This window comes from Antennarius striatus, chromosome 13 (assembly GCF_040054535.1).
Source record: "Antennarius striatus isolate MH-2024 chromosome 13, ASM4005453v1, whole genome shotgun sequence".
NCBI lineage: Eukaryota > Metazoa > Chordata > Actinopteri > Lophiiformes > Antennariidae > Antennarius > Antennarius striatus.
The window spans coordinates 6803775-6875863 of record NC_090788.1 but is presented as its reverse complement, the minus strand read 5'-3'; the positions used below and the strand labels follow the sequence as shown (position 1 = coordinate 6875863).

The following is a 72089-nucleotide window of genomic DNA, read 5'->3' as shown; positions in this document are numbered from 1 at the left end:
CTTATGCAGCTATATCATGCATTGAGTGGCTGATGGATTTGGAAATATTACAGCATTATATATGTCATGTCTTTGTTTCACAGCTGCAGCAATCCTCGTTCTTTGCGCTGACCTGGCTGTCACTTGCTTGCTAAGACTGTCTGATGTATTGTCATGAATCTCTTAAACTTCTAGTGGAAAGTCAAACAATTTAGAGACAAAATATTTAGTCTCATATGTTTTGTGTCTTTCATTTCCTACTTGAACCTAGGAGTGAAAAGAAAGAGCAATTGGATTAATTCTGTTATATTTTCACCTACTGCTTTGCTTCAGATGGTCAAATGAATGTGTCATAAAAAATGAAAATTAATGTGAAAAATGTGCATAAATTTTAGAATTCATGAAGTGCCCGCAAAACAAGTGTTGAATGATTAAAAAAGCCAGAAAGAGGATTGTGATCATCAAACCTTTAACTTTATTTGCACCAGTTTTGGTAGGTCAAACTGTAAACTGTGAGATACAGACAGTGACGACAGAGTAATATTTGTAAAGCTTAATGAACAGTTGGGAGTTGCTGGGCATCCTCATGAGATTCCAGTCAGATAATGTTTCATTTACTTCTGCAGGGAAACATCATTGTATGTCAGGGCTGTTATGTTATGTTAGGACAGCTCCATCAGCATAAGTCAATATTTGGCACAGCCTACTACATCCAATCCAGGTCTATGATGTCACACTGACGTACAAGTACAGATAATACAAGGTGACACTTGCAGATGGTGTTCTGTGAGTCAGAGTATATCTGAAAGCATTGCCATATAGAATTTTCACCAGAATAAAGCAGTTCAAGCACTAAAATATTAATCACCATTTTTTTCCACTACGGCTATTTTCTGCATCGTGCGTCAGTGTGAAATCACAGCCTCCAGTCTGTGATGTCATGTTTTGGAGAAGATTTGTACAATCTCACAAACAACTTTAATTCAAAGCCATAAAAATAAATTCTTAAACTGAGTGGTGTTTTACTGCTACAATTGTTTTTTTCTTTACTGCAATGGTGTGGGTTTTGTCACAGGGCTGCAGCACTTATCATGCAAGTTGCCTAGGGTTACTCTAATTACAGATTACAAGGCGCCAATTACTGTACTACCTGTCCAAAAATTGGCTTCCATAAACTGTCAATGACTACATGAATCGTCTTTCCGACCATGAAAGCACACAAACAAACCCAAACTGACACTGAAATGCAACCACAAATGTTCGACCACAAAACTTGTGTTGTCACGTGTCCAAGTTTAATGTCAGCAAGTACAGCATTGGTAAAAAGACACCGGAATAAATGTCCAAGTTAAATTTTATTGTCTTTTTAATCTAATATTTTCTGCAATTGTTTGTGTTAATGTATATAACAGAAAAAAATTACCCTTAAAAAAAGCATTGGTTTTACTTCTTGTATTTTGTATTATATTGTACGAATTCTTTACACTGACAAATGGAGCAAATTTCACCCGACAAATCAAACTAAAAACAGTCTCCATGTCCCCTCCTGCTCCATTCACATTTTAAGTGAGACTGAGAGACTGTACGTGCGCTATACAACCAGTGGATGTCGCTGTTTCCCGTCCACGTGTCTGGTAAACGTCCTTCTCGGTGTGACCAAAGAAGAAGAAAGGAGGCAGCATCTCGCGTGTTCTGTGGTGGCTAACACATTAGTAGGAGTTCGTCACTCTACCACCTCACTGAAGCAACAAGTCGGTCTGCTGCTTAATTTACAAGATGAACGGTTTAGACGAGGAACAAACGTCACCACAGACATTTCTTTACGGTGAGATATTTCTGCCTGTCATTTCATTATGTTTAGTTTTGTTTTTTTAATGACTTCATGTTGGACTGCTTATATCAGGATCATACACTGATTAAATTAAACTGTTTAGCCACACATTTCACTCAGCCACGGAGGGCCAAGTCAATTTTTTCCATACTTTTTAAAAAAAGTTTAATTATGAAATGACCTATTCGTGTGCGTGGCTACAGACCACCCTGAATCAGTCATACACGTGTCTGTCGATCAACATGGCGGCGCCCATGTTCTCTAGCGTGCCTGTATCTTTTAGGCGTACTTTTTTTTATAATAAACAGTTGACATTTTGTGTATTGTAGTTAAATTACTCTTTGATTGACGGCAAAATTAAATTTAGACGTGACATTTATTTTTAAAGTCATCCGGAAAGACGTTCAGCACGTGTTCTAGCGCCTGCGGAACTCCTGGCGTGTCTGCCGTAGGACAGACAGGAGGGTTTGAACCTTACCGTGCGCTCCTCCAGATTTTCATTATAAGCTATCATTATTTATTTGCCCCTGAATAGGTTATGACGTCACTGTAGCCATTTCTTTTTATTGCATTTTTGTAAGTTACTTCGTTCACCTTTTCTCATTTAGAGAAGTAAAAACGTTACGTTTAGACATGATTTAGTTTGTGTTGCGTTCAGTGACCACAGAAAATACAATAATGTATTCTAAAACAAGTCAGAAGTCATGAGTTCAGACAGAAATGAGAATATCCTCCACACTGCAATTTGAAATACTACATAAACCAAAAAGAGCACTCTAAAATTCTATGTGCCGTTGTTAGAAAGGTTACAAAACACAGAATCTGCACCACATAAGTTGTTATTATCTCTTTTAACTCAATGGATTTCAGTCCATGTGGAAATTTTCAGATCTGTATGGCTCCCTCTTCTGTGAATTTGAACTAGAGCACGTTGCGCCATCGTTGATGTCCTGAAACATTAATAGGCGGATGTATGTTTGACTCTTCCGATCTGAGTATTTTCCATAATGGGTTTTAATATATGTATATTTCATAAGGGTGCGTACTGGAAGCTGGAAAGGATGTCGTGTTCAATCCTGAGGATGATAACTTTGAGCATCAGCTAGATCTAAGGATGGTAAGTACCCTATGATCCCAGGTCACATATAGACAAATTTACAATCACAGAACCCTGTGGTTGATCTACTCAAAAACAAAACAAACACAAAAATGTACTACAATCTATTGGAAGTACTTTTTTAAAGCCACATCACAATCAACTTATTGTACTGCTATTTTCAGGTCTGTGTCGACCCCAGCACCAAGGATGAACTTCACACGGTGGAGGTAGAAGGACAAGATGCAGAGGGTCAGAAAGTCAAGGCAGTGCTGGCTTCACTGAAGCCCTCTACTCTGCCAAGTGTAAGTAAATTACTTCTCATATACCTCTCGTTGTCAGGTTTATTGCCCCTTCACCCACCCATCAAGCTCTAAGGCTGTACTGCTTTGTTAATGTTGTCCACTTTTTTGTCCCTGTGGGGAAATGAACTAATAATAAATTGGTTTGACTTCTATGTGTAAACTGATTTTCATAGTTGATAAGCTCCATATTCAAAGTGCATCCAGTTGCTCATGAGTTCAGCTTACATTATGGAAACAAATGATTTTTGCAGGTGTGTCTTGGTGGTTTCTGGCTCGCACCCCCAACAGTTCTGCGTCTGAAAGCCGGCCCGGGTCCGGTCCACATCTGTGGACAACACCTTGTCAGTGAGTATTAAAGAGGACACAAACAATAAAACTGGCCAGGAAAAAAGCCTGTAATTTAATTCATGGATTACTCACGCTCATCTGTCAGCAGTTCTCAATTAGTGTCGTGAATCTTGTTGGTTTTATTAACCATTTTACTCTTCCTAAATTGTTAGTGATGGATGATGATCAGTCTTTTGAGGAGGAGGAGGAGGAGGAGGAAGAGGAAGAAGAAGAGGAGGAAGAAGATGTGCCGATGTCAAAGAAAAGACCTGCTCAGTCTCCTGCTGCCAAATCTCAGGTTAGTGTTACATCATGATTACATTTTCAGTTTCAATTTCAGATCAAATTCAAATGGACATGACACACTTCTGTCTCTGGCAGAAAAAAATGAAAATGGATGTAGAAGGTGGTGATGATGATGAAGAGGATGATGATGAGGAGGAAGATGAGGAGGATGAGGAAGAGTATGTATTGAGTTGCAAATACAGATTTTAGCGTGTAAATAACATCAAAGTGTGACTGATGTGACTGATGACTGTTGAAAGCATTTTGTTTGGACTTAGACGGATGCTATTTTTAATCCACTATTTCTTTTTCAGAGATGATGAAGAGGAGACGGAGGAGGACCAGTCACCTGTCAAGGCAAGCACTCGTTCAAATATTTGCGGACTCAGCGCTCAGAATGTGTTGCTAGTAACCACCGGATATGTATTTGTTACAGGCCAAGCAAAAACCATCCAAACCACAAGCTGCTGCTCAGAATGGGAAGAGCACAAAACCCAGCACCCCAGCACCAAAGCAGGTTAGCTTTTATAAACTGTCCTTTTTGACCACAATATCTCTGAGTAATCAGTAGTTGATGTCATTCATAAGTTAGTATTTTAAAGATTATAAATGCATTTTTATAGGAAAAGACCCCGAAAGGTAAAGGTGGTAAAGTTAAATCTCCACCAACTCCAAAAGGGAATGCATCAGTTCCTGAAGTTAAAACCAAGCTGATAGAGGCAGTGAAGAAGGTTGGTGTCTTTTTTGCTCTATTTCTTTTTTTGATGTCATCCATGATGTGACTAAAATTGGCCTGCCCACATATACAATTGCTCATTCATTATTATTTTCCAATTTTACAGGGAATATCATTACCTAAGGTCCAGCCTAAGTTTGAGAACTTGTTGAAGCAAAGCTATAAAGTCACAGAGGCAAAGGTAAAGTAAAAGTTTGTAGCAATTCAACACTGTTAAATTGAACACATGTACATTGTCCTGAATTAGCTTTTGTTTTAATTGTCAATGTTATTTAAGTGTTAATTTAGGACACTTCTTTCTCTTTAGTTTGACATTTTCAGAACACACCCACGAAATGAAAAAAAAGTCAATTTTGGCATTTCCAGACGTCCGTCGTAAACTTCTATCGAACTTCAATTTCAGATTGTAAAATTTTTATATGTAGACTTACTCTTTTATATATACCACTGGAGGATTCCAAAATTACAATATCATACACAGGAGAAATAATTTAAAGTACAGAGAGAGTAAATGTGTACAGGAAAAAGCTCAAATGTTTAAGTTCTCACTTGATAAAGAAGTTCTTATTTTGCAGCTGCAGCATTTCAACAGTTCTTTTTTTTTGTTTTGTTTTTTAGGATATCGCAGAGCTGTGGAAGTGGCGACAGAGCATGAAGGAATCCAAGCAGTCTCCATAGTTTTATCTCATTTTATGACTCGTTTGTTCCCACAGCACCTCTCAAATTTTCTGAAACTAAACTCTGTGCCTCACATTTTTGATTCACACATCATTACAGTAATTGTCTTAATGTGTTGTCCCACCCTACCTGCCCTCCTGTATGAAGAGACTGCTGGTTGTAGGGTTGCATCTCATTGTCTGTCCTCCATTAATAAGGCAGGGACATCTGTGGTTTAATAAAACTTAAGAAACATTACCTTTAAAAATCATTTTTCTAAAAATTGTATAGAAATATTCACTAGGTTGTTGCAGCAGGGTATGTCGGATATCTGTGTTTAATTCCAATATAAATAAAGACTGCTTGTCCTAATTCAGTAAAGCAGAAAAGAATGCATCAAATTGTTCCACGTATGTACGAGCACACACAGCCACAGCAATCAAGCAGCTGAAGAAACTTAGCAGCCAGTAAAACACCAGCTGATGTGATCATGGATATTTCTTGCCCACAAAGCAGGCTGCAGCTGTGGTGGTTGCAATGTTGATAGCAGTTGAATGATATTGTATTGGATAGTCTGGTCACAAACTGCACTGCACTTTTGGAAAGGTTTTGAATGTTTATGCTTTTGTAGAAAATAAAAATCCATTGCAGTGCTGTCCACTTGTTTCAATGTAAAGCATTGTCAGAATTATTCTTTAAAATTTTACATTTTGGAAAGATTGTCGTTGGTCATCACAAATGACTATATTCAGTAAGTTGATCTGTTTCACACTGTTGCTTCAACTAATGGCAAATTAACAAGATTGTTAACATCTGCACAAGATTGTGCAGATGTTTAGCACTAAAATTCCTTTCCACTGGAAATGAAATTGAGACACTTATCTTGGCATCGTTCATTCCATTTTTTGGAGAATCAAGTTTGACTGAACAGGCAAGCCTAATGTTAAAGTGGACTCTGCAAATGTCTGTCTGTTCAGTGCATATTAGCTGCAGACATGTTTTCCTAATTTTATATGTCCACCTTCATTAAAAGTTCAAACAATGAAAGCTGTCTGTGTGTGTCCTCTTTAGACGGTTGATTGGGTGTGTTTTGGTAACCAGGGTAAGTCCAAACATTTTGAATGGACTTAATTGTAAATTATTGGAAATGGACCCATGTAGAAGAATTGACCGAAGCAGAGAATGGTGGACCAGAACAGAATTCATTCAATCACAAAGTTTGGTATTTGCTGTGAACATGATCAATTGGATCCAGATATAATCCAAGAAATTAAAAGGATTTGTTCAACTAATATGATCTCTAAATCACGAAGTAGCAGGCATTCAAGTGGATTAAATTTTGTTCATCAAACCAGATGTTTGGGAATTTTTTTCAAAAAATATTTTAAGTCTCCGTGACCCGAGCTATTTTCTTGTCTTGTGCCGTTTTGGCCTCTAGAGGGAGTGCTGATGTCGTGAATTAACAAGGTTTCTACTGCAATTCGACCAAGTTGTGGAAAAGACCTTATGTTTTTAACCCTTGTGTTAATAAAGCATTTTGTATACTCTAAGCATCTGCTAATCATCTAAAATAGTAATTTAATAATTATAAAGGCCAACTTTGTTGACCGAACAACCTGAAGATTGATCACTTTTGCAAAAACTTAATCAGGGGACATTGCTTTTTTGTATTTTGATGCATGTCATATTTTAGCTAATTATTTCCTACTAGTACCATTATTAACAGTGTTCCAGGTATTACATTGATGCAAACCTTTGTTTTAAACAAGCGTTACCACACATTTCCTAACAAAGTACCAGAAATGTGCTAAACAACTACATTTTCTATAGTGCATTTTAATAATCTGCCTTTAATGGAACTACTGTCCCAAAAGTGTACAAACATTAGTTAAAACTAACATAAGAAAATTTAAATTTTAAAATTTTTTGTAAATTACACTTCATTGAAAACACTGCTGATGACTTAAACAAGAAAACACACAATGTTCTCTGTCCTCTTAGGTTAAAGCTGCAGTGACTTTACTCTTATCTCAAATCCTTAGTGTTTTAGTGTTGGTGGAGAACAGTCTCTAATATGCATCATTTCGGTTAATAAGCACGGAACATGTAGTTTTTAATTTAACAATAAAATATTTTCAATGCAGATGTTACAAAATAAATATTTTGCACAGGACACAGGTGTGGGAATGTACTTTCATTGACAGCGAATGTAGTTGTGAATTGAAGGACAGAGTAATAATGCTGCTTCGAGAGCACCCCTTCTGTATGTTTTTTACCTTTATTGGTCAATAAATGACCACACATAAGTGTACCGTTTAATATCTGGGGATAACAAATAGTGATGGACAGTGAAATGGCAGAACTGTGTGATGTTATGGCCTGGATTTAATGTTCAAACCTTGACTAGAGACATAAATGGCTGCATATAAGGGAAAGGATGAATGGGAAGTCTCGTGTGAACTTATAGCAGCAGACTGGTCAGATAGCTTAGCCTGAAAGAAATGTCATTATTATTCTTTGGCCCAAACCTGAAGGATAAAATGATTTGAGAACGAAAAACAGAAAACTGGCACTAGATACCACTGACAAATCAGAGCCTGAAGACAACACTTTAAAAATATAGAATAAAATTGCGGTGGTGTTATGAAAATAAATTTCCCAGACCAGCATTCATTATACTTTTACTATCTAAAAATAATGCACTTGTTATAAACTAATTAAAAGCAAATACTGATGCACACCACAGGGTGGCAATCAAACCAAAGCAACTTTCATTTTGTTCGCCATTATGCCACAGTCCATCTCTATCTGTACTAATAAAGATTGCTTCCATACCATAAAAAGTTAGGCCCTGATATATCTGTGCTTCAGTAAGAGAATCAACTGCAAGTCGTCTGGTCAAGCTTGGTCAAAAATATTTACTGTCCTTACGCTGGTTAATGGAAGAAATTGTGTTTAGGCATGACAAGCCAGAAAAAGTAAAAAAAAAAAATTATTTTATTAAGACAAAAACATTGCAAAATCACAATTTGAAAAAAAACAGATTGGATGAGGGCAGCGACAGCTACTGAGTTTAAAAAACAAAAACAGGAGTAATAAGACTTTTTATACAAGTTATAGTTACACAAGACGTCAAGCTCAAAACATGTTGCTGTGACTGTGAAAAGAATATTGGCAATCTGAATTTAGACATACATTTTACTCCAGAAGTTGATTAAAACATAGAACACAGTCGAACCAGATTATTTGTCACATATAAATAGGCACAAATACATGGAAATAAATGAAGCAAATTAATTCTCAGGTGCCAGATGTTTATCATATATGGATTCAGCCTGCACAGTAACAAGAGGTGTAATGGTTGTCCATTGCCACATCCAATTTCTACAGTCCAATCAAAAACACTATACAAATAATGTACCAAGCAGAATGTGACAAATCTTCTACACACAAAAGCTGTATAATATCTTTGATGTTCCACCTTAATTTTAAACTAGTGCTTTGCAGGTATAAAATAAGTGGCCACATACCACACAGTATACAAATCAGTAGGCACCAACAGGAGTTCCACACAGGGCCAAGCCAATCATCTCTAACAAGTAAACAGATGTTATTTAAAACCTTAATGATGTTTTTGTAAATATATTACAGTAACATCACAGGGTAACCCTGAACAAAATAACACAAAATAAAAACAGGTTCTGATCACCTGTTGGGACGCATCTTTTTCAACATTTCGATCTCTGGGTTGGACTAATAAGAATGTTCCAGTGTTTCTTACATGTTTAACACTCTAGTGCTTTCCTGCTCAAACATAGTCCTTGTTGCTGGATGCTTTGGACATGGGATACCTTGGTGCAGCCTTCTCTCTTGGGCAGGATGCTGCCAACATGCCACCTCCAACTACCGCCAGGAACGCTCCAGCCCAAGCAATGAAGATGGCAGAGCCAAACTCGTACCTGTCATGACAAGTTATAGTAAGTCAGCGGGGTTAAGGAAGGACACAGGAAGGGGAGGAGCATGAGTAAACACACCAGCCGATCAGAAGGGCTACATTGTAATTGACTGGCATCTCTTCTTAAAAAAAAACAGACCATGTGGACAAGAAAGATTCATAAATGTTGGATATCCAATACACTTACTTGGTATTCACTGGTGTGAAAGGGTTGTAAAAGGCTTGGATGATGTCATGAGCGTACCAAGAGCAGGCAACAATTGCACACAAAGCTGTTGGAGGAGAGAAAAAAAAAAGAAACCCATCACTTCCAACTGTTCACTGAGAAGACCAAAAAACAAAACTACAGAACTGACAGTTCCTTACATCCAATCAAGATGATAATGCCACCAGTCATGGCAATGCGGGACTTGCGAGTTTTGTCATCTCCTCCACAGTTGGTGCACTTCATTCCCATGCAGGCTACGCCCAGGCCAGCCAAGGTTACAATAATGCTGACAATCATGAGAGCGCGAGTTGCCTGGAGGGCACCTGGAACAATGCAGGACAGGGTTATGCCATCAGTTATTGAATTTTCATTTACTTATTAACAAACTGTACAAAAGGCCATGGGTGTGGCATGACTTCACTGGACTCCAAAAAAAAAAAAGAAGCAAAAAAAGTATTTCCATTTTAAATGCTTTATAAATGATTTCCATGTTAACACCACAATTCAAAGCCTGTTTTTTCACTGAGAAACCACCACGTGGGAAAAGTCCTGTTCAACAGAGTGGCTTCTGTCTCTTGTGTCCCTATTACCACTCCCTTTACCAACGCACAACAGAAACCGGCTCTAACCGGAAGAGGGCATACTGACGTGGGGGTGGGGGAAATGTGTGGAAGGTTACAAGTCAGAAACAGGTCTGACCAGGTTTCACGTTTCATTATTAGAAAAAGAAGACACTCCCAATTTCAGGTGCTCACAGGCTGCTTTTCAGCAGGTGGACACTGCATAACTTCAGACCACCATCTTACCAGGCGAGACCTTTACAGAATGTGAGGAATGCGGTTGGAATCCCATTTTCAACACCAAATATTCCTCAAACTCAGTGTATTTTAGTGGATTTTGGGCAGGTATTTCTGAATAGTTGCCCAGCATTTGTGCCCTCACTCCATATCTAACCACAGTTTTAATCACACAATATATATCAGAGCTGGTTTGTGCCTATGTTTGAAGAGGCGATAAGGTGCATTGTGCTGCAGATATTATATCAAATGTTTTGATAAAGAAAAAATTAAACATATTGGAAAAAAAATGTCCAGTTTGTGAACTTTTAACCTGAAAATCAACAAGTACCTAGAATTATGTTGGCAAAAAATGAGGAAAAAAAACAAGAAACAGCCTTATCGAGGAACCTCATTTGAAAAAAAAAAAAAAAAACCCGCCTCTCTTGACTTTGTCAGTTTATGCCTGCGGGTTGATCTATCAATCAGTCTCTCCTGAAGCATTTACAATGAAGAACCCAGCAGCCATGTTACCATAGACAGGCTCAGCCTCCGCTTTATGATTAAAAAAAAAGGTGATAATAATGGATTTTAGTATTGTGACTGCTGTATTTTTCACACAACACATGTTTAAGAGTAATTGTTTTGGGGGTTCAAATAATGCTTCTACCATTTGCTGTCTTTTATACCTGTCTGAGAAGCTGGTGCCTGTTGACTAAACAGTGGCCATACGGGTGTTTAACGCACAGCCGCCATTGCGGTATAATCCAAGTCCCCACACTGGAAATGTTTAAAATTTATGCGTTCAAGGCAGACGAGGACTGAGACTGTGGTTTAACTTCTGAGAGAATAAAAGGCTCAGTTAATAAGTGACAAAACCGGTTAACCCAAGCCTCAAGAATCTGAGAAGCGCTTAATGGTGACGAGAGACAACTGAGGAAATAAATTTTTTAAAAAAAGTATTCCAACAGGTGTTCTTCACAATAAGGTCCCGCTGCACGCCACAGGATTTAATAGCTCAAATAACATTAAAAACATTTATTTTTCTTTTAGACAGGTGCGATATAATTAAATTACGCACAGGCCTCAGAGTTCCGACCTTCAAGGGGAACAGATCTGCCTCCCTCCTATTAGAAAACACAGTTTCTGACTCTTGGCGCGCCAAGTAACGACATGACTTACTGTTGAGCTGCAGGATTGAGTCGTAGACTTTGCACTGGATTTGACCGGTGCTCTGAAACGCGCAGGACATCCAGAGTCCTTCATACATGGCGATGGCTGTGATGATGTTATCTCCAACATAAGCAGACATCTTCCACTGAGGCAGAATTGTGCCAATAATCAATCCAATGAGACCCAAAAGGGCTAGGACGAAACCCAAAATCTGCAAACCTTTGTTGGCCATTTCAACAAAAAAAGAAAGAAAAAAAAAAAAGACGACGTCCGCCCGCTGAGGGAAGGTACAAATTCCTCTTTTCTCAACACCTGACAGGTGTAAATTTCTTTGGAGATAATAAGGTTGGCTCCTTTGTTGATATTTACTTGCGTAGGTCTTGTCTTCTGGATTTTTTTTTTTTTTTTAATCAATAGTTATGCTAAAACTACTAAACTCTGCCAGCTCGGGGACTCTTCGCGCACCTGTTCGTCAGCCGCACCTTGAATTGGGAGGGATGAGCGGGAGCGAGCTTTTTAGGCGGTTTCTGTAACAGGTGGGCGGGGGCGCGCACGTAGTTTCGACTCATCACACGCAACGGAGAACACCTGAAGTTTCATGACGTCACGATATAGACGGCCGACTCAAGGGTCCGGTCATCTCTGACCATCACATTATGACTCCTTCAGCACCCACGCCAATCCTAGAAATTGGAATCGCATTGGCATCATCGGTATTTTGATAGTTGATCAGAATAAACATTTATTTACCATTGTTCTGAATAATTGAAGATACGTCAAATTTAACACCATAGTTTACAATTTTTACATTTTACATTTTTCTCTTGCTTGTGTTATATTATTATTTCTTATCTCACACTAGTAAAGTTTCCATGAGACCCCTAAATGTGAACATTTTTGATCTAGGTACTATAAGCTTTATTGTTACATCTCGAAGTCTGATCATGTACTGTAAAATGAAGAAGTGGAAGTGCAGAAGAGGAAGTTCCACAAAATTGAAGTATTATTGAATAACATGTCAGATGACACTGTGGAACTCAATCATAATCCATTTTACCCTTAATTTTTTGGCCTATAAAGTAGTGGTAGCTGATAACTGAGATATCCATCAGCAGCAAAGGATCTGGCTGTTTAGACTTTAATCAACCAGAGCAGAAATTTATTTTCCACAGCACAATACCTGTGTGATCACAGATCAACAGCCTACAATGAGAGCAAACCAGCATTACAGTTTGAATGCAACCCAATTGTTCTGATAGCATATTATGTGTGTAAGTTACGAAGCATGTTTTGATGCAGCAGGATCAGACGGGAAGTGAAGTAGATTTCTAAGTGAATCATATTTGTTGAGTTCTTTCTTCCATGTCATTAATGTGCTGAGCACACCTCAGGCTGTTACCGAATTAAAGCCATTTTTATTATAAATCTTTTTTGCCAGACACATGATTTCTTGTACTAAAAGAGTTCATTGTCATCCGTCAAAGATAAAGTTGAATTTGAATCTCATACATTCTTTGCATATGAATCAGTGTTTGCATGTGCTAATGTTTATTAGCCCTTGTAGTTAATTGTAAAATCACAAATGTATATACAGTATAAAGATCATATTCTTCCACACATACAAACTTCTGTATTTTTTTTATTTATTCAATGTGTATGGTAGGTCAAATAAATTCCAATTAATTAAATAAACATGCCATGTCTTCTTCTGCCGAAGGAAACCAGATAAAACTGAAATGCTACCTTCTGAAACCAGGAAAAGTAACAAACCATGGCAGAGTGGGCCCGGGAGATAACAGGTTAAATGTGAAACCAGATACATGGGTAAAAAAAAAAACAGTTGAAGGTATTGTGTATTGTTCCAGAGAAATCATCCATTTAATGGCATCTACACCAGATGTTGTGCAGACTTCAGCCAAAACCATCACCAGTAAAGGGTTAGAAAGAGTTAGACAAAAAACAAACAAATATTAATCGTTGTGTGTCTCACTTGCTATCAATACCTATATTCCTAACCCGCCCTTTGGACACTTAATTAAGTTTGTCAACCCTTAAAAAAACCTTTCTTTCCATATTCCAATGCCTTTATTCACGATTATTTAAGTAATCCTTAAAATGACAACAAAGCATTTTCATTAAATACTTAAGTGAAGGAAACACCTTTGTCTGGATGCTCGGCAATCCAAGATGTAATCCAGTAAACTGGGTTTTAATTTAGGAGCATTGCGCCCTGAGGGAAAGCAGATTTCAGATGACAGTTATCATGGCTCACAATGAAAAGATGACAGGAAATCCCAAGATTTCATGTCACCCTGCAGGGAGATAAACAATGCAGTGCAGGATTTTTGACTTGAGCTTTTGTGGTTTTCAGAGTCAATCTATACCATATAGCATCCACCATGCGTCATGGTCAAATGTAAAAGTATGAATGAATGAATGAATGAATGAAGAATACTTTAATAGTCCCAATGGGGAAGTATTAACTTCTGCTAAGTACATACAGAGTCAACTACATGCTAATATGACAAATTCTTTGTGTAAGAAGTCGATTTGACTTGATTTTGTTATATTTTGTTGTGAAAGGCTGGAAGCAACAGCTTTGTGGCTTTTTTATTGAACAGCAGCGAAACTTAACACCATAACAAGTAAACAACAGCAAAACTATTTCCCCGCCCAAAATCAGTACCAAATACAGATGTGTGTTCCAGAGATGGTACAACAGTGTCTAAATATACAACGTGACTGTCTGGTTTCAGGTTTACTATGAATTACGCAACAGGGTGCGTTTTCAAACAAAAGCCAATTTACTCTGAGTCATCATGTGCTGAAGGAGAGACGTGGTGTGGATGAGACGATTTTTTTTTTCTTCTACTAGTTACAAGTTTCTTTCTCTTAGAACTCAGTGACTCACCTGGAGAGAAACGGAACGGATGACAGTGAACGATGCGATCGAAGCAGATTTATTGTGTTTCATAGGGCGCGTCCAATGTTTCGTCAACTGCCTGAACTGTTTAAGTCAAAGCCATGGCAGAAATAAGTTCGGTTTGGTGTTATATTCGAACTATTTTGACCCCAGAGGAAAATGAGGGGATATATAGAGCCTTTTCTTCTGCCAAAGTGACTTGCGCGTCCTTGTGCACATGTGCGCATTTTTTAATTTCATACGACTGTATTAGGAGCGCACCGAAACTTGTGAGCTGAAGGTTAATCTGCTTGAACAAGTAAGTAATCACATGGAAGAAAAATCCTGTTGATTATTTGTGTCGTCATTTTACCTCTTTTACCTTTGATCAGATGTTTTCCAGTTATGACCTGTCGTCTGACACTTAAGAGCTTATATTACCGGAAGGATTTACTGAAATCCTTTAACCCTGATTGTAAAGTTCTGCTTTCATTTTATGGATAAGTCTTGAGTAAAGCTGCATGAGGCTGGATGATGAAGTGTAACTTCTGGACTCTGCTGCCACCTGGTTGTTGCTGTGATACAGGATCAAATATACTAAATGCAGACATACTAAATGCAGCTCTTGCTCAGTAGAGTACTGTATATGCTGTTTATTCATTATGTACAAGAACACCAGAGGACCATACCTGAAAGCTGAAATAATGTACACATTTGTAAAGTTATTAATAAAGACTCATGTTTATTTATAACAAATGTGTTGGCTGATAGCTGAGGTGCACTTATTATTCCATTAAAATTGCTTTACTTTCCATTATGAACCAATATAGCGTGATAACAGTGAATGCTCTTATAAATAAAAAGTGCAAATAAAGAATGTTATCTAGTAAACTCTAATGTGATGCAGCTATGTCAATCACATCATAATGACTTTATTAGATTCCACCATCTATAATAGCTTGACTTCAGATGTGACACGTTTGAAATTATCCTTTACATAAAGTAATGGTCCTTAATTACGGCTAATAACATGTTAAGCGTTTGTTATTTTCAACTCTGTCTACTGTATAAAATGAATTTGAAGCTTAGAACTACACCACAGCTGGCTTTAACTCTTAGTTTTCCTCCAGTTTTTCTATCAGTCAAATAATATCTTTCTTTTTTCAAAAAAATAAGACTCTTCCACTGTCAAAGCCTCACCATTCTGTATCACATTGGTATGATAACCACCTAAATCTCATAGATTGCACCCTGGGTCATATCTATAGGTCTATCTCTTCAAACAATTTCATAGAAACATATCAAATAATCCTGCTAACAGCTACAAACAAACAAACACCAGCAAAAACATGACCCCCATGATGGCGGTAAACATAGTTAAAAGACCACCTTGATTGTATGTAACTGTAGGGGTTCAGAAAAACATAATTAAATGCAACACTTCCACATAAGAATCTTCTAGGTTGTGATTTTCCCACGTTTGTTCAAATTTACCATGTAGACGCCTGCAATGGAAACATGCACATATGGGGTGTGGGAGGCGTAATTGACTCCTCCAGCTATCCTGAGAACTGTATTTGGTTTAATGCCTTAATCCTTATTTGCTACATTAGGAAACATAAAGCTCCATTCAAGCCTGAGCATCGACTGCTCCTCTCTGCGTTGGTTTCTTGAGAATAATCTTAAATGAATGCATAAATCATGCTTCTTTGCGAATGGAAATGTCCTTATAAAGCACGAGGCGGGTCAGAAAAGGATAATAGACAGTCTGACGCTGACTCAGGCCACATCTCAGAGGGGAACTTGCTGCAAAATTCAACGACAGCCCAGAGCACAGAATAATCAGCTCAAATCAGATGCCGCTCGACTTCGGTTTGTTCTGGCGCATGACTTGTAGCTTAATTATCCCAGTCTGTGGGACACAAACCACCATCCATTTACCACGGCTATCACTGAGGGATTGTAATATTTAATTGACTTGTGGGTTATGACTAGTAGTATTTGCAGCTATTCATCTATCAAATACATTTTGGTGAAATAATCCTATGTTCTTTGAAAAGGCAGACAACTCTGCAGCAAATCAGATTCACGTTTGTTTGCTCATCTCAAATCAGACAAACTGTGAGAAGACTGTTTTCAGGTCTGTGGATTAACCTCAGCTTTTCACACCACTTTTAATTTTTCTTATATAATGTGTGTAGTTGTTACAATGTAAACTTGAACTGTCAGTCTTATGCTCTCATGTTTGAGATGGATATTACTGACAAATGTCCATATTTATACGTTCAAATTTTTAAATTTATCTATAAATGAATGTATATAACCGAACCTTATTTTTAAATTTATTTATTTAAATTTATGAATTTTTTTTTTTTTTTAAATCTTCCTGGTTGAGATGCAAAGAGGAGCGACAGACAGTATGGAGTTTGAGAACCAGACTGATTCCACTTCATTCATTTAAAAAAAAAAAAGTGATTAAAATAAATATATATGCCTGTGAAGTTACAAAAACTGTAGTAAATAAAGTATTGTAGAAGTCACTGTGGCTGTAGGCTTTTTCTGGACTACATATTCTCAATTAGAAATTTATTTTTGCTGGTTACAACATCTCTAATATTTGGATGTTTTTTGTTTGTTTTTTTTACTTAGTAAGGTATTTTTTGAAGAGTCTTGTACGATCAGTAAACACTGTAAGGGTATTTCTCTAGTCTTCAGTATCAATCAGTGATCAAACTCAGTTCACTGTAAAGTTATAATAATATAGTTGTAATCCAACTTTCAAAATCATTTGAATAAAGTTTCATGGGTACCCTCCACACCACTTTCTGCTGGTCGCTGAATCCCAGTTCAAAAACCACTGGTCTCAACTCGTCATTTTTTAATGACAAAAATGGACAAATATGCTGATAATATATGGTACTTAAGAGAAAATCAGATATAAAAGGAAAAATACCAAAGGCGACAGCTTACAATCATACAAATATATGTTATTTATTGAATAATATTCCAGAATAAGTCATCTCCTTTAAATTCATGTAGGAGTTATTGTAGAAATGTACACAGATCTGATGGCAAACATGAACAGAGGGTGGATGTGTGTGAGACAGAGTCATCCCTAATGAGCCGAAGAACAGTGACATTTGCATGCTTTGCAAAATAAATCCCAAGTCAAGCTGGACAATCAGCAGTTGCTATTGAAGAGCTGGTTGTCTTGGTGGCTGCAGCTCATTTTGTTATCTTCTTGCATGCTAGTTATTGTCATTGCATATTGCTGGCCTTTATTCCTTTTTGTTGCTTCTCAAAGTGATCAAAAAAAGCATGTCCGTTCCTGATACTTGTTGCGGCTCTCAGTGAGTCCATTATGTGTCTCCCAGTGATGAGGATTCAGGCCTTTTCTCTGCAACAAATAAAAGGCCCATTTTTATTTATGGCTTTCTTTTATTTTCTTTTATATTTGTATTCTTTTTTCAGTCATTCGGAAGACATGAAGATTACAGTTAAACCAGGAGTCTGTGATCGTAGGAGAGAGGAAACTTTCTGGAAGACTTTCTTGTCCGTAGTTGTGAGTTGATTGCTGAGTACACAGGACACGTGTTAGCTTTAGCTGTTGTCGCCTTCCTGTTTTCCTTGGATACATGGCATCTTTTCCAAATGCACAACCCCAGCTCCCAGTTGGATTCAGTTTGGGTCAGGTTCACATCAAGAAACACATCAGTGTGGAAATCAAGACGGAAACTTCAATAAGGAAGGAACAATTTCAGAGATCAAAAACTTTTTCCTTTTGAGGAGTTTGTTTAAAAAAAAAGACCAACAGAGTAGAACTTAAAGACAATGCAATACACCTATTATGTAAGTACATATAGAAAAAAAGGCCCAACAAAGAACATTCAGCCATTGACAATTTGTATTTCCTGACATAACATAAATGTTATCTGGCAGTACGCTGAGACCGTCCAGACGTGATGTTGTCTGGAACCACACGACTATGTTGAAAAGAAATCAAGGGGAGCATTCACTTCCTTCACATGTTCAAATAAGCCATTAAAACGATTAAAGATCAACTATTTTAATGATGAATTTATCAGTTTAATATCATGAAACACTTACTGGTTCCATGGTCTTAAATTTTAGGATTTTTTTTTGTCAGTTATGGAAGTAAATGAAGAGTCTTTGGCTTTTGGAAAATAGACAAAAAGAGCAACTTAAAGACATCCCATAAGGTATGTAAATTTGATGAGCATATATAACTTTTAAAAAAATGTTTTACAGACTAAACTATAAATCTCCCAACCACAGAAGTATCGAGAGTAATCACAAGTTACAATCTTAACATAAAAGTATAAATATGCAAAAGCAAAAAGCTCTTCATTAAAAAATAAATGGATTGTAGATGCTTCTTTATGAAGACTTATTTAAACTATTCAAATAGTATTGCAGTCAAGGCTCAACCTTTTTGAAGCACATCGTTTTTAAATAAATTAAAACAAATTTGCAAGTTGATGGATGAACAATTATGTTTTTGTACTGTAATTTAAAGACTAATGCGGATTTTAATTTTCATTTCACTTGTGTTTTGTGAGAAAAAAAAAGAAATATATTTCATGATTTGAATGCATCATGTTGTCTGTTAAGCACATCATCCTGTAATTCCCAGCTAAATCTTTTGTTGTATGTATATATTAAAAAAAAATTTGACAGGGCAGCGCAAGTTGAGCTTAAAACAGGACAAAGCATCAAAACCACATCTGGAAGCCATTATTGTTATCATCACATTTACATGGCATGATGTGAAGAAACCTCACCATAAACTGCAAAACACTGTCATAAGTATGAACACAATAACTGAACACAGTATAGGAGCTTTGACTGTGACTGAATTGATGTTTGGAGATTCTGCCAACTGTTTCTTTGTGCCATAATCCATGTTGCTTCTTAAAAACAAAGTGTTTCCATTAGAGGGAGCCAGTTCTACATATTTCCTCTATAGAAAACCTGCAAGGTACACAATTCAGTATGCATATTGTTCAGAACAGATATGCACAGCAGTATTTGGGACAATGCACTGACTCCGACTACAAATGAGTGCAGCGTGTGAGGATGAAAGACTGGAATGATCTGGGCATGTGTTCCACAGATTCACGATAGAACCAGTGTATCAATTGAAATTTGTAAATTTTGAAACAGATGGAGTAAAAAAAACCAACAACCTGACAACATCCAGAACACAGACTTTTACAAAAAGAGCTTTTAACATAACAATGCATAGCTCAGAATAGCCTGAGCTATGTCGGTATGGGGAGGGTTCATAAACGTTTAAATTACCATAAATAATAAGATAAACAGTTTGTCGCTATATCGCGGAATTCGTTATACGCTTGTGGATCCTGGAACACATTAACCACGAGTAATGAGGGCGCACTGTATTATATTTAAAATTCCCTGTTGGTACTTTCAAGTCACGAGGCATCAAAAAGTTTCCCTGGATGTTGGTAGTTGAACAGTTTAACAGCATAAAATTCATTAACGACATTAAGTACAGTAGCTGCAGCTTAATATCATCATTATTGCCTGTAGTTCCCAGTAACACCAATCAGGTAAAGGAATTCCTGTTAAAACCTTCTAAAAATATACAAACTTTTAAATGTCTCAAGCAATGGCCACATCTTGTAAGGTGCAGTGTGCTTCTGAGTGGCTTTTTAGCAGGCCTAGCTTAGGGGCGTGGCTGACAAACCACCTTATCAGGTATGTGTCAGCAAGATAACAACCAAAAAAAGCTCTGTCTTTATTCACCTGGGTTCTCTGTTGAGTTTAGAGCCGACAAGACAACACTGAGTTATAATGAAGAAATGAAATGTTCTGTGTCTGGGTTGTACTGAGCCTATTGATCACTGTTTCAATTTCATGCCCTCTCTTTTTCTCCATGCCCCCCCCCCCCCCCCCCCACACACACACACTGTAAGTATGCCAACATATACAGCATAGAGTTGAAAGGAAAGTTAATGGCCTGTAGCTGCTTGTAGGTTGTGGATAGGGAGATGCGAGTAGGGAAGGGATTACCACTTTAAATCTCTCATGCGTGGGCACTTAAACTATATCTGTGTTTTTATTTTCCATGTCAGCACCTTGCTATTAGCTATGCGTCAAAAATTTATTGTCAAAAGGATAACAGAACACACTGCCCTCACACTAGCCTAAGATAGCGGTAATCCTGTGAGCACCTCCTCTTTTTAGGGATCTTTCTCCATCTTTCTTTTACATGCCAACAACAAAACTAATTTCACTTAGGTTTACTTTCTGTTGCATACATTGCACTTACATTTCTCTGGATATCTCAGCAACCCTTCGGAAAAACACGTTCACATTTTACTACCACAACTTACTTTGGACCTAACTTCACATTCGACATCACACGGCTTAACCTCCTATGCTCTTTTCTGTCTACTTGCAGTGTCTACTTCGAACAACTTACTGTGGCCTTCTCCACCATTCTGATCAGGACTGAGTGTTTTATGGAAGTTTTGGGTCTCTCTGATGCTTAACATAAAAATGACACAAAGTGACAAAGTGACAATAACAATTCTGTTATGTCTCCATTTGTGTTGACATCCTATAGGTAGGTCTGTAATGAAACAAATCCATTATTTTGTTAGTGATGATGGAATGTGATAGCTTAGCACTTTTTTTTATGTCAATTAAATTGTGTTTAGACTGTCAACCAGTCATTTGAGGATGGCTGTCTGTGCTGCACAACCCAACATTAAATTACAAATTGATTAATTAATTTCTAATCATGAAGACAATTAATAACTACGGGGAACTTAAAAAAAGTTATGAGATCTCCATCTCTAATGATGATTTTTTTAAAGTAATCCTGGGAAGAACTGATATTGTTGTTACTCTTGGATGCAGATTTGATTCAGAATAAAAATTTGATTGAATGACTGTCAAAAGGGCCGCAGTTTCATTCTCTTGACACAAAGAAAACTAAAATAATGCTGAGCTTTTAGGAAGGAAAGGCCTATGGGTTTCCAATACACTGACAGAAGTCCTTATGATTTGCATCTCTACAGATTTAGAGAACAATTTATGGCAAAAAAAAAGTGCCATTATCTCTTTTGGCATGCAGGGCTTCCTTGCTGCTTTACAACACCAAGTGCTTTCTTTACTTGTGATCAACTCTGAATAGTGAACAAGCTCCCAGAGGCAATAAACAAGCTGAATACTGAATGAATTCTGGCAGCTAAAATTAGATTACAGCATTGTGTGCTTCCTGCTGTGCACATACAGTAAATGGTAAAGCTCACAGTTAGAAACCACACCAGGCTGTAACAAAAACTCGTCATGAATAGTGAACACTGGTTTATACTGTAAAGTCAAAAATAAATAAAGAAGCTGGTATGTAAAATATCCTCAAGGACAAAATATCCAAAATTGAACTGAGTAATACTCTCCCTGGAAAAGCCCTAGAAATAAAAAAAATGCAAATCCTTTAAGTAATTTCCTCCATAGACCTCTGTCATAAATAACACAGTGTGAATCACATTCCTCTTTGTCTTATAATAATTCTCATATCCGCATGCCGCATGAAAGCCTGCCGAGAATTTTGCTTACTTTACTGCAGAAATTCCTTATCAATATTCCCCAAGAATACACCTACTAATCCTTCACACTTTTCAAATAATACGCTGACCTCTTTACAATTCATCACCCTATTTCACACCCCGCCCCCCCCCTCCTTCAATGCAAGACAAGACATTCACACAGCGTTCTTCACAAGCCTTCATGTTACATTACCGTTAAAATCAGACGTCATCCCAGTGAGCTTCCTGATGGAGATTATCTCTGTTTCGTAGCCATCATTTCAGTAATTCTGATACAGTTTGTCTTGCTTCTCTCTGAGTGATGCTCTGTCTGACACGGCAAAGCCCTCGCCACAGTTGTTGCTGGCATCCCTGCATATTCACATTGACGAAACATTGTGGTGACATTTTTCGCCCCCGGTGTGATGTGAGAGCAGACAGCACTGACATGACAACCAGTCAGACCTCGACTTCTTATGAGTTCATTCAACAGTTTGTCTACAGTTAAATTCTGATTGAAAAATAAAATATTAAATCTATCAATGGGATTTTTTTTGAAGGTTGTCTCCAAGTATTGCCTATTCAGAGAAGCAGGTGTATGAAAGATATGATGTCTGCTGCACACGATACCCACAGCATCTCTTGTCCATCCATCCATCCATCCATCCATCCATCCATCCATCCATCCATCCATCCATCCATCCACAGACTACTTAAAGTGCATCCAAACTGCAGCACACATCGGCATACAGGCTTTAAAGCGCAGCCACATGGAGACATTCACCCAGATGACTACATTTCTGAGGGCGAGTCTTCCAAGGTGATTTGATAAAGCTAGCAAGTGGATAAGCTGTTCAACATCCTCAGAATAACAAGTGCTGCAGCTCAGTGGCTCCTCTGGCTTTGATGTTTGCCTTCAAACCTGGTTTTATGCTGACAGCGGATGCTGAGTGAACTACGCACTGAGGCTCCGCTTTCAGGCGACTGAGCAGAGAACCACGATGGATTTCAAACACGAGGCAGCCGTTCATTTTGTAATCAAGCGAACACGATAGAATAAGTGGTCACCTGGTAGAGAAAGGGGGGGAAGGGAAGGGGGTGGTGATGTGAGTGGGGCACTCTGCTTCACTCATTCACACACTTTACTTTCTTCACTGAGAATTACCTTCTTGATTGTTGCTACAGATAAAGGTCAAATGTTTAAACTTTGTGTATGGCTCATGGCTCCTAGGAAGAATTATTTTTAATTCTTATTTAACTTTTTTATGTTATTTTGATTCTATTTGATTTGATTTGATTTCATATGCAAGAACCACCTCTCTCATGGCTTTCAAAATCGTTTTTATGCTTCTTCTATAATCTTGCTCATCAAAAGCATTAGGATCTCCTCTTTTTTTTTAATATCATCACTTTCTTGCTACTGTTTACATCCCACGAAGCGGTGATGTATTGTAATTGTCAGTGTTTGTGTGTCCGTCCGTCCGTCCGTCTGTCCATACGTACGTCTGTTCTTCCACCAAATGTCTTCACAACCGTTGCAGATAGAAAGATGAAAGAAAGAGCACATTACTCGGGCGGTAAAGGGGAATGAACTGAGATGATGACATTGACCTTAAGGAAACTAGGTCAAGGTCAAATTTAAACTTTTTTGCTCATCGCCGATTTTGGGAAAGCAGTCACGTGATACCATACACGCATTCTATTGCTGACGGCATCCAGAAGTGCGCTGCGTTCTGTGAGTCTCGGACTTCCATGAGACACAGAAGTGCTTTGGACAGTCTATCAGAGTGTGGGAAAGGGTAATACAGATAGAAGGTGGATTAATATCAATATGGGGAGGGTTCATAAATGTTTAAAATTACTGTAAATAATAAGATAAATTGTTCGTCGCTCTATCGCGGAATTCGTGAATCGCGTGTGGTTCCTGGAACACATTAATCGCGAGGAACAGCGGCGCATTGTATACCTTTTTAGGTACACATCTCTGAAACCTGATGACATATAATCACAAAACAAAGAGCAACAGTTTCAGGAAGCCAGAGGCACAAAAATGTGTAGGTCAGGGTAAAATGTTGAATTCAGGGGTGTCGCGGGATGTTGTAGTCACTGATTGCCTCGTTTGATTTTAAGTTATTTTACATAAAATCAAACAGCTCCAGTTTCTGCATCTGTAGAGTAATGAATTCCAATTTGCGCCACAGAATCGGATGAAATATTAACCAAAAAAAAAAAAAAGCAAACCTGCCCCACAAAAAACCCCAAAAAGAAGATGAACAAAAGTTTTAATTTTGTAAACTTCCCTTCATCTGCATTAGCTGTGATATCCACACACCTTCTGAAAAGTCCATCTCCCTGACCTGACCCTGGATTCCTGCTGATATCGTTCCTCTCTGGGCCATTTCATCTCACTTTGAGCTTTAGTTGACCTTGGTGATTAGCTTAGCTGGTCGGCAGATGGTAGGTGGAAAGCTGGCTGAGCCGTGCTGTCACCAACTTCAGGGCTCAAAAAGGGGCCCGTGGGTGAGGATTATGATGCAGTCAGCAGTGGAAATGCGTGAGTGGTGAACATACAATACAAAAGAGTGGTTGACGGGGAGGTATGCAAGAAAAGATGAATTTGTCAGTTGGACAAAGAAGTATGAGGATGACTGAAGAATGAAGGAGCAAGAGGGAGTAAATAGGGAGACGAACAGTGGGAGGGAGAGGTGGTGGGCTTTCTCTCTGGGGTAACAGATGAGGGGGGACTCCTCTCTTAGGCTTTCTTGGCTTCTGATGGACTTCCAACTCTTTTTATCCCTCAGCGTTTTGCAGCGCACTCCGGGAATGTGGTGACCGGCGAGGGCCGTTCCCCCAACCACCCTCAATGCATAACGGGTGTTTATGTTCCCATGTGTCTCTGCTGCCCTTTGTCCCACCCTCAGTCTCCAGTGCTAGGAGGCATCAGCCTTGGGAGCGTCTTTCCTTCCATTCTTCATGGACGGTGAATCTGATGTCTTCACCGTCTTCCGAGGAGGACTCACTGGTTCGCTGGTGAGCTCATGTAATGATGGCTCCTTATACATGGCAACTGTGTGACAAAGATACAAGACGTCGTTTGACTGGAAAGCATTTGAGATACTGACTCATCATATATAATTTACTAATAATTTATTAATGGATACAAACCCTCTATGACTTTAGGCAGGAAGTGTGCCGCTCCTTTGGTCTTCTTCACCCTGTTGCCCTTCATGATCTGCCCATCGCGGTTGATACCAATGTACCAGCAGCGGCCAGACTGGGTCTGACGATAGAGCATGGAGGAATATGTGACGTAGTAGTTCTCAAACACACTCTCCTTGAACTTACACTCCGGAGTGAAGTGTTCCTGAAAAAGAAGGGGGAAAAGGGGGAGGTGTGTTTCATATCTGCAAAAAAAATTACATGCAAAACCGTGATATTTGCACGCCTTTGAACATGACTGCATACATGTACACACATGAATTAAAATACATCAAAACAAGCAATGAATACATTAATTAGGTGAGTGCTCCCTGAGGGAGAGGATGGCTCAAATTATATTTGGACTTTGTTTTTTTGAAAGTGTGATCATCCTGCTCCTCTGGGACCAGCAAGACAAGAATGGATGCCATATGTGGAAAAGTGACACACTTGTGACAAATATACTGTCTAACCATACATCATGTTGTACATGTAAATGACTCTGACATTTAACCGCTGCGACATTTCAGAGACGTCCTAAGTTCAGTAAAACAAATGAACGAGCATGACATTTATAAGTTGGAATATTTCTGCAATATGCATGATCATAATTATTTGCTGCATGTAATGATAAGGGTGCACATGCTGAATCACTGTTATAAACATTACATGATAGCTGTATTTTGTCACCATCTTTGTCGATTACACCTAAAGTACTTGACAGATTGCTGAGAAATTAGATGGTGGCGTCACCACTGCTCCAAAAAGGAAGTGTACAAATGTGTTAAAGATTCCTCACAGGTGCTCTTCAGTTGGGTTATATTTTAAATCTACATTTATAAGAAGACCAAAGGTTCAAATAATATTTTTTTCATTTACTGTTAAAAATAATACTGGATTTATTGATCAATAAAATTTAATTTACCATTTAATTATTCAAAGTAATTGCTCTAGCTCGAAAGTTAGCTCAGTCCATAGGGACTTGGCTTGGGGAGGTCACTAGCTTTAGTGGTTGAGCATCATCAGATATTTACCCTCTGCATGTTTGTCAGATTCTGGGTTTTTATCCCTGTGGAGAACAATCCCTTTAATTTATGCTCCTCTCGTGTTCTGACATTTCAATATCAAATGATCAAATCTAACAGTATATCCACTCACTCATTGTAAAAGATAATGTTGCAGCATCACTGACCCTCCTTCTCTGTCCCCTGCATGAGGACCACTGGACCCTCAACAATGATAACTTGTGAAATTAACCAGAAGTGACAGATATACATTTCTGGCTGTCTCCATCGGGTATCTTCCCCCATCAGACAGCGAAGTGAATCTATCTGAGGACTCCTGCTCTAACATTGTTTATGTCATGATAACTTCTGTCACCCAACCATATAAAAAACACATCTCAACCCTAAACTTAACAAACTCTCCTACAATCCTCACCACCACGTTGCAGAGTTATTTTAAGATCCTCTGACAGGTTTGATATCTTCTGCTGTGCTAACACAAAGAGGATTGAATCGATAGATGATCTGCTTCATTCATTATTAATCAGGCCAGAGAGTAACAGGGGCGGGAAGTGAGGGAGACACAAGGGGAAAGGTATGTGAGACAGGAGAAGATGACTTGGAGAGGACAGAGGGGCTGCTGGGTAATAAAGGAGATTAGGAGCAGTGATAAAGAACCTTCTTCGGTGTGTCTCCCTCTGGACTGAAGCGAGAACAAGGATTTGAGTCACCAGCAACCCCCAAAATCTAAAACTCATGTCCTCCTGGGGGAAAAAAGCCATCAGTCCAGCAAAATACCCTTCAGCTGTGGAATGTCACCAGTGACAACCCATCAAAAACGCTCACTGGGAAATTATAATACTATACGTATTTAATTAATGATTGAAACCAACATCTTTAGTATTTCATTCCAGACAGTCTAGGGGGGGAGGGCAGGTGGGGGCATTTGGGAGCACACAGATAAATCAATTCTGACAATTTAAAAAAAAAAAAAAGCCTTCCTGGTTATCATTCATGGCAACTTACCGTAATGGCTGATATGTCAATCACTAAATGATACAATATGTTGATGTAATTACTCCCTTCTCTGAATATAACCTTGAGGTAACCTCCGCCTCAGCAGAGCCGTAGAAACCGCCCAGGGTGGACTGACTGAAGATATCGCTCAAGCTGCCAGATTTACCTGTGCAGATGAGTAATAGTTGAGGACGTGTTGATGGTTGCACATTTTTATGAGTGATGGGGGAATATTTCCAACTAAATGGTGGGTGCCTGGACTGCAAATTACAAATAAATCTCTCTCTTCAATCGGGACTTGCTGAACGACTTCTTCATGTCCCTGCTATGTGTTTAAAGCCAAAAATAAATTTAAATAAAAGCAGACAAGAAAGTAAGTTAAAATGTAGAGTCCGTGCTGAGAATCCCTAAAATGGGAAGAACCTTTTTGTGATGCAGAGCAGCATGCCTCTCATCCACACTGCCTTCCTCATTGATGATCACATTGATTCTTCATGCTAAAGGACTACAAGAAGCTTAACTCCACACACAGGACAATGGAGTACTAATAATAAGACACAAGTTCTGTAAATCAGTCAGGATACAAGAAATTCCATTTAGAATTTTATATTTCCTGTACTAACATTTAAATTCAACACATTTTAGCATAACTGACATGCATTCCCCTATTTAGACAGCAGGGGTCACAGCACGATACAGGCTTTCCACACCTATTGACCATCCCATCATGCTCCCAGTGTAATCTATAACAAACTGGGAAATCTGCCCAGCTGCTGTAATCCCACCATCACAGTCCTGCATCACAGCAGCAGGAAACCCACTCAAATGACAGCATGTAATGGGAAGCTCATTCACAACAATCCTCTGACACATGCAGACACATCATATTGTGTGTGTGTCTGTGTGTGTGTGCGTGCGTGCGTGTGTGTGTGTGTATATTGTGGGGGGACAATGGCGATGTTGTCAAGGCCAGATGTAGACGCACTATGACATGCCATGTTACATAAGTCAATAGGCCATAGACGCGCTTATTAAGAAGGGCTTTAGAGAGGATGAGACTGGCAGTTAATACTGTCTAGCACAACACATGTATGGTCTGTCTCTAATGCTTTATGAGGACGCAGAGGGGCCTGATGCTCGCATGAGAGGAGCAGAGTGGATGGAAATGTGAGGGAGGGACGCTGGAGCGCTGACTGACAGCTGGAAGGCCCCCATCAATATAATGAAGCTGAGAGGGGAGTGGAAGCTGACATCACGCCTTTGACACTCAATGAGATGCGTCTGAGATCTGAAATCACTCTGCTTTTCATCATTGTGTATCATCATCACCTTAAAGCTACATTTTAATGTATCCTCACGGCCGTATTGGATAGAGAGCTACAAAGACGAGTTAATCAGAGTAAAACATTTTGCTTTCCTGAAGTGCCTTAATCGGCCACCTGGCAGAGTGTCACTTTGACTCTTATTTCCCTCTGCTGCCTTTTTCTAACGTCCACGTTTGAACTTTTCCTGTGATAAAAGCGATGCTATCTCACCGCCAGTGTTGTCCTGAATCTTAATGCAATTCTCTAATGAGCAGAGAACAGAGAGGACATCGCTTTCCAGCATTAGGTTTTTCTTTGTCCCTCTTATGTTTTTGTGTATCACACATAATCAGCCCAACAACAATAATGTCATTTTGTTGTCCTCAAATCATTTCAACACAATTTTTTTACAATAATGACATTTGATTGTATAAAAAAAAGCACTGAAACGATAAGAGAAGTCTCAGACTCTGATTGTCAATCTGAGGATGGACTATTAAAATTGTAAACGTAGCAGAGAGGTCACGTCTTCACCAGAGTTTGTCTGAAATAGACAACTGTTACTAAATGGATATCTGTAAAAACTTACTGGTGGGGCTGGAGGTACAAAAGAAATAACTCATTATGTTTAGGGTCACCTATACTCTTTTGTTTTTTTTGCTTGTGATATCATTATTGGTTATAGATGCTGGTTCCGCGAACATATTAAAATGAAAGCTGTCAAATGTCACGTCAGTCTGTTTCATCATGAACCACCTATGTCTTATACCATGTACGAGGAATTTTCCAGAATGATTACACCTTGGGGAACAACATCAGGATCACCTGCTCCCTGTTGTTTGCCTCGAGTAAATGGAACTGAGATTTACTGCCAGTCAAAGCAGCAGTAAACTTCCTCTGTTTGTTCTCCAGCCCAGCCACACAACCTGACTGCTACAAGACGAGAGACGATTCTTTCTCAGGAGAAAAGCAACACAATTACCCCCAGTGAGCGCAAGCAGTACCTCCAAGAAGATGAGGAAGTTGCTGGAAGGAAGCCATCATCGCTCTGTGAGTCACGACCTTAAGTGATTACCTTGTTTATCGTAAACAAAATCATCCTTTGTCGTTGCTGCACTCTCTCTTGGCACACTTTTATGTGAAGGCAAACATGAACACAAACACTATGTATAAAGAGCTGTATGATGCCACCTGCACTCTCCTCCTATACAAGCAAATTACTACATCAGATGCAGTAAGATGGAGGTTGTAAAATCTAACATACGTGATATTTCAAAGGACGACAGCTGCTCGATTGCACGGCGCCTATATCAACACATTCTCGTTAGTGTGTGTGTGTATGTGTGTGTGTGTGTGTGTGTGTGCGAGTGTGTGAGGAAATTCTCTGAAAGAGGTCAGTGTGAGGTGCAGTACAGCTATTGACTGGTGCAGAGGAAATCCCTTCTCCTCTCTGTTCACAGGAGCAAGTCATCCGAGTCTACCGCATGCTAATCAGGAGTCGAGAAGATAACAGGCGATGGCGTATTTGTAGTAATTCAAGATTTAACTTTTGCTTCTTAGTAAGATGAAGCTCTCATCTTTACAGCACGGGTACATGAATGCCTTTGAATACCATTTTTCATATGTTCTTTTGAAACCAGTGCACAAAATTAGAGAAATATCCGCAGGGTTCTAAAATCAATGACTATTTTTTAACATTTACAAGATTTTTCACACACATGCTCTGGATTGGTTTGATTCCATTACCACAGGGCTACCTGCTTGAAGGTGTGTCTTTATGGGCTCTGTGGAAATGCTTCAGGCTGATCCAGGCTGTGACTAAGAGAGTCTGTAACATGGTGGATAAACACATTTTTGTTCCCCCATACTTTCTGCTGAGCATTTTCCCCACAGCACAGCAGGTGAGAGAACTTGTTTACCTGTTGGAGGTGAGTTATTGGTGCTAGTGCAGTAAATGAGCTGCAGCTCCTTATCCATCCGCCTGTTTGTACCTTTCCTCCCTGCCTGCAGGGAAAGAATAGCAGCAAAGCTCTGCTAATTCGGTGGATTCTCTAGTAATCCACTATTTCGCAATAAACTCCCATTATTTTGTCATTTAAAGGCTTAATATGAAGCACAAATATGAGGTTTTGGTGAAAATTGAGCTGGGATTTATATTCCTGTGCACTTTTCAGTTATTCTCCTGCCCTCCTGTCGTTCACACATCAGGGCTCTTCCTGCTGTCATTGTCTGAGGCTGTCAACTGAGACTCTAACAGCTCATCTGCTGGTCTATCCAGCAGCACAGTGACACATTATTGTTAGCCAATCAGTGCATTGCTGTCATTTAATTAAAATGGAAAACAATCATTTGTAGTCTGTGACGACCTCTGTCCAGGATCCTGAACAAACCACTCCTCCTGATAAATATGCTAACTGCTAAGATTACAAACAAAATGACAGCTTTTCATTTTAAGAAGTTTCTAGCTCTCTCCAAAGTGAAAATCAGTTATATGAAATAAAATGCAAAACCCTCAGTAACATTTAGAATATGTATAAACGTGAGTCAGGACACAAAAGAAGACAAAATTTAAAATTCAAAGCAAAAGCTGCAAAGCAGTGCATACTTCGTGGTCCTGCATGTCATGGAGCAAAAATCTATGACAAATTACCGTTGTTTCACCAAACACATAACAAGACAGTTTTACGCACTCTTATTTCTAAAAGTAACTGCAGATCAAATCACTGTTTTCAAACTGTCTTTTACTACCCATCTCTCACTGTGTTTCCTTTCTGTCTCATGCATTCACACAACTAGGAAACACAACTCCTTTTCTCACCAGTCCTTGCAAATCCCAAAATTCTGCTTCTGCATAAAGCAACCAGTTTATCGTATCTTTCAGTCTCATCGGCATGATGAGAGATTTAAATGATGGCCAATGTTAGCTGTTGGGACATGTGCATAAATGTGAATGCATCTGATTTAAATTATTTGCCCTATTTCACCCCACCTGCAACCTAGCCACCATTGTCTCTTCGTGTCTCTCTGGTGGAGCTGCTGTCCTCAAGAGTTTTTGACACTAAAGTCATTGCATTGTCATCAGAATATTTCATTCTATAATTAGTTTGAGAATTACTTTCATCTGTGCACATGTGGCTGAAGTCTAGAATATACTCACCGAGGTATAAAGATAGCCTTCACTGTTCATTGCAAGATATAACCCAGTCTTTGCCCCTTGGATGGCAACAATACGCAGTCCCACTGGAATTAGGTTGAACTGTGCTACAATGGGGAAAAATAAGAGAAAAAAAGACAAATGAAGTCAATATACAATATCATTTAGCAGCAGAGTCTGCTTTTCTATCTTCAACATAGTGATACAAGAAGTTCTATGTGTACAATCTATGAAGCAGCAAGAAAACCATCAGGCAACAAGTAGCAAACGTCTGTCTTCAGAATGAGGTATACTCATTTTTCCTCATTAACATTTCCAAAAATATTTCCCAATGCGCACTACCTGTTCACGGTGACACCGAGTCCTTCATCATAGTCTGGCTGGTAAGTTCACCTTTCTTTGCTCACGTGATCAATCAAATGCAACTCCTGCTGGTCTCTGCTGTGCATCTTCAGATTCTAATAGTAGCATCCATCCTCCAGCTAAATATTAATCCATGTCAAACACCACATTTGTCAACAACTGGTGCAAATTGAGAACAAAGACTCTTAAATGCTCTTAATCTACTGGCAATGAAAGACTAAGCTTGTCAGGAAGTAATGTAAGATGTGTGAATTTAAAAAAAAAAGTATTTAAAAGACAGTAGGAAGAAAACATTTAGATTTATTTAGGGAGACATCATCTCAATATTCGCTCAGTCTTTTAAAAGTACCTTGAAGGTGTAGTATTTTGTAGATTTTGCATAGCTGGCTTTAAGAATGAATATCAAGCATATGTGAGCAAGGACACAATAAATTGTTGAAATTTGTGAGGCAGTTTGCAGGGATGTTCTGCGTTATTAGTAGACCAAAATGGAAAAATTGGAACAAATTTGACAGATGACTTGACAAAATCCTATCATTTCTCAGTCACAGGGCCCCTAAAGCACACTGACAGTGTAGTTTAACTCAGCGTGTAAAATGCATCATTAACTTTAAGTTGGCAATTTGTCTATAAATCATAGTACGAGCTGTTTCTTTCCTGACTTATAAAATGGGGAAAACTGCGAGTTTTGCATGCATCACACTAGATGCAGATAAATTGATTAGTGACACGGGAAAAGACAAGTTAACTTTTGACAGCACCCCACACACACTCACAAAATGAGCTGCTTTCGTCCCTTGTGCTGTCCATGGTGCCGTCAGGCTGCATCTGCAGGTAGTATCCATGCTGACTGTATAGTCGGGTGACGATACCCTTCAGCTGGGGCTCTGCAAGAGAAGGTAATAAAACACTGCATCAGAAATATGTGTATAGAAATAACAGTCACTGATTTATGAAACCTGAAAAAAGAGTCTGTCAGATGTATAAGATGCAAATAATAGAACCTCTAAAATTAACTGTAACCAAGTCCAGTTTTCCCCACACGAAGGTAATGACTATTCTACTGCTTTTCACTGGTAAAAAACATCACCATGTAAAAATGTCTCTGTTATAATATTTTAGCATGTTGATGCTACCATTTATTGTAAAGCCAATTGAATTAACCCTAAATCTAAAAAAAAAAAAAGACAGTTTAGGCTTTTCATATTCAATAACAAAGTCTTACTTAATTTGGCAATTACTCCAGGGGCTGTTTTTATAAAGCATAAAGACCCTGACAACATAGCTCATGGGATCATTCAGGCACTCAAATGCCTCCACCATGATAAGGTGGCAGTTCAAAGAGAATTTAAGTAAATAAATCAACTAAAATTAAACATGTGTGGCTTAAGCTACCCCATTGCTTCAATAGATTTTAGAGGCTGGGGCCATTGGAAGATGAAAGTGAAAGGTGGCCTCACGCTAAATGAACAGGTGAGGGCTCAATGGTCTAGAGCAACTGTTTTGTTTTGTGAAGAGTTTCTGCAGCCTACTTTGGGTTTAAGAAACCAAGTCTAACCCCTCAGTTACACAGAGTCTCCGCCTGAGCGCTGTAGTTCATTGCTTTCATAGGTAGCAATGAGTACACTCTAAAGTTTACGTGGAGCCTCTGAAGGCCCCGATCCAGGTCTTCTTCAGACAAGCACAGTGAGGAAAAGAGTGGCTCAGGATGCAGGGATGAGATGAGTAGGACAAGTTCCCAAAGGAAATGTGCCAGGGATGAGGCATCAATGAAAGTTCGACCTGCTCCCATTATTACCATCGAGCATCTGCAGCACTTTCAAAGCTGCTTGTCAAAACATTTCATTGTCTCTACTCTGCACTTTCTTCCCCCATCTGCCTCCTCCCTTTCACATCCTTTGAGTTACGCGTTTCTTCATGTCACCTAATAACCTCATGCATCATCCAATCAGAGCAGGGAAGCTGCTCATTACTTGTCCCCACAGATGGCAAAAGGAGAGACACAGGGGCAAAAGAGAAATGAGAGAATCAAGGATTACAGAAGTCAGCACACAGCAAATAAATGGACTGAATGAAGCTGTCTTTTCATTGAGAGTGATGACTATGTGTGAGAGAGAAAGTGCATTTGGGTAGAGATTCAATAAATGACATAGAAAATCAAAACTCCTACGTTTGGTGTCAGGGTCTATAAAACTATGTTTCACTCAGAGATCAACGGTCCAGGTGGACTCATGGTCAGTCATTTCCATACAAATACAGAAACATAAAACTATTTATTCCTGACAGTTTTTATTTTATATTCTCATGCTTTAAAATGAATTGTGGCTTCAAAAGAGTAATTTGAAGTTCAGTAGTGTTTTATGTAATCACTGCAATCATTCACATAAAGCACAGTGCTGCAGTTGCCTGCAAATCCATCTGTACACTAAGCACACAGTTTCTTGAATTGGATTCATTGTGAGGATCTTTCTCGATCTAGATCTGGTTTAGGACTGACAGATAGTGATAAATAACCACATGTAATTCTTCAAAGTTATTTTTTGCTCTTCTGTCTGTGTAGGCGTGGATCTACTGTACTAAAGCTCCTCTTCTGTATCTAATAGTGAAGCGCTTCGAGGCTTTTAACAACGTGCAAATGAACAAAACTGTGCATAATCAAAACACTGACTCAACTCAGTGTCATCAAATACAAGAGAGGCACTACATCCCCGTGTGCATTCCGCCAGCTGCTGCCATCCCTGTCCTGACAGCAAGTGTGTCTTATAATGCACGCACACATGCACACATGCACGCACACACATACACACACACACACACACACACACACAACAAACGCTATGTTGTCTCAGGAACATGTAAGTTAAATATTAAAAGTTAAAGGTTTAAAAAAATCTATTTTAGGCTTGAATTCTGTGCAATTGTGTATTTTTTCATTCTTCACAGACTTTTTATACAGGTAATAGCATTTAATGATGTTTTCCATTTATAGAGAGAAGGCTTTTTATAGTATGTGGCTCATGCAGTTTTTTTTATTATTATTTTTTGCTTTTCACTCAGCTTCAGAGGGTAATTCAAGTTGGTACTCAAGACTTTAATAACCCCCCCCCCTCCCGAAAGAAACAGGAAGGAAGTCCAATTTGCAGGTAAAGGTGTCAGCTTTTGGTTATGAGTATCCAGAAACCCTGAATTAAGGGTTTGTGATTAGCGGCAGTCTAGATGAGGACCAAAAGATGCTTTGTTCCAGACTGCAAAGTAAATTTGGAATAAATGATCCATCCGTCCACTGTCTTGAAGACCAGATGACCATAATTACTTTTCCACCTTGATGTTCACGGGTGTTGCTGTAGCGTATCCCAGCTGGTGGCGGGAGAGACGCGGGGTAATCCCCTGACATGTTGCCAGTGCATCGCTGGGCTAAAATAAAATATTAATAGCCTAAAACTCTTTTAGGGGTCAATTTATGAACAGTTTGTTTTGTGTTTCAGAGATGACAGGAGGTCAATATTATGGTCTTTCCAGTTGACAAGACATCACAACTAAACCATCTTGACTTAAAATCTTAAGGGAAAACCTCTTTCAGTGTGGTTTGGTATTCCCCTTCATAAACCCTGGAGATGTGCACAGACAAATAGTGACACACTGTGACAGCGCTGCACCTCTGGTCAGATTAACAAAGCACATGGAATTGTTTACATGAGCAAAAAAAACAACATTTTTTGGGATTCTTTTTTTGGATTTTGTCATGAGGATGCAGAATGCGTGCGTGCGTGTGGCTTGTACTGCTGCACAGAGGTAAACAGAGAACATGATAACTGGGAGAGTTATTGACTCAAAGCTCATGTTGAGTGATTCGGTTAGCTCAGGTCATACTCATATTAAACAACAGTTAGAACATGATTTATCAAGGTGGGAGCCAAAAACAATGCATGTTGTATAAATCTATTGATATTGAATTAAATCAACATTTAATTTAATGCAGTGGTGAGTATACTCAAGTACTGTACTGTATTGTAGTATCCTTCCAGACACCCAGTTTCACTTGCCTCTGGCCATCTCAAAGTGAGTGACTTTTAAGCAAATAAGGCTGTAATGCCCTCTAATGCTCTGCTCTCTGGTCTTCCCAAAAATAGTATTCTAAATCTCCAATTATTACAAAACTCATCTGCACGTGTGCTGACGAGGACCAAAGGGCGGTTTTAGAGTTGTTGCATTGGCTCCCTGTCCACTTCAGGACTGATTTTAAGATTCTTTAATGGCCTTGTGCCTTCTTATGTATCTGATCTGTTTTCACCAAAATCAAGAACAAAAATGGTCACATAAGAACAGCCTGTTGGAGGGCCTCACACCTGAGGGGCTGTCAATATTTTTAAAAATATTAATATAGGGCGGCAGTGGCTCAGCGGTAGAGCGGGTCGTCCAATGATCCAAGATCGACGGTTCGATTCCCGCTCCGCCCAGTCATTTCGGATTGTGAGCAGTGACAGTGGGAGGTGTCAGCTCACATCCGAAGTGAGCACTGCTGAGGCACCCTTGAGCAAGGCGCCGTCCCCTTTAAAAGTTGCTCATAAAGGTCGCACCATGACAGAGCTGCTAGAGTGAGCTTTTAATTTCCCTTCGGGGATTATTATAGTAAACTAAATAAAATAAAATTTAAAGAAAAGAACATTAAAGACCGGACTTTTTAATCACGCTTTTAACTAATATTTTAAACCTTTCTTGGGCTCCTATCACAGTATGTTTAATTTTTTTGTCGCTGTGTTTACCTTACTTTTAAAGATGATGATAATCTTAAATAGTGTTCTGTTTTATTCAATACTCGTATTGCATCTATTTTATTTTGTCTTACTCAGTTTATTCATTCTACTGTTTTTATTCAATATTATTTATCCTTTTAGTCTTATTGTATGTTTGTAGTATTTAGCTTTTATTTTATGCTTATAATGTAAAACATATGAAACATTTCCCCTGTGGGATGTTATTCTTTTACTCTTTTTATTTTTATTACAGAATCTCCTGTCATGGCGAACACTCCTACTATCAATCAGCTTCGCACAACTTTCTCCAACTATGCCAGGAATCCAACCTGCAGCCATGACTGACCCTGGGTATTTCCTGCAGCGAGGGCATTTGTGACTATGTAACCGGCGCCAGACCTAGGGGAATCTGGACCGGCTCATATGATGCACAGGCCAAATGCACTGTGAATCGGTGGTTGTGTACTGCGGATCAACAGCGGAGCACAAGGATTAACGTCCTCACAGGTCACAAGTCATTTTATTAATAATACAACATAAAAAAATATTTAAATGTTCATCAATAAAAGAAACAACCAATAATCTGCAAAACAACAAATAAACAATGGTACAATAAAAGCAAATAAATTAATAATTATCAAAATAAATTAACTGGAACATAAATTAAGGATAACCAAAATATCACTGTCATACAAGCAAACACTCCAACGCAACGACGTCACACTCACTCCATGAGGCACACCACTAGCATGCTAACAGTATTCACACACTCGTCAGAAACACACAACCAACTCCACCAGTAACCGCTCTCCATCCACCAGTCATCCCAACACAGAACAGACATCTCCCACACATCCACACCTGCGCAGCCACAACCCAGAGAGCCATCAAATGTTTCTGCATTACCTGCGGATCAACAGCGGAGCACAAGGATTAACGTCCTCACAGGTCACAAGTCATTTTATTAATGACTCGCGCCAATAAAGCTTGCGAAGATGCCGCTCCCCTAGATCCCCAGGAGCGCGCGAGCGCCACCCACTGACTTGGCGTTGCAAGTGCATCCCAGTCACTTCCCAGTCTAACATAACTCTTAACGTCTCAGAAAAATAAAGGGGGTGCTTATTTCCTATTCAAAACTTAACTTATTCTCAACCCACTACACTCTCCCCTGCTTCAAGAGATGTCTCCGGACATCTAGAACTAACAATAGAGTTGTCGTCGTTAAAGTCAAGAAAGTCTGACTTACTAAATACAGCCTGTTACAGTTGTACAGTCAATGTCTCTTCAGCCGCTGTACACCTCATAATCAACCTAGTATGCCCATATTGGTGGGTAGTAACAGAGTTGGGGAGAATATAGCCTATGGGAAGGGACCCAGGTGAACACCAGGTTTGCTCCAGGCCGCCACATCTGGTTGGAAGGTTGTCCAAGCTGATCATAGGTGAGCATTTCTCTCGGTTTGATCGCTCGAGTAGACCTCCTCAAAGGTGGTGCTTCTTCCCCTGACAGTTCTCCAAGAGGCCCACTACTGTCAACCTGTGCCTCTGAACCTGCTTCTTCCACAGTGTCATCCCTTTCTGGTTCTTCCTGCACTTCCACAACTGGTGGTGTAATAGCTGGTGTGTGCACCTGTGCTGGCTCTGACTGAGCAACTGGCTCAGGTTCAGGTGGCTGTCGCCCTTGAGCTGGTTCGCTTACTGGCCTCATTGGTTGAAACTCTGGAGCTACGGCACTGAGTTCTTTATTTGGCTTTGACTGGGGCAGGGAGGATCGGACTCTCTCTCTATGATACACTGGTCTGGGTCGGAGGTAATAGGTGTATTCCTCCTCTTCATCAGAGTGTACAGGTTCCTGCTCCACAGTTTCACTGTTCTTTTTCCGTTTGTCTCCTTTTTGCCTTTTGTTGGCTGTACGCTGAGGCCTCCCATCTTGTTCCAATGGTAAGTCATTGACAGATAGCAGAAGGTTACGATGCAGGACACGGGGGTTCCGGTCTCCAGTTTCTGGCTGAACTTTGTACACTGGTCCTTCTCCTATCCTTTCCACAACACGATGGATTCTCTTTTCCCAGTAAGCACGGAGTTTGCCTGGCCCGCCTCTCTCTGACATATTTCTGACAAGAACCCGATCTCCCGGCTGAAGCACAATACCCTTAGCATGCCGGTCATAGAGCTTTTTGCCTTTAGCTGAGGACTTTCCACTGTTCTCTGAGGCGATTTTATATGCCTCCTGCATGCGGGAAGCCCATTTCTGTGCATACTCTTGTCTGGACTGTGACTCCTGCTCAGGTTTTAAATCAAAGAGCAGGTCAACGGGCAAGCGTGGAGCTCTTCCATACAGAAGAAAGAAGGGTGAATACCCTGTTCCCTCATGTCTTGTGCAATTGTAAGCATGAACTATGTGGGGTAGGTGATCTTTCCACTCAGTCTTTTTCTCCTCTTGCAGAGTACGCAGCATTTGTAGCAGTGTCCTATTCAGGCGCTCAACAGGATTCCCCTGCGGGTGGTAGGGGGTCGTTCGAGAATGGGCAATTCCAGCCAGCTGCTGGAGTCTCTGGAAAAGGCTGTTCTCGAATTCCCGCCCCTGATCATGATGCAATTTTTCGGGGTACCCAAAACGTGGAATAAAGTCATAGAAAATCTTTTCCGCTGCTGTTCTGCCTGACTTGTTCTTGGTCGGATAGGCTTGTGCAAAACGAGTAAAGTGATCCACCAATACTAAAATGTATTCGTAGCCACCTTTACTTGGTTCCAGATGGAGATAGTCGACAGAGATAAGCTCGAAAGGGGCACTAGTTGTTATAGAGCCCATTGGTGCTCTATCTGGGACTGTTGGCCGTTTCTGTTTGACACACCGGCAATGCCGAATAACGTAGTCTTCAATTTCATGTTGCATAAAGGGCCAGTAAAACCTTTCTCGAGCTAAATGAAGGACCTTGTCTGCTCCGACATGTCCCATATCATCATGTAGGTGTTTCAGCACTGTCGACTTCAACTTACTGGGGAGAACTAACTGTTTCCGTTGTCCCGCCTGCCTGTACAATATTCCTTTGTCCAGTCTGAGTCTTTTCCATTCTTGGACTAGTCTGTGTGTCTCTCGTCCCATTTGTCTTTTGTCTTTATCATTTGGATTCCATCCTCCTTTCTTTAGATTCACCACCTCACTGATGTGAGGGTCTTCCATTTGAGCAGCTTGGATATTTTTTGGAACGATAACTGGAGTGCTGTCAAAAGTTGTTTCATTGGCACATTGCTGCAACGCAGCTACCCAGGGCACATCACTGGCTTTTTCAGCTTCGTTCCCCTGCCAGATGGCTGAGACTACCTCTGGTGGCATTGCTTCAGTATACTCATTTATGTAATCATGCAACAGCACTGGATATCGTGACAGGGTGTCAGCGTCTGTGTTTGACTTGCCTGGCCGATACCTGATGGTAAAATGGAAGTCGGCTAACTCACCCACCCACCTATGCCCAACTGCGTTCAACCTAGCTGTGCTCAATACATAAGTAAGGGGGTTATTGTCCGTGTATACTGTAAAAGTGGGAGCGTAATAGAGGTAATCTCTAAATTTGTCACAGATTGCCCACTTTAGGGCAAGGAACTCGAGCTTGCCAGAATGAAGGTGGTAGTTTTTTTCAGCAGGCGTGAGTGTCCTTGAACCAAAAGCAATGACACGGAGTTTGTTTCCCTGTTGCTGATAGAGTACTGCACCCAGACCTTCATTTGAGGCATCAGTGTGTAGAACAAAGGGTAAATTGAAGTCTGGGTAAGCCAAAATAGGTGGACTGGTCAGCATGTCAACAAGGCGCGACACCACAGCCCTGTGCTCTGATGTCCACTGGACAAGAGCTCTGGATGAGAGCTGGCCACTTTTTGTACTCTTTATCTTAACTTTGCTAGGCTTAGCTGGAGCAGGCATCTGGCTAGACTCACTGGGACTTTCTATGAGCTTAAACAGTGGCCGGGCTATCCTAGAAAAGTCCTGTATGAAGGTTCTATAATAACCTAGAAACCCTAGGAGGGCCCTAACCTCTCCCACATTCTTTGGTTCTCTGTCCTTCAAATGCTGAACTGCCTCAAGGTCTTTAGGATCTATTTGGACACCTTCACTGGTCACTAGACGTCCTACATATCTGATCTGCCTTTTAAATAACTCACATTTTTTTGGTCGTAGCTTAACGCCATGCTCTCTCAGACGGCAGAGTACCCGCCTCACATCATCAACGTGGTCACAAAAGGTCTTTGAAAAACAGAGCACATCATCCAAGTATGGGGAACAGCACTCATCCCTTAACCCATCAAGGGCTCCCTCCATACATCTTTGAAATGCCGCAGGGGCGTTGGTAAGACCAAATGGGAGACGGATCCACTCGTAGAGACCCCAAGGCGTGCTAAAAGCAGTCACATGTCTGGAGCTCTCGTCAACAAAACCCTGATGGTAAGCGCTACCTTGGTCAAGTAGGGAGAACCACGAGTACCCCCCTAAGTTATCTAGTAGGTCTTGGATGCGTGGAAGAGGGTGGCGGTCGGGGACAGTTTTGCTGTTTACACCCCGGTAATCAATACAAAGGCGTAAGCTCTTGTCTTTTTTTCTGACACAGACCACCGGAGATGAGTAGGGTGAGATGGACTTTCTGATCCAGCCTTGGTTAAGCAGGTTTTGGACATATTCTTTTACCTCTTGATACAGTGGCTTGGGAACTGAATTGTAGGACGTTTGGACTGGCGTTTCATCCTTGAGATGGATTTTCAGCTGCAAATTTGGAATGCAACCAATGTCAGAATCATCCTTGGCAAACACATCTGATTCTTCATACAACATGTCTCTGACAATCTTCTGTTCATCCTCTTCCAGGTGAGAAACATCAACAGGTGGGTGCCATTTTTGTTTTATCAGGGTTTTATGGTCATGTTTACCTCTTGTTTTCCTCTGCTTATCTGGACTTTGCTGAGCAGCATTTACAGTGGGGTGATGAACGGGTTCTGAACCTCCTGAAAAGCATTTGACGGGTTTCACTTCAGCCACTTCCTCCAACGTACCTAGAACTGTTCTCTTGGTGAGGTAGATATTATGTCTAGTGGGGTTCTGAACAGGGATTCTGACTACTTTTGTGGATCCACTCGGAACATCTACGGGACCTGGTAACAGTTCTAATCCCTCAGGACAGTTATTCACTAACTCCGGTTGAAAAAACATTTCCCCGCCCCTTGGCCATTCTCTGATTCTACACCTAACCTCACAAATCTGCCCTGCTGGAATAGTTACACCTCTCTTCCCTGTTCTTACGCTGCACTCACGGCCCATCTCTTCAGGAGTGAGAACCTGGATAGCTGGAACTAGAGCTTCCACTGCACTGTTGCTGATACTTAAAGCTTCTTTGAGTAAAGCAGAAATATCAGTCTCACCCCCCTGGTCTTTGTGTGATTCAATGATCTCAGCTATAACATTACTACCTAACAGAGGATAGTTAAGAAAGTGGTTACTGACCAGTAATGGCACTTGTATGGTGACATGTCCTTGATTCTTACTACATATCTGGAGTTCAACATTTGCCCACCCATCGAAGGGAACATCGCTACCATTCGCTGCCGTAATCTCTAATGGTAGGTCCGACAGTAGGGATTTGAGAGGCTGGATCGGAACACGGGGAAGCACTTTTTCCATCCAAACTCTTCCCACCATAGTCACTTGGGCCCCTGAGTCGAGTAACATCTGGAATGGAACTCCATCAACAGCACATGAAACCATACATCGCTTACCTATCAGTTGTGCGAGGCGTTTCTTTGGTTGTTGTTGAGATTGTGTGTTAGCTTTCTTTTGGTTAACTGCTTTGGAGCGGCTGGCTGGTGTTGGGGTTCCTCTAGCTGTTGTGGTCACTGACTGCCCCTCTCCAGTGACCTCAGCCCGTTTCCCGGAACCCTCTTTTGCAGACAGCCGATGGCGCGATGCCCAGCTTGGCCACAAACAAAACAGTGAGGGCAGCTCACCTTGCTCTGCTGGATACAATCATTGCACCTGCCCCTGATTTCAGTCACTGGTGTTGGAGGATGGGCAGCTGGTGAGCAAGGGTCCCCAGGTGTCACACGGTCAGGGGGTTTCACCATTTGGGCCAGATGTTTGGTCAGGGAGGACACTTGCGCTGTCAGTTCTTTTATAGCAACACGGTTAGCCTGTAACTCAATGTCAACGTTAGCTCCTTTGACTGGGTCACTACTGTCAAGCTGAGCTGAGCTCACGGTCACTGGTCGAGTTTTAGTTACTGCACCAAACCGTCTTTGTCTTTCTGTCTCCTCACTAGAAGACTTAGTAATTTGATCTAAGAGAAATTCGTCAGTGACCTGCACATCTTTTAGGTGGGGTTTGAGGTCATGTCGAACATGGTTGTTTTTATCATTTAACCCTTGGTACAGCGTGTGGAGGAAAGTACCTTGAACCAGTTTTTTGTCATAGGTAAACTCTGCACCAAGCTGTTGTGACTCAAACAGAACACGCTGTTTCAGCCCCATGATCCTATACAGAAACTGCTGTGGGCTCTCTCTGTCTTGTTGCTTAGCATTGCTTAACTCCTGAAAAAGCTCGGTACTGTTTTTGTCTCTGATATGCGCACGGAGAAAACACTTCAGCTCATTAACAGTTAAATCATTCCTGTTATTTAACATTTCTCTGAATGTGCCAGGTTTTGTGATCCTGATCACCGTGCGAATTACTTCTGACTCAGTAAACCCTTCTTGCAACCCTTCATCAATTTGTCTACAAAGGTTACTGTAAGACATGTCAGAACCAACATCACTGATTTGTCCACCATGTAACTTAAATTCTCTGCGTGGGAGCAGAGCTGCAACATCATTAAACCTCAATACCTGCTCTCCGACACTAGAAGCCGGACTCACTCTGCCACGGGGATTACCACCAGCACCTGCTGTGAGCGACTTGTTCGATGCTGTAGAGGCGAAGTTCCTGTGCAGCATGCTGTCGTTCCTTCCTGCAGGTGACGGAAGCGAGTGAGCGTCTCCGTCCTCTGCAGCTGGACGGGCATCTTGGTCACGTGGCAAGAGTGGCAGGGCCTGGCTGTTACTGTCCATATTCACCGGGTGGTGGGGAATGTTAGTGGTTGGTGTCGCGGGAGGTTGATCTGGAGGGTTGTAGTCAGGAGGAGGTGGAGTGGAACAATCCTGCTGCTGGGTTGTCACGTCTGCCATTCTACAGGGTGTGATCTGACTAGCTCCAACTTCACCGTCGGTGGTAAGCATGCCACTCAGCATATCATCAAGGACAAGGAGCTGAGCCATGCCTTCATCCTCCAGGTTTCTCAACTTTTCACTTCTTACGTAGTCAACAATCCGATCATACAGCTCTGGTTCACTCAGATCACCGACGCTACGGGTTACACCGTCATCTTCAATAGAACTTGCAACAGTCGTTAACTGACTCGGACTCAGCTCAGAAAGTCTCTTTTGGATCTGGTAGATCAGCATTCGCCGGACGTGATGTGGAGCAGCTGTGGACATGATGACGTTTCACGGGTGGCCTCAGCTCTTTTGGATGACGTACTGGAATACAGCCTTCCCTGAAGCTTTGGACAGACGTTTCACGTCTTCTCTGCACCCACTTCACTTGGCAGTGATTCTAGAAGATCCCGGACGAGCCCCCAAATGTAACCGGCGCCAGACCTAGGGGAATCTGGACCGGCTCATATGATGCACAGGCCAAATGCACTGTGAATCGGTGGTTGTGTACTGCGGATCAACAGCGGAGCACAAGGATTAACGTCCTCACAGGTCACAAGTCATTTTATTAATAATACAACATAAAAAAATATTTAAATGTTCATCAATAAAAGAAACAACCAATAATCTGCAAAACAACAAATAAACAATGGTACAATAAAAGCAAATAAATTAATAATTATCAAAATAAATTAACTGGAACATAAATTAAGGATAACCAAAATATCACTGTCATACAAGCAAACACTCCAACGCAACGACGTCACACTCACTCCATGAGGCACACCACTAGCATGCTAACAGTATTCACACACTCGTCAGAAACACACAACCAACTCCACCAGTAACCGCTCTCCATCCACCAGTCATCCCAACACAGAACAGACATCTCCCACACATCCACACCTGCGCAGCCACAACCCAGAGAGCCATCAAATGTTTCTGCATTACCTGCGGATCAACAGCGGAGCACAAGGATTAACGTCCTCACAGGTCACAAGTCATTTTATTAATGACTCGCGCCAATAAAGCTTGCGAAGATGCCGCTCCCCTAGATCCCCAGGAGCGCGCGAGCGCCACCCACTGACTTGGCGTTGCAAGTGCATCCCAGTCACTTCCCAGTCTAACATAACTCTTAACGTCTCAGAAAAATAAAGGGGGTGCTTATTTCCTATTCAAAACTTAACTTATTCTCAACCCACTACAACTACATCCTTCACTCCACGTGCAGGCTTGAGCGACAGAAAGCATTCACTGATCCAGGTTAGTGGAGTGTGAGTCAAAGAGGACTCCCTGTTTGTTTATTTACCTCCACGCCAGGTGTTTTTAGCACACACCGCGTGTCAACATCAGCAGTCATTTCCAGCTGACTTCTCCACACACGATGCCTTAGATTTGACGAGGGAAAAATCAAGTGATCAGGCACTTCACTTTTAGTGAAACAACACAACATACTGTCCTTTAGGTCAAATTCTAAGTTAGCTTTTGTTGGTGCGAGGAAAAAAAAACCCGCTTGCATTATCACATTTTATTCGAGTTATTATATGCATAGATGCATTGTTTTCTTTTATGTAAGAAAACTACATGTAAATTTGAACTCTATTTTAACAGTCGTCACATGGAAACCTAAATCAGATGCATTTCCGGAGACATTTTATTTCAGTTCTGTCAAGTTGCACACACATGTCACACACATCATGCACAAACAGACACACACAAACACACGCACATACACCTTCATCAACATTGCTTAACTTTGTGTGAAAAAAATGGCAAGAACATTAGGTGGTATAGATAAATACAAAATTGAAAAAATTATATTATTATTATTATTATTATAAAAATAAAAAAATAATTATAAAGAAAAAGTATTAGAAAGTTGTGTTGAGTATGACAATTCTCATTCATGCACATTTTGTAGTTCATAATTTCTTATTGCATGGATTGTATTCCTTAATACACTTCCTGTTATGAGTTCAGAAAAAACTTGTTCTGTAAATAGTTCCTTTACTATTGTGATCGAAAGCATTGAATGTCAATATCGAGGCGGTTCTGTAAATAGTTTAAAAATAAACAATAAATACAGCAACTTCTGATCAATCCATATAAATTTCACACTTAATTAATGTACCGATTTAAGCCCCACCCATTTAAGGTTGAACCACACCCACAGCCCCGCCCATTCCAAGTACAGATACAGATACAGATCATTTAGATGGTTGAATGGATACAGATAGCAGTGAACTCGCTCATCCCTAGTATTTAATTTGCTGCTTTCAGACAGAACTGACTGAATTATGAAGCAAGGTTTAGTAGTTTTGTAAAAGCTGGAGTCATGAGAGAGTTTTGTTGATTACAACGGGTTTGCCTACACAGGGATGCCCCTCTTCAAATTACATTTAGCGCTGATAATCATTTTGAAAATCAGATGGGGGAGCCTGGAGCCTGGTGTTATAGTAGGCCGGAGCTATTCACACTGCAATTATGTGTGTGTCTGTATAAATGAGGTCAACGCACATAAGAACCCAAGGTAATCACTTCATGCATCACGGCTGCCATCAAGGACACTTAAACCGTTCGCTGCAATGTAATTGCTCTGAAATATAGGCGGTGGCTCCAGTTTATCGCTAATCACTGTAGTGTATGGCTTGGTGTTGGTTATCATTAAACTAATGTATTTATCTAGCCTGATTTGTGCTCAGCATGTCATTTGCTGATCTCCCTCTGGCTGAGCTCCTCTTGATAAGGTTGGACGTAATTACTAGAGGCCTGCATGACTGAGCAGCCAAGGGCATTTCTCCTTCTATTGCTCTAACTGAGCCGAAACAACAGGGGTTTTCCATACCTTACATTCTCAGGTATCACTTTCCCTTCCTCCCTTCTCATTGTGGTTTTCATTTCATCTGCTCTCTCCAGATTTCTGCCACTGGTACATGCAGGTTTTGCAGACATACAGGCGCATACAATGTGTGCATGTGAATTTCATGTGCAAGGAAGTCTTCCTCTTGTGCAGAATTTGATTCTGTTTCCAATAAAAGGAGATCATGGTTCTTCCTTTTTTTTTTTCCCTTTCTAAACTGGGACATGAGCTCTACAGCGCTGGTGGTAATTATCAACCTTGTGGGATGATATAGAGGGGGAGACAGGGAGAGGAGCAAGGGAGAGAGTTTCTGAAAGCAAGTCGACAACATGGATGGAGGAATGGCATGTCAAAAAGGGGAGGGTAAAAACAGGGCAAGTAAAGGATAGTGATGGAGAGATATAAAAATGCAAAGTGTGACAAGCATGAGAGGAGATGAGGAAGACATGTACAAAAAATGTAAAGGATAGTAGGACAGGAGCGAGGTTAAAGAAGGAATATGGATTGAATGAGGTGTATCACATCACCTGAAACTTCAACAAAGGCCTCTTAATGTAAATTTCAAGGCTTCATAAATCATTCCATGTGACAATGGAAGCAGTTCACGCAAGCGGGACAGAGTTATTGCTGCTTATTAACGGTGCTGACAGGAGCATGTCAGACACGGGCAGGAGCAAACAGGACTCACACCGCTTCCCTGACACACATTCAGTTTCCACATATGTCCTTCATTAGCTTTATGACAGCAACACGTCAGCGATGCCAGGGGAATCGGTGAGATGCTGCGCGGCAGCATACTGTATCTTCACGGCTTTATCGATAACGTTAAAGCACATGGTTGTATCTCTGCAGTTTGAAATTTCCAATTACTCGACTTCGAGCTGCATGGAAAACACCAATGGCTCCATATCACACCTCACTCTTTTTTTTTTTTTCCCACGGACCCTCCAGCAAGGACGCAAAAAGGCACTTTAATATAAGCAGAACAAACATTCCCCCTGCATTCCCACAGGGCAACCAACCTGTCAGATCCTGTGATATTCTCACAAGTAAACAAACAACTAAGCTAAACAGCATGGCGATGGAGAGCAAAGGATTATGATTTTGAACTGGTATTGATTCGCCCGCTGCAGCACTTTGATATCGCCTTCACACGCAGAGACTTTCCCACACAAGAGACAAAGAAAACAGAAAGTGCCGATGCTCATCAGTGGTTCGACATAGACGGACAGAATCCACCGTAGGTTTCAGCAAGTTTCTTTGTTGGTCCCAAACTTTTGAAGTGAGAAGTTTACAGCTGGTTTTCAATAACGTAGTATGAAGTAGTACAACTGTATCCTCCATGTGCTGATTTAAAGTTAATGTATTTTTTATAGACTTTGTAGGTCATTTTCACAACAAAACAAAAAAAAAATCATATTTGAGTGGATTTAGTATTTTGCAAAACTTACTATACTCTAAAATGACTGTATTACATCCCATGGTCTGTTCTCCACCTGATTAACCACTGGTATCTTCAACAAAAATAAATGTTTTTAGCAACACCGTTGTTTCAATATCTCACCTTTAAACATCAATCAGCTGCCTCACCATGTTGCTTTTTCATGAGCATATGCTTTGTGAAAATAATGCAGATCTTTCCTCAGATGTCTTTTGCAATTGATTAAAAAATATAATAGCATTGTCTTCATACTTTTTTCAGCCATACTTTTTAGATTAAACTTTCTGATCTTCTTGCAGCCCATCTCCCATTCATGCACCACTTCCTCTCACATTCTCTCACAATGTCTTCCCCCTTGTCTTCTAATCATTACCTCTATATGTGTCCTCCATCGTCACTGTCTTTTTCTTGTTAGAGGCAAATTCAATCTGTCCTTGTCAGCTTTAATCAAAGCACGCACAGATTCGATTTAGCAGGTACGTGTGGGACGTTAAGGTGGTATCTTCAGGACAAAAGCAAATAAAGTGTGCTCTTTGTACACACATATCTCCACATCCTTCAATTGAATGAGACTTACAGCTATTGTCAGCAGCTCAACGGTTTTTCACAAGCCAATTCAAAAGTCTTACTGCAATAATACTCACAGAAAAGTCACTGATCCCCCCCCCCACCCCCCAATCCCTTCATGCCCACTGATGCTATTCACACAATGTCTAATGACAGCCTAAAATCCAGAATCATACAGTAAGTTAAACCATAAAGAGAAATGCATTGACTATTCGTTAAACGGTTTTTACTTAAAGACGTTCTAACAAAACTGAGCTCAAAACATCTTCTAGTAATAATTCATTGTGGCTTAAAAGGTGTGAAAGTTGGTCCAAGTTCAGTATAGGAATTAGAACACATACTCCTGCACATCTGCAGCATTTGATACCATTTGTTACCCAACTGCTACCCAAACAAGGGTAGTTGGAGGATGGAAATCCCCCAGAAAAAGGATGAACTCAATAACCAACATCCAATAATCTCTCGTTTGTCTTGTACTGATGAGGACAAAGAAATAGCTGTTGCTGTTTGGAAATCTAGGTTGGATTTTATTTGGAAAAAGTTTCAATCAGAGCAGCGTTACAATTTCTGATAGCGAAATACTGCAGAACCCCTGAGCTTTTCATTGTGATTTGTGCGTAGTTAAATGTTTTCAAAGTCACGTCTACATTTGGTAAATGTTTGCTTTCCATTAACATTTATCTGTTTGCATTTTTTTCTTTAAGAGGGTAAAAAATAATTATTTTTTGCAAGTCCTCAACAAAGTATGATTCATTCTGTCATTTTGCTCTGATGATTTTTTCACTGCCCTGCTCTCCCTCCCCCCTCTCTGCAGTGCTGGAGCGTGGAAGGAGACGGGTCTGGGCTCGTGGGCAGAGTCTGTTCTCCAAACCTGAGTTTCATCGGGCTGACTACCTGGGGTCTATTCAGCCACCTTTCCCCTTTTGTTCAGTGCCGGAAGATTTCCAAGTCACACACTCCGTGTCTCGCCACGTTCCTGACCTTGTCTCCTGCCACACCTTCTGGCTTCGAGCTTTTTTGTTCCAGTGATTGTTTTTTGGTCTACACAAGTATTCCTCTGAGTAACGTGATTTTCCGTTGTTAATTTGTTAGCTAGAGTTATTTCTCAAACGGTGATTCTCTGTTAATTTATTAGTCAAGTTCTTCCCTTGAAGGTGATTTTCTGTTGTTACTTTATTAGTTTAGCCTTTCCCTAGTAAGTGATTTTCTACTGTTACTTTGTGCTTAATAAACTGTTCGCTCTTGTACTCATCTGGGGTCCTCGCCTTGCTTTTTTTCCTCGCGCCACTTCACACCTTCAACAATTTAACAACAATTCAACTTTTTTTCAAATCAACTGTCTTCAAAGTGTTTGGTTTCTAATGTTCAAAAATGTTCAAAATTTTAAAAAAATGTAAGACTAGCTTTGATTTTGATTTTTTTTTCTTGGTTCCTGGAAATACTTAACATCTTTCTTTCTACTAAACCCAACCAAATTGAAACTACCATCTAGTGACAAGACAAAAACACATATCCAAATATCTTTTATGTAACAAGCCCAAACTGGTCCAAGCTTTAGAAAAGAGTGTAATAATAGAAGCGCCTGTCGCTGATTGACGACCTTTAACCTGTAACCACTCACAGGAGTCAGGATGTGAACAGTTCTCTGATGTCTTTCTCATCTTCCTTATTTCCAGAGGTGAAGGCTCTATGTTTAAGCAGCACACCAGTCATCTCAATGAAACACCCATCTACCTTAAACTGAAACAAAACACTCATTAAAAAGAAGAAAAATGTCCTTTAAAAGAACCTGATTTAAAGATGAGAAGAATCTCACATTTAATAGAACATCTATGCCCAAGGTTCCATTTGAAGATCTTCTCCACATACATGATTTCCAGTCCCACCCACCTCCCTTTTAATCTCTGCAGCAAACTCTTTCTCTTCATCATCCTGTACCTTTGATTATCTCTTTATCCACCCCCATTGATGCCACCCGCCTCCACCTTATGACAGTTGTCTTTGACTTCAGTCACATCTTTACTTTTCATTTTAAACTCTGATTACCTCTGCAGACTCTCCCCTTCTGTGTCTCTGACCCCTGCCACCGTCAGTAAAGTTCTGATGAGAAGCTACCGAACACTGCATTGTCTGATCAGGTGTTGTTGAGTAAGCAACTTTGCGGCCCTGATCTCCCGGGGTCAGCTTAATGCTATCCTCTGCTGGATCTCTCCTTGTAACCTGGTCTGCTGCCCGCCAGCCGGGTCCTACAGTCGTGCTCCGAGTGTCTGCTGGCCTCCTGGATGCTTACTCCACCAACATACCAACATACTACCACGCACTTCCATGTCACATATCCCAGTCAGTGTTACAATATGTTTAGGTCTGCATTATATTTACATACTAATTACTGTGATTACCTTTACCAATGTTCAGGTAATTCCTAAAAAAAAAGGTGTTTGTTTTATTCATGAGGTCAATTTTAGATTTAAATATCTTTGCATATTTGTTTTTGTGCTCATATGATATACGACAAAGGGAATAAAGGGGACAGAGGGGTGAGTAGCTCAATATCCCTCCCTTTTCAAGTCAGATTCCACCTTGAACAAACTAAGAGGCTGATTATTGATCAATTGCTGCACATTAATGAGCTAAATTGATCTGGAAGGAGGTCAGCAGTGCAGATTACTAACAGTGGGAGAGTTTATGTTTTGGTCAGGCCACGGTTTAAAGGGGTATTGCAAGTCTTCCCATATAGAAAACTGTCAAGGAACCAAGAGGAAGGTGATGAAGAAGTATAATCAGAGCATTTGTTCATGGAACTCATCTGGTGTGAGCCTTGTGCCAACTGCATGTATAAGAAGTAGGGCTTATGTTAGTCCTGTCATTTCAACATGCTGTCGGTTTATGACAGTAGTAAATATAGCTTGTGTGCTGGTGTGATGCTAATATGACAGCTGACACAAAGTGCCCTCTGGTAAAAACATACAGAATCCTGCGATGTGTGGAGCCTATCTCAGCTTGCTATGAGTGAGAGGTGGGGTACACCCCGGAAAAGATGCCAGCTCATCGCGGGGGGCAAGACCATAGATTAAACCTCTTTATTTAACTTGTTTGTTACTTTGTAAAGTCATATATGGACTGTAAAAAGTTATAGTAAAGTATTTTGATTGATCAATCAGTCTGTCAGTGACTCATCCTGTCTAGCTATCTATTGAACTGAAAGCTTTCGTCAATGTTGACATTGAATAATGAACAGTGTCTTTTCCACAGCACATCAGTCTTTTGGTCATGTGGTTTTTGAATCATTACTGTTTGAGGAACATATATGTGACCGGACCATCGCAGAATCAAATGCAAGTCCTCATCAGACACAAAGCTCCGCTCATCCTTCATCTTTCATTCAGTCTGCTTAGATGCAGTCTTTAGCTCTCTGCACTTCAAATTCAACATCAACCATGACAGTATGTGGTTTGCTCAGCGACATTTCTGTAATATGCATAATTTAACCAAAGCATAGTAAATGTACTTAATTGTGCATGAATAAGGCAAAACATTTCTCAGTCCAGGATTAAATAATGCAGTAGTCTACAAGCCACATACAAGGAGAAATTACGCTTTTCGTTTTCCTGCATTCATGCAGTAATGCATTAGGGGGGGGGAGCATGTATGGAAGAGAATACACAGGGGTTTAAATAATCAAGTAATAAAACAAAAAAATTCTATTAAATGTTGAACATAGTAGGCAGTGTATAATTCTTTGATAGGTCACTCTATAATTACAGTAACTGCATCCACCAGCACAACATCTAGAAGATTGCATGATTGAAATAAACTACGTAGAGTTTAGAACACATTCCTTTTCATTGACCCATCACACACTGGTTAAGGCAGTACATCCCATAATTCTCCATTCACAGCCTCAGTGTTGAAGCTTTGTTTTCGAAGAGAAAGTGCATCAAAGAACCTCACCAAGTCACCCAGTGCATCATGGTTTTTAAACAGATTTTCTATATTTACTGTATATTAATAATATAAAACATATAATATTGTATATGTATATATATAATATTTATATATGTTATAAATATTTGTGGCATACAATTCCTGAATTATATGTATTCTGTTTTAAAATTTTAAACTACATTGTATATCTTTTTGTTCATCAATGCCTGGATGTTGTGTATTTTTACAGATCAGTATTTCAACAGTACTCCTAATTTCTGCACAGCCTGGCATTATTTTTGTGCATGCAAATCTGCTAATGTTGCAGAAGCAAAGCCTACATTCCATCCTTGTCTAATTTCACATTTCACTGAAATCTTGTGCATAGCAATATATTTGTGAATTCAATCGAAAACATTCATTAGGAGTGTTTGAAGTCTTTTCAGCTGCATTTTTACAACTTGTCTTGCTTTTACTTTACAGAGTTGTTACTAATGGTCAAATAGTAGAAGCAGCATGAGTTACATACGTTGAGCAAAACTGCAAATGTTAAATCATTAAACTTTATGAGCTACGACAGTAATGAATATTAAATATGTAATTGATGCATAGGAGTAAGCTGCCATGCACGATAAATCCTTGTTCTTAATGTAAAAGTGTTTGTACACGACATTGATCTCTTGTTTCACCACACGAGCAGAATGAGAGCTGAGTAAAGTTGAGAGAAGCTCGATGGCAGCGATTGATGAGGCTTCAATAAAATTAAATAGACTATTTATTGAACTGGGGGGAAAAAAATCTTGCTGAATTTATTCTTTAAATTTAAAACTTTGACATTTTGGCCGCAAATTCAACTTTTTCTGTAAAATCAATGCTAATTTTAATTTATCGGAAATCTTGAGAAAAAATATCACATTTTACAATTTTCAGTCAGTTCATAAAGTTTTCACATAAATTAATTCAGATAATGAAATATCCCAACATATGAGGGAGGAGGGGAACAAGCAGGGACTCACCTGGACGTTTCTCGTTTCGACCTTTTCGACCCCCACACAGTCGCACTTTGGAGATCAGGACCAGGATCTGTTTCTGGCAGAGGGACTTGTTGCTCTTTGGACAGGGTTTGCGTTTGTTGGCTACTGGTCTGTTAGTTTGCTCGTCCTTTACCGCTCGTTTCTGTCTAATGAGAGAACTGGCGAGAGCTGCCATCTTCCCCCCCTCTCACCTTTGGGAGGGGGGTGTCTTTCTTCCGTGTGCCTCTTTGTTGGTTTGGTTTTTTTTATTTCCGCCAAAAAAAAAGAAAATCTATATGTATAGATATAGTTATTAAAATAAATTGTCTAGAGATGCCCCTACAGGTGAAATTGTAGGGCTGGTTAGTGAGATAAGAGTTTAGTTTGAGGGTTACCTCAGGAAGAACAAGGAGAGATTCAAGTTCACCTGCAGTCCAAATGAAAGCCCTGATTGTCCAAAAATAAATTTAAAAATATATTTAAAGGATCAGGCAAAACAAAAGATGTCACAGTCACATTTTCACTTTCAAAATCAAGATTCTTAAAATTAGACTGTTTAAAATAGAAGATAAAGACATGTTCTCTTCATCTTCCCCACTCATTTTTCACATCAAAAAAAAAAAAAAGAGTTGGTAGACAAGTCCAAAAAGATTATATTGCAAAAGAACTAGCCTAAACAATACCAAAAAAGAAGAAGATTAATATATATTACATATAAAAACACTTTTACTGAGGAAAAGTGAAATCATTTTGAACGCTAGGAAGCTGTTAAAAGCAGGAGAGAATTCAAACTGTTTGTCACCATTTGTGCAGTCCACGGAGGTCCAACTTTGCCTCCCATTTAAATGTGGCAGTGTGGAATGATGGGTCGAGGGTCCGAGCGATAATCCAACAGGTTTAAATCCAGATGTAGAGCAGCAGGCGGGAGGCTGATGTTCTGTGTGGGAATGACGCTTAGAGCAAAGCAAAGACATGGACACAGACGGACAGAGATTCCTCTTCTGCCTCCGATGGCAACGCTCCTTTCCCACAGTCCTCGCTGAACACCCCCCCTCCTCTTCTCTTCTCCACCTCCCTCCCACTCCCTCCTCCACATCCCTCCTCCTCCCATCCAAAGTCAGCGAGTGGTTGTGAGAGTATGTGTATGTGAATTCCAGCAGCCACCATCAGTAGAGGTGACATTCATGAGAGAGAGAGACAGAGAGAGGGACAGAGTGAGAGAGAGGGAAGGAGAGAGAGAGAGAAACAGGAAAATTGAGCAAGGAGACATGAGGGAGGGCGAGGTGGTGGAGGCTGTGATGGTGAGATAGAGCATTAAATGGGAAATGGAGGGAAACTGTGTGAGATATGAACGACAGCCACTTGAGAAAAAAACAATTATATTAGCAAGAACTCTTAAAAATTATTTAGACTGTCCTGCCGAAACAGGAACACCAGAGAAGGAGAGAAAGAGAGCTGAAAGTGTGGATTGTGACAGTCTCCTCAAGAGGAATAGCATCATAATGTGTTTCCTCCCCGTCACATACGTCCACATCAGCATATTTTATAGTGGAATCTCAACCCCTGACATCCTCTCATGCATTAGCAGTCTCCAGTCGCTCTGATTTTTTTCCCCCCCCTCAGCTTCACAAGGAGAAATGAAAGTAAAAAAAAAAAAAAAAAAAAAGTCACTTTGGCATTCAGTGTCTGACATATCTGACTGCTGGCTTACGCTAACCCCGACAGAGAAACATGAGCTTGGACAGATTGAGTTAGACAACAAACCCAGCCAACACACACACACACACACACACACACACACACACACACACACACACACACACACACACACACACACACACACACACACACACACACACATTCATCACTCTTACTTACTGCCCGAGCTCATCCACCTGCAAAGAAAACAATTATATATATTACAGATCATGATTCCATCTAGATAAACATTAAAGAAATTTCTTCAGTAGTTTAGGAAAGATTCGTACGAGTATCTGTAAAGAATGCACTTAGGATGTATTTATGCACACAATAGCATGTTTTACAAACATAATGCGCTGCAATCAAGCATTTGTAATCTCACAGAGTTGTAATAAACAGAGTTTGTACTTTAGCATTTTTTTCCCCCAAAAAAAGTGTGTGTTTGGAGCAATAAGTCAAAGGATACTCAGGTAGGTATTTGTTGAGTTATATTACTGTGTATGAATAAGTCCTGCTGGACATACTTTCGGCTGACACTGATGAACGTATTAGCTTGATAAATAAGGGCTGTCAGAAATGTGCACAGCAATAATGGAGGACGACTTCATGTAAAGATAGTGTGAACATCCCAGGCCTGGCTCTGCAAACTCAGATCCAAAAAAATCAACTTTTCCCAATCATTTCAGATTTTAAAAATCTTGTGTGGTGGAAGCAACTTGAAAATGTAAATTGGATTCAAATGGTTTCTAATAATGGCGAGCAAGGTCACTGTTTGTCAGGGATTGATTGACAGGTGGCAGCGGACGTTTCCAAGGGGTGGGGGGGTGGGGGTGGGGGTTGGGGGTTGGAGAAGAGCGAACCACAGATGAGATAATGTAGTTTGTATTGACAAGGAAGCAGAAAAGATATTTCCTCCTTTTTCTAATCATTCGTTCCCGCTGTAGCCTCCAAGCAGCCTCAGCCACGCACTCAAGGGGTTGCGAATCAATCTCCTAATGGACATCTCATTACACCATTGCCAGTGGATGTCCTCCTTTTTGCTTTCTCTCATCATAAGTATTGTACATGCCAAGAGACACCAAAAGAAAGCTAATTGGGGGTTCTTGGGACAGTAGACAGCCTCAAGGTTAGAAAGTGTTTCCATCATTTTGATGACATTTCCTGCCAAAAGCAGAAACTTAAAGAGTAAAACGATCTCTTGTCCTCAGGAGAGCGGCCACCTGTATGATCACACCCAAACTAACATTTAACAACAATCAAATCAGGACTCGTTTTTTTTTTTTTATATTTGGCTGCTCCCACAAAAATGTTTGTGTTCCGTCTCTCTTAAAATCATAACTTGTGTACAACTTTCACATCTTTCAAAAAAGCTTTTTTAAAATCACATTCAGCCACATTTAAATTCTCCATGAAACAGTCAACAGCCCTATTGTCACTGTTAAAAATACTTTTGCAAAAACTATAGGAAACTAAATCAGAATAAATTTGAATGAAAATAGGGAAATCAAAAATAGAAAATAAGCATTCTTTTGCTGGTCCTTATATAAATTCTCATCATCTGGATGATGCACAAAAGGGGATTAAATGCAGATGTTTTCCTGAAAACAATCCACGCCTCAATCCCTGCATGTGTATAAATTTACATGGAAGCCGAGGGTATTAACGGTATATCCGCTTTGAAAGTGTTTTATGTAAAATGTTTTTTTTTTTTCCCCGAATAATGCTTCCCGTGCATTTCATGTTACCTAACAAAGACTAATCTTTAGTAGATTGGAATGAATAAATGACTGTATTATGTGGAGTCATATAGACTCATTGTAAGGCAAATGTTTCTAAATCCAAGGCAGAGATAAAGAGTAGACATGTACATTTATTCAAATATTGTACTTATGTATTAAATATTTCTCGTCTCTACACAGCGCTATACTAAACTTATATCTCACTACATTTCAGGGGGAATTCTGTGTTCAAGCAATTTTGTTTTTTTTTACACCACCATGTTATCATATAGATATGAATAGGATGTGATGTGTTGGTGGAATGGTAGAGATCATCCCCTCCTCTGGTTTCTACATCTCTACCTCTGCTGAATGAATTTTATTCTTTTGGGGGACAACCCTGATAGTAATTAAAAAAATATGAAATAACAAACAGGTTGTGAGTTTTCTGGCACAATCCTGATCAAATTTTTGGCAGTCTCGAGGCACGTGAACATCCCATGCACATAAATATATTGTATACATATTAAGACTTTTGTTGCATACAAGGAAATCAGCATGAATTATTAAATTAGCATAAAAACAAAGGAAAATGAAACACATCCAAAGCAGCATAGCCTCCGTTTAAATAGAACCAGCAAAAAAAAAAAAGGGCCAATAGACACTTGTACAGAAGATGGACAGGAGGTTCACTTTGTCTTATATATGCTGTTATTTTGACTATCTATGGGGAGTTAACGTTATGTTTTACACACCGTTCGCATTAGGCTTACTCTTCTTGCCATGTTTGCCTGTTTGGCCCTTATCCATGATCCTGAAGCCCAATCAGGCCACCTTCCACATTGCGGCCGGCACAGAAAATTCAATTTTCATGTCTTTTTGGAATTGGATTAAATATAAATGTTCAGCTGTTGGGTCATAGAGCATACCCTTAACCTAAAAATATTTTTTTTCTTTTATTTATATTTTCGTGATGAGAAATAATCTCCGTCTCTGGTTTTTTTTGGGGTTTTTTTTATAAATCGTACCCTCGATATGAATATGGAGAACTGTCATAAACTTAGTGAGGAAGTCTAAGCATTTGTACACTGCACTTTATTTCTTGTATCATTCTGTTATTCACACCTTTCATGCATGCTGACCTATTCTCCTCCTATCAATTTGGGCCATTAACTGACTTCTCAGCTGGTCACTTGTATATCCAATTGCAGAGTGACACATCTGCATTGCCACCTCATCTATGCTCATTTTTAAATATGACTATCTGAGTACCTCTATGTCTCTGATGATGCTGTTCTGTGTAGCTATTCACCTTCTCACCACCTTGCCCAAAATTTACCAACTTCATTATTCATCAGCCTCACAGGGTCATCAGCCACCACCACCAGTGTCTGGATTCCAAGGGCAGCTATATATACCTTGCTGCTGCTCAGGACTGATACTCTTTTTAAAGACAGTTTTGATTTCCCAGTGTCATCAAATTTTGTTGTTGAAATAAAATTGTTAGGCATCTGTAAAAAAAGACAAAAAAAAAACGAGTAAGACAAGACACCAAGGGATTTGCATTTTCTGGTGAATTTCTTAACAAACAAGTAAACGACAAACAAATTACTCTATGAAAAACATTAAATGATGAATGAAAAATTTTTTTTTTATTTCAGCCCCACAGACAAAAACACACGTCCCAGAACAAACGTGTGTCTGTGTAAGCACATTTATGTAGATACAAACATGCAGAAAGTCAGAAAGAGTTCAGTACATCAAAAACAATTGGCCTAGTTCTGTCTGGTTCTACCTCCTCTCTTTCTCACTCGCTCTCTCTGCTTTAGTCTCCTCTCAGCTCATCATGCTGTCCACAGATGACAGGAGGTATTCTACGTTAATCCCACCCCATTATGCGAGCATGTGGAATCTGAGGCCTGCCTCTCGCATGCAGAAATATTTCCTACGTCCATGACCCATGGGTGAGCTGCTCATTAACTTTGAGAAGAACATATCATTCTCAGCGTCATTCTTTTTTTTCCTGTTCAGATCAGTCCCTGCTAATTAGTTTTTAATAATGAGGATTACTTAGTGGGTGAGAGAGATGCAGACTCTTTTGTTCCCCTCTTGTATATAATTTCTCCTGGTTTCGAGTCCTGGTCTTTCTTTCGAAACAGTTGTGTTGGATTTTCCTATCATAAAGCCGAATATCCACCATTGTTTTGTAGTAAATAGGAAACAATCAATTAGTTTAACAACAGGCTGCTATATTTGTAACAAAGCATGTCTCTGTTATATCGGTTTTTGTTGTGTTTTGAATTATTTACATACAATTGCCGTCATTATTTCTTGGTTTTGAGAAAGCATATCACCAGTAATGCCCACATGGACTGTGTGCATTACTGCATTCAATGAAAAACTCTCTTTGCATTCACCACATTTATGTGGTATTCATATGAGAAGTGTGTTTTTATAGCGGCCTTTATAGTGAGAGAAAACCTGAGGAGTAAAGCTCGATACAGTACATCCAGATCTGAGTGATAATTCTTTGTGCGATTGTTCACGTTACCCTTTCACTTTTGGTGTGATTTTATTCTAATCAAATAAATTATGGTTGCTGTGAACTCACCATACACAAAAAACAACTTCTATCCATCTAATATTCTTCTCCAAAAAACCATTAACATTTCAATTCAATCTGGTAGAATTTTGATTTGAAAACTGCATCAAAGGTTGTGCATCTCTGAAAATTATTATAAAAAAATCTTTAGAATTGACAATGCTAAAGTACAGTCCACCACATACTGGCTATACTCACTGCAATCTAAGAAAATTACTTAATCTCAAATACCCATGCTAGCATATTTCTTTATGTCTGTCTCAGTTTAACGCAGAGGCTCCGCCTATCTTAGGTCGTGGATCCTTTTGAGATTTATCCCTGTTAAAAGACAGTTTTTCTTCATCACTGTCTCCATGTTCCTGCTCATGGAGGAATGTTGGGTCTCTGTAGAATAAAGAGTTGGTCTAGACCTGCTCTTCTTGGTAAGTGCCCTGAAATAACTTACAATGTGATTTGTGATGCATTTCATGTGTTTCATTTCCAGTTGCTGGATTCATGGAGAGGTTTAATCATGCAGTGTCATGTAAAAGTAATGCTCATTGTGATAAATTCAACCCAGGAACAGTCTCTGGAGTTTTTCCCTTTTTCTATTCCACAAACTTCATTCCTCATTCCTGAAATATAAATAAAAACAGGAATAAATCCATGCCGGATTTGGATGACCTGTCATTTGAAAGATTATGAAGGAAATGAAATGTTTGATTTCAAATAACGACTCCTGATTTATAAACTAATCTAGTGCCATCACTACTCCTAACCTATCACATGAAAACACAGACTGTGCGTGCTGGCATGTAGAGAGCATAAATGTATGCTAATAATTCAATTGTTTTATTAACATGCATTTGTGCCTATATGAAGCGGATCCACGGAGAATCAGGGATATGCAGGGATTCAGAGAGGAGAGTTTTATGCTAGAGAAATCAGGTCACGTAAGTGGGTTTTGAGACTGACTGAATTCAATATAAATATTGATTCTATGTTTCTGGAGGTTTGTCAAGAGTTCAATCAGTCTATTTGACAATTCTCTACTTAACACATTGTGCAGATTATAGGAGAGACAAATTCAGAACAGTAGAAAAGATTAAGAACCCATTATTTCATACCATTACTGGATATTTTCTCTCTTGAGTTCTGATGAAAAGACAAGAATGTCATCATTAATGAGCATGTTAGAAATTTGAAAGAAGAGACATTCTAGTAATTTACGCACAAGGTGTTATTTCTCATTCAGAGCTGATGGTCTGATGTAGAAATGGAGGCTGGATGGGGGTAGAGAAGGAGTTGGTGGGATGTCCTTAGGGTTGTCAGATGGGCTCCTCCCATCGCAGATGTTCGCTTGAATTATGATCACAACACCTCCTGAAGACTCGAAATTACTTCCAATCACCCAAAAAAATTGTTTTCAACAGAGTGCAGTTTGTCTGTATTCTATTAATATGCCACAACACTGTAAACCATCACCAGTTTCTTCTTCGTTACATCCCGCTTCAAAGCAGCGATGTATTGTAATTGTCAGTGTTCGTGTGTTCGTCCGTACGTCCGTCTGTTAGTACACCAAACATCTTCGCAACCGCTGCAGATAGAAAGATGAAACAAAAAGCACATTACTCGGGTGACAAAGGGGATGAAAATGACATGATGACCTTGACCTTGAGAAAACTAGGTCAAGGTCAAATTTCAGCAACTATTGTACACTCAGGAACCCGATAAGATAGAAAGACGAGAGAGGCCAGTGTGAGTAAGACTGAAGATCAAAGCTAGTGCTTTGATCTATGACAGTGGGTTAGAGCACTAGCTTTGATCTTTGACCTATGCAAGTAGGTCAGGGTAAAATTTTGAATTCAGGGGTGTCGCGGGATGTTGCAGTCTAGTTGTTGTTGTTGTGTACACATTTAAACATTTAGGATCATATTATTCCTAAATAATATGATCCTATTATTTAGGAATAATAAATGATAGGATGACTTGACTATTTTGTAAGTCAAGAGTTTACAAAATAGTTTTCTGCTATCAACAATTCCAGAACAATTTCTTAATTTATTAGTTGAAACAATGTTTTCAAAGATCAAGCTTTTCTTCAGGATAGCTACTTTTTTAATGTCTTGGTGAGACTTCAGATGACCTGATTTAACACATTACCTTGTGCAGTTTGCTGTGGTATTATCTGGCTGCAGTCCATTTTCCACCCCTGTTCTCTCCACTTACTGGAGATTCTTAAGTGTTACAGGTGAAACTCATGGGCACCTTAATGTCTGTAATGTGGACGCTCTTTTTACGCCCACTCAGAAACAGTATTTATTCTACACTTATGGGCCATCATAAATGCAGTATCCCCTAAGATGAGCACCTGTTTATTTACTGAATATTAGCAAGCCTCTCTGCCTTTATAATTTCTTTTCATTAAATATCTGCTGAAAGCTTCAAGCATTAGTGGTTGGGAGGCTTAGCACAATGGACATTTTTTGACAGATTACTGTAGGCGACAAAATATGTTCATCATGCATGGGAGAAGTCATTATTTTTAGGCGATGCAGCGATGCAAAGCTCATGAACCTCCATGAAACAAACATGACCTTTACAAATGTTAAGAAGCTATAAGGATAAGGTAGAGAGAGAAAGCAACAAAACTAAGAATGATTGACCTTCAAAAGACAAGATAATCAAGTAGAGAATGGATGAGATGGGAAATTTAAACCTGGCAGCGTCAATCTCTGTTGTCTAAAATTCTTAAGATTTTTACATTCCAAGAAGAACAAAAGCTATGGTTTATAATATTTATAACATTTTCCCCCAGGACTTAATGTAAGACTTAACATTATGTATAACTATATCAAAATGCAATATTATTGACTGAAAGAAGAGCTATAGATAAAAATAGATGTTGTTGCAAAAGATGTTTCTTTTCAGGGCTGCTGCTATGTTTCTTGTGCCACAGTGCTGCTATAAAATAGCTGGTGAGAACGCTACGAACCAGAAGAGACACATTACGCCTCACCACAAAGGAATGGAGGCAGGTTATGAAACATTAAGTCATTTCATGGAGTACAACAGCAGCAGTGTCACGCAATGTGGGCAGCGCTTCCAAACTCATCACTATAATGCCACAGCCGTGCGGCCGGATATGGTCCTCTGGTTTGATTCCTGCTGGTGGGATTCCTTCATGGAGCTGACTGTCCCCTGGGAGGATGAAAAGGAAGAGATTTTTGATGCTAGTTTCCCTGCTAGGCCCTTGGGAGACGTATAAGGAAAAAAAGAGTTCCTGACAAATCATCACATATTGTCCACTGCAAAAAACTATGACATCGTTTTTGCATTTATTCTTTGAACAACTCCAATATGGTAAATATGACGCTTCAGTTGATCTTACTTTGAATCATACATCATATTTAATGTTGAACAGCTAACCCCTTACACAGCTTTACAGAGCTTTGCCCTTTCTCTTCACCTTTGCTTCATCAGCGCCGTCTTTTCATTCAAACCCATTTTAATTGCATCTCCCAGCATCTCATCTGCTGCACTGTAGATAACTTAGCAGAGAGTTCCACTTTTCACCGCTAGCCTTCATGAGGAAGAACTCTTTGATGTTCAGGAGCTCTGCTGCAAGACAGCCTTTGAACCAGTGGGAAACTGCAGTGGATTAATGGATACTGCAGCCGAGCTTCTTGCTGGGGGCTTGCTTGTGCCATTATGAGCAGACCATGCAGATCTTTGCTATTATCAACTTACCAAGATCCGGTCAGAGATGTTGCCACTGGCTGTCATGTTGTTTTTTTGGATGTTAAAGAAAGGTTTGCTGTGACAGGGGGATCCCGCCAGGCAGCTGGATACAGGAAGACATTTGTCAGACACACCTGACTATGTGTACTGCCTGAGTCCATGTGGGCACTAAGATAGATATGATAGCCAACAGCAGACCTGAATTGTAAGTTAAAGCCTGTTGTTGATTTATTTTGCCTGCGAAGAATAGAAAGAACATAGCCAGTCCAGACAGTCTATCTACCCAATCCAAACACACAAAAGATTTGCGAATGTTTAAACACAAGCTTGGTTTATGATAGTTCTTTACCTACTGTGATGCGTGATACATAGAGTCATAAACACAGTTCCTGGCTTTTGCAGTCTGATCCACCTCAAGTCACCAAATGAGTCTTGTCCCACCTATGAGGCCAGTTAAATGACATGCAAGAGGAAATGTAATAATTGCTGCTATAAATCAGGAAAGCTAAGCCTGAAAGGAAAAGTGTAAATCTCAGGGGAGAAAATTATATTTATGTTGGGTAGTGTCGCTGAAAGCTTCTCCTTTGTGAGTCTTAAGCCTACGGTTTTTTGAGATTAGTTAGAAATGTTCTTGATTGCAAAACGAGTGCTAGGTTTTATACACATCAAAATTTATGTCAGCACTTGCCCTCCTTGCTTCACGGTGTGTGCGTTGTGCTCAGAGATTTGCACTGCAGAGAGGTAGCGTGGGGTAAGTTTAATTTAGTGGTCAGAGCAGGCTGTTTATCTCATGCAAGCCAACTTTAAATCCGGCTTTCGGTGCACTGAGGAACATTTCATTGCACAAATTAAACTTGACTGTATTCATGTGTTTGGTCAAGGGGAGCTGTGCCAATCCCTGTCATGTAATTCTGCTTGAACTAAAGGAATGCATTATGGATGAAATGATTCGGGTTCCGCAGAGGAACAGAGGCAAGACAACAAAAAAAAACACATCACATGAGTCGTTACAGTAAAATTGAATATTTCTTTCAACCTCATGCTGCTTTCATGTAAGGTAATAAAGTTCATAAAACTGAGATGTTGGCACTTTCTGCCTTAAACTTCCAAAGGCCAGAGCCTCACCCAGCATGCACTGGCCATGTTGGCATTTTATGACACAGCTAGTACAGATTTACACCTTCGGAGCCTCATTTTCACCTCTGAGGACGCAACACCTTTAAGCTGTGAGGCAACAGAGACACCTAACAACCCGCCATGATGTCACACATGCTTTAAAACACAGCTCAGTTACCACCTGAGCTATATCTGCCAACGTAGCACCCGACTCCGACTCTGGGTGGATCCGCCCAGTCCGTCTCCCCGTCTCACTCGCTTTGGGGAAGCACACAGGATACGGCCCGGTTGTGGACAGCGTACCATACCACCAAACAGTGAACTCGGTATGGACACCAGGTGGATGGGCATACCTAGGTAGCGCCTGACCCCAGGGCGGATCCGCAATCACATCAACAGATCAGGCAAGCTGATCAATGATTAGCTCCAACACACCTTATCCTCATTCAAATGATCAGGTGTGTTGGAGCAGGGACACGTCTAAGTGGGGGGCTTGTCCCTGCAACGAAAACCGGCTATTTTCTGATGTATAACAGGTCCTTGTTCGCTATGGTGATGGACAGGCTGACAGACGAGGTTAGACAGGAATCTCCATGGACTATGATGTTTGCAGATGACATTATGATCTGTAGTGAGAGCAGGGAACAGGTGGAGGAGAAGCTAGAGAGGTGGAGGTTTGTCCTGGAAAGGAGAGGAATGAAGGCTAGCCGCAGTAAGACAGAGTACATGTGTGTGAATGAGAGAGACTCAGGTTGAAGAGTGAGGTTACAGGGAGAAGAGATCAAGAAGGTGGAGGATTTTAAGTACTTAGGGTCAACAGTCCAGAGCAATGGAGAGTGTGGAAAAGAGGTGAAGAAGAGTGTACAGGTAGGATGGAACGGGTGGAGGAAAGTGTCAGGTGTGATGTGTGATAGAAGAGTTTCAGCTAAAATGAAAGGAAAGGTGTACAAAACTGGTGAGACCAGCGATGTTGTTTGGTCTAGAGACAGTGTCACTGAGGAAAAGACAGGAGACAGAGCTGGAGGTAGCAGAGATGAAGGTGCTGAGGTTCTCTTTGGGAGTGACCAGGAAGGATAGGATCAGGAATGAGTACATCAGAGGGACAGCACATGTTAGAGGTTTTGGGGATAAAGTCAGAGAGGCCAGACTGAGATGGTTTGGACATGTCCAGAGGAGAGATAGTGAATATATTGGTAAAGGGCAAACTAGGTAAGGGACGTATTCAAGCTTTTTCAGAACAACCTCGATGTTGGTCAGCTAGATTTTGGATATTTCTGTTGCTAGTTAAGGCCAAATGAGCCATTTTGAATAAAGGATCTTTATTTATAATTATGTTTGACTGAAAATTATCTAGATATTTCAGATAGGGCAGAAATGAAGTGTATGGTGTATGAATCTCACAACCCTGGTAATCTTTGGATTTGCATCCATGCCGCCTGTGGCCGGGTGAGCCCAAACCGTACTTTAATCCACCAACTCTGTCCTCTCAGTTCCCGCGTAGGACAGCCAAATCCTTGTTTACCCCTGACCCTCATCTGTCGTCGCCATTAATCCTGTCTGTCAACAGAAGCCCTGACACAACCTGCAATTAAAATATTAATACGATACCTTTTTAGCCATTAGATATGCTGGAATATCCCCACAGATGCTACAGTATTCCACTGACTGGATGCGTGGTGAGTGCACACTTAAACATACAGACGTCCACATCAACACACATACAAACCAGGTAGATAATTTCTGTCAGTTAATCAGATGAGCGCGAAGCATGGATGTGAGTCCATGAGGAAAACTCATAGTTACTGCAATTTATTCCACAAATATTCCTACCTCATTTGAGGTATCTATTATCTTTCCCATCACGTCACCATTTGGCTCATTCTCAGAGTACCACAGACATCTATGCCAAATTATATACCAAAATCTATACCAAATAATGCAAATCATACTCTTTTGTTCAAGATGACTCAGAAAAACACGTTGCAATGATGACGCAGAAGTACTCAAATCATCTCTAGAGATTTCTCTAATATGTGACATAGGAAGCGTTTAAAAAAAAAAGTAGACCTTGAAACATGAAACAGAAACATGGAAAGCTCTTTCTTGCTGCTAACTGTAGATATTTTATTTAAAGGAACAGAATCCTGGTCATAAGGGGTTTAATCGTTCACTGAGTCTGTTTGACGACTATCCCGCACACTGTACAAAGAGGAAGTCCAGTCATCCTTAAAATTGAAAAACATAAGTTGCGTCTTATAATTCATTTAAATTATTTAATACCATGAGGTGTTCTTTTTTTTTTTCTCTCTCGCAAGCTTTGTGTCCCATCATCCGCCATGTGTGCGATGTTTCGTACCTCATGTGAGGTATCAGCACTGAAATCCATGAAGCCACAAGTTACAGTTAAGGGAAGAGAAAGCAGGAAAGATTGAGAAAGAAACAGGATGGAAGAAAAGAGATGGCTGAAGCACAGTGACAAATGGATGTCTAAGGGAGAGAAAGAGAGAACGCTGATTGATGAGAAGGAAAAACTGATTACTCATTACCCTCTTGACTCTTTAATCCATTGGCTGAATCAACTTCAGAGCAAGAGATAAGTTGAGAAGACCGCTTTACTTTTATCAAGAGCCACAGTGGGCGATTCTTCTGAATCTGCCATTTGCTTTCAAATGGTCTTTTACATGTTTTTGGAAATTTGTCTTTATTGTATATGTATGAAGAAAGAGAGAGAGGAAAAAAAAGTAAATGAACCATTCATTGGTCGCTGCATTCTGCCATCAAAGCGATGGTCACTTGTCATTTTCTACCCAGAAAGTATGAATACTGTCACTGCATTAATGGAAATGAATGAGTCCTGGTAAAAGAATGAATTAAATCAAAAGAGTAACTAGTTGACAGAGGAGTGGGGTATCTAGATGGGAACATTTGGAAACAAGGACATTCAGAAGATGCATGGATGTGATGAGATATGAGAAAGGAAACAAACAAATCCCCAGCCTGGAGATTGGTGTTCCCAAAATAATTAGCTTACTGTCCCTTCATGGTCACAAGTAACCCAGGACACAGGAGAGGAACACAAAGTATTTTCGTTATTCTACATGAAATTGGAGACAAATAGCAGAGGTGGTATAAGCATTGTTTGGTTGTTTGAGGCTCTTTTAGCATGTAAGTCAAAGTGGAATGGTTCATTTGTTCCCTAACAGGCCGGGGAACGTCAGGCCAGCAGATGCAGCATTTCAGTGACGGAGTCCAAGATGCTGTGCTCAGTGGGCAGCGTTTTGGGTACACATAGAAGGGCTGGACAGTGCTTAGCAAGATCGGGGTATCCAAGCCTGAAACCAATCCACAGCCCACAGGAGACAGAGAGACAGCATTTTGTGAAGGTGGGGGAAGGGTGGGGAAAGTTGAAGGGGTACAGCCGAGAGCATTCCAGAGGCATAATCTTCTTATCCATGGCAGATTGGTGCGCTGCGTGATGTGCAGCGTACGCACATGCATATGCGTGTCCGTGCATGCATCCACATGTGACTATATGTTCACGCCCAAGAGGTTTGTTTGTTCTCCTTCCCAACACAACCGCTCCTCCTCCCCTTTGTCCTTCACCCCCCCCCCCTTCTTCTTCTTCCCAGTGTTTGACCCTCACCTTCTCCGCCCTCCCCTACACACTTTCTCCATTTCATCACAGACCGGATCAAGATCTACCCCCCCCCTCATCTGGTTTTCGTCCTCATTAGTCCCTCTTTTCCTCTGTGTCGGTTTGTTCTTTCCCCGTGATCAGAAGATGAAAGTGACCCAACCAATGTAGGAGGCATAATGGGGAGAGGATTCTCCTGAGACTGCTGGTGTTCCTTTGCCCCTGGCCATGGTGGGAATTTGTGCAAGAAGCAGAGAAGAGTGGCGGGGTAGATGGGTGACGGAAGGGCAAAAGGGGCAGAGGGGTTGCTTTGGTCTATATTCTGCTGATTGTGGGAAATTACATCCTCTAATTTCACCTGCAACTCCATGAGACAAAGGCCTGAGGGAGAGAATGGGACAAGTAAGTATTTCATAGAGTTATGAGAGAGAGAAATGGGGTGGGTGGGAAAGAGTGAGAGAAGATGGACATAGGGGGAAGAGGAGAGGATGTAACTCTAGAACAAGATTTGAAGACAGCCAGGGAAAACAGAGAAAGAGGATTGGAAAAAGAGAGGCAGCCACTCGGAGGAAGAGTGGCTCTCGTAAACCAGTCCACGTCCTCAAGGATCACCCATCCAGGTTTAGAACACATATGCACACACATCTGTATACACACACTTACCCACCCGTACCCCCACTTTTCATCTTTATACCTCACTAACACACCATTTGCCTCGCCGGTCCCTGCGTATCCTCCCATCTTCCTCTTCGATCCTGGTTTCCCTCTCCTCCCTGACAGCCTTACTCTCAGACCGTGACTATCTCCCACTGACAGAGTCTCTGCAGGATTAGAGGAAGACCAAGAGGGACGAGAGCAGTCAGCCAGCACCTCCTGCTGTACGTGTGATGCCACTGTCAGGCACGTCTGCTGCACCCTTGAAAAACACAGCAAGGACATTTCTGTATTCAGACATTTAATTCTTTTTAACGGGAAGCTAACAAGTTCAGTGTGTGTGGACGTGACCTTAATACACATGAAGGAAAAAAGAAAATGAACAAATAATGAGACGCATTCAATGTACGCTGAAAACTGCATTCCTTAACATCTGCATTACAATACAACACCTCCCAATATTATTCTATGTCAGCCAGAGCTTAAATCTGATTGGTCCCTGATGTTGCTGGCTCTACTGAATTAGCTTTGAATCGCAATTAGATAAGATCATTTGTGTTATGAACTCACTTTAGCATTCAACATTCTGAATTTTTAAGAATTCTGCCTCTTAAATCTGTTGACTTAAGCGTTTCAGTGTGTAGAATACTTATTAGACGCTTCAAATATCAACTTATTGAAAAATGATTTGTCAGCTGATTTCCTGACGGATTTTTAAATGAAAATGTGGAAAATTTCTCGGCCTCTTAGATCTGAGGATTTGCGTCATATCTTAAAATTACAAACGAGGTGGAAATTTAATATATTGATGACGGAGTTAATCTGCACAAAACAAGGTATTTAAATATGCCATTGCCTTGAGCTTTGTAAAGATTTTAAGTTATTAATCATTGGTGATTGGTATTTTTTTTATTATAAAGGGCAAATAAAGGACACATGTGACCTCAAAATGGTACATTACTATCTCATTCAAAATATTTTTTAATAACATTGTTAAACAGGCATTTTTAATCCAGTCAGAAACGTGCAGCTCTGTCTGTACTTCCCTTCTGAACAGCATCTTCAAGCCGAGCTCCTGGAAACGAGACAGTTTTTTTTTTTTCATTTTATCCAAAATCTCTCCTCTCGTATATTTAAATCTTTAATGTTCTGCAAATGATCTGATCAGTGTTGAGCTCATCATGCAGGATCTTTATGTCCAAATATGAAACATCAGTGGATGCACTTTGTTGGACTGTTGTTTATCAGCAGTCTATGGGGGTGAACGGCATGAGACGATCTAATTAATTCAGAGAGAGGAGAGAGTTTGAGGGGAGACAGAATGAGAAGCTAAACTTGGCAAAGCTACAGTGTTTCACTGCAGAGGTTTTAAATCCTTTAACATGATTTCCCTCATCCTATTAAAGACATAGCTATGGATAGAGGACTGTAAAGTACATACAGAAGGGAGAGGACTCCAGTGAGAGAAAGAGAATGGCAAGCAAGAGTGAGACAGATTAAATGGGTGTTAAATATAGGGAACAAATCATCGCTCCACTCCCATATCTATCTGTAATCAGGCTTCTGGATGTTCCCTATCATTTCTTTCAAATTGGAATAGATGACGTTTCATTATTTGCTTTTCCTCAGCATGATTTCATATTGTCCTCAGAGATGGTTGTCTGGTTGGAGTTCAGACATGTCGAAATATACTTTTAGGACATTTTGCATGGCGCCAGTGGCGCATTTCTTCACTCAGAGAACAAGTAGCACCGCTGCCAGCAAAGTCAGTCTTTTTGGGTGCAAAGACACCTCTGCAGTAATCTATATTAAGACATGTGTGGATGACAACATTAGCATTTTGCTCTGGGAGGAATGTCAGATTCATGGGCATTGTGAAAGACGTTTCATGGTTTCTGTGAGAAGCCACTTTTCCATTGGATGTAATTGATCTTTCGGTAATTATAACGTGATTCCTTAATGCGTAAATAACCGGAAGTCTGCTGAAAGGTTGAATTAAATGCTGTGTTCGCAGTTTGTTTAAATTACTTCATGCAGGTTAATGTTTAGTTATTGCAAGTTTAATTTGTCACATTGATGATGAGACAATCATGGATGATATCATGGTTCTTTATATAGAGAAGGAATTGCCACCATCTGTCTTTTTGTCACTTACTTTTAGCCACGTTCTCAGTTGCCCAGCAACCACTACCTTCATATCTCTGTCATCTGACTGCCACACCTGGTTACACACCTGTTCTGACTCCCCTCCTCTGCTCTGCTCTACCTGGCCAACTCTCTCTCACCTGATTTCCCTTTACCTTACCAGCCCTGAAGCTACGTAATGAACAATTCTCTCTCTACTCATTTTAGTTTTGTTGGGTACCTACTTTAAGAGCTAAACTGCGTTTGCCTGGCTGTTATGGTTTTTCCTAATGTGATATTTGTTCTTTCTTTCCCTGAATGTATTTGTTTTGATTGACCATTGCCCACGTCGCTGTTTTTCAAGCATTGAACGGTACTTGGTCTGTTTGATGCATTCAAGCTCATCGCCTGAACTCCAGATTGTCTGTGCATGAATTGTGACAGGACATCACAGTACAATAAGCTGCAAGAACCTTTACTTGTCACATCCTTGCCTTGATGTGCCTGAACTGAGCCCAGAGGTTTTCTTTTGTCCTCTAGTAACTGATTTGAACTCATAGTACAACTGGAATCCACCTAGACTTTACTACTTCATAACTATGAGTGACAGCTAATCATCATTCTAAGGAGATTGGATTTTTGCAGAGCTAATTTTCTCTCAGGTCTGAAAAGCATCTCACATTATCGAAGATTTAACACAAACATTATAAAGATTTCAGTCATGGGTATACTGACTTGGGGTGTCAATCAGATACTTATTACAGAAGGGCACACACTTTGATCTTGAAGCCATTTATCTAGCAGCTAATTCAGGTTTTGTGAGGTCCAGTCTTTGTATCTGGTCACACACTGTTCCTGTGCCCCGGTTGGAAGGTTAGTCACGTATTCAGACTATTATATCGTTCATGCTCGAATGCTCACCCTTTGTTCGAGACATCCCTTTTTATCTTCTGCCTACCTGCAAGCGACAGCGTGGGTCATGACATCTGTCTGTAGACATATGGTAATTCAAATGCACAATAGAAGTTCTGGAAGTAAACACAGTAAACACAGCCTATAGTTACAAATTATATGGGTCTTGGTGTCAAACTGTGTCTCTCACCATATGTGTCTGAGGTATGAAAAGAACTATAAAAAGCTGCCATGTATAATAATGAATGATGACGCTTTCGTATTTCACAT

At 40.2% G+C, this 72089-nt stretch overlaps 4 protein-coding genes across 4 annotated transcripts in view; 2 read left to right on the top strand and 2 right to left on the bottom strand.

The window, feature by feature from the left end:
- The window catches only part of kcnip1b (Kv channel interacting protein 1 b), a 7756-nt gene extending 6771 nt beyond the window's left edge, over positions 1-985 (top strand). The window contains exon 8 of the mRNA XM_068331322.1: positions 1-985. This exon is cut by the window's left edge and continues 490 nt beyond it. The gene's annotated coding sequence lies outside the window, so the exon portion shown is untranslated.
- A 663-nt stretch (positions 986-1648) lies between these two features.
- npm1a (nucleophosmin 1a) lies at positions 1649-6411 on the top strand. Its single transcript, XM_068331179.1, has 11 exons — positions 1649-1804; positions 2848-2927; positions 3092-3211; positions 3463-3556; positions 3712-3836; positions 3920-4002; positions 4138-4180; positions 4260-4340; positions 4447-4554; positions 4666-4740; positions 5178-6411. The coding sequence occupies exons 1-11, from the start codon at positions 1756-1758 to the stop codon at positions 5235-5237; spliced, it is 918 nt and encodes a 305-aa protein (XP_068187280.1). The 5' UTR covers positions 1649-1755; the 3' UTR covers positions 5238-6411.
- Positions 6412-8201: 1790 nt separating this feature from the next.
- LOC137606726 (claudin-7-B-like) lies at positions 8202-11744 on the bottom strand. The gene is made up of 4 exons (XM_068332119.1): positions 11338-11744; positions 9538-9702; positions 9359-9443; positions 8202-9175 (listed from the first exon to the last, which is right to left on the bottom strand). The coding sequence occupies exons 1-4, from the start codon at positions 11558-11560 to the stop codon at positions 9025-9027; spliced, it is 624 nt and encodes a 207-aa protein (XP_068188220.1). The 5' UTR covers positions 11561-11744; the 3' UTR covers positions 8202-9024.
- A 12996-nt stretch (positions 11745-24740) lies between these two features.
- Positions 24741-53834, bottom strand: fgf11b (fibroblast growth factor 11b). Its single transcript, XM_068331060.1, has 5 exons — positions 53642-53834; positions 32627-32737; positions 31491-31594; positions 24976-25174; positions 24741-24877 (listed from the first exon to the last, which is right to left on the bottom strand). Exons 1-5 carry the CDS (start codon positions 53832-53834, stop codon positions 24741-24743), a joined length of 744 nt encoding a protein of 247 aa, XP_068187161.1.
- Positions 53835-72089: the final 18255 nt, after the last annotated feature.

Coding starts and splice junctions, on each gene's coding strand:
- fgf11b (XM_068331060.1), bottom strand. CDS start 53,834: ATGGCAGCTCTCGCCAGTTCTCTCATTAGACAGAAACGAGCGGTAAAG. Junction 31,595..32,626: donor GGACGAAAGCAGCTCATTTT/GTGAGTGTGTGT, acceptor TCCCCATTGTAG/CACAGTTCAACCTAATTCCA. Junction 25,175..31,490: donor AAGGCTATCTTTATACCTCG/GTGAGTATATTC, acceptor CTTCTTTTTCAG/GAACACTTCACTCCGGAGTG.
- npm1a (XM_068331179.1), top strand. CDS start 1,756: ATGAACGGTTTAGACGAGGAACAAACGTCACCACAGACATTTCTTTAC. Junction 3,212..3,462: donor AGCCCTCTACTCTGCCAAGT/GTAAGTAAATTA, acceptor TGATTTTTGCAG/GTGTGTCTTGGTGGTTTCTG. Junction 3,837..3,919: donor CTCCTGCTGCCAAATCTCAG/GTTAGTGTTACA, acceptor TGTCTCTGGCAG/AAAAAAATGAAAATGGATGT.
- LOC137606726 (XM_068332119.1), bottom strand. CDS start 11,560: ATGGCCAACAAAGGTTTGCAGATTTTGGGTTTCGTCCTAGCCCTTTTG. Junction 9,703..11,337: donor CTCAATCCTGCAGCTCAACA/GTAAGTCATGTC, acceptor GCATTGTTCCAG/GTGCCCTCCAGGCAACTCGC. Junction 9,444..9,537: donor CATTATCATCTTGATTGGAT/GTAAGGAACTGT, acceptor CTCCTCCAACAG/CTTTGTGTGCAATTGTTGCC.